Genomic DNA, 72,089 nt, shown 5'->3' with positions numbered 1-72,089 from the left:
ATAGCCAGATGATCGATCAATGAAGAATTGCCACCTAGGACATTATCATTGGGCTCCCAAGTGGCACAGTGGTCTAAGGCACTGCATCTCAGCTAGAGGTGTCACTACAGACAACCTGGTTCAAATCCATACTGTATCACAACTGGCTGTGATTGGGAGTCCAATAAGGTGGTGCACAATTGGCCCAGCGTTGTCTGTGTTTGGCCGGTGTAGGCCGTCATTGCAAATAAGAATTTGTTCTTAACTGACTTGCCTTGTTAAATAAAAAAATATACTATATCTAAATTGCTGCCTTCAGTGAGTATTGTTTACCTAATGACACATAACATTGAATGCTTCCAAGAAGGTAGCTATTGTTGTTGCCCTGTGTGATGAGTAACACGGTCTCTATTGTCCTCCTCTGTGGTTGTAGGGCCACACAGGACGGCAAGGCTCACTGGGACCTCCTGGACCAAAAGGTGAAAAGGTACACTTCCCACAGTCCTGTCTGTGTCTAATAGCTCTCTCTTTGTGGGTGTCTTGACGTGTGTGTCTAGACTTATGGTCTGTGGAGGATTAGTGGTGACAGCCCTAGCACTGTCCGTCTCTCTCTCTGTCCTATAGTCAATCCATGTAATATATAATACTAATGTTCATGTGTGCGATTTAGCAGACACTTTTATCCAAAACGACTGACAGTCATGTTTGCACACATTTGCACACATTTGTATGTCCCACATATCCCATTATCACATGTTGGTAGGGCTAGGAGTTTCTCCTGAACACATGCCCTGACCAGGAGAAACTCTGGGCCCTAGAGATAGGCCATTGCTATCAGGAAAAAGTCCTAGCCATATCACATGGTTTCCAGCCGCTGAGAGTGACTGAATTCCACGGCTATTTCAGTCTGATTATCCCACAAGAAGCGATTAAATATAATTGATCAATGGTATGCACAATGGCACTTCTCATTAACTCTGGAGAAATTTGATCAAATGTAGGTCATTGGCCACAAACTGCTTTCAACTGCTATTGGAATACTCCTTGTCATCACTATTCAGATCAATCAAGGTTCAGCTTGATAAATAGAACTTCGATATGAAGTCCTCTTTCCTGTGTGCTGGTAACCTCATAATGTTGACCATACTTACTTTCTAATGAGATCAATATTGTGCCACTACTCATAAATTGTTTAGTTTTGGATCCCTGTTCCACTGTTTCCTCTTGTATTTAGCTGATCCTCATGCACTATGAAATACTACAAGCATTCCACATCATTCACCGGCCCCTGTAAAGTCACTGGAACATTTAATGCAATCTAGGTCCCCTTTTTATTGAAAGCAACCTATTGCCATCACCAACAAAAACTATAATTGCATAGAATATTTCATTGTACTGAAAGGAATATCATGAATTTAACCTTATTAAAATTTGTAATTAAAAATGAATCTGTTTTCCCTGTATGTTTTCCAGGGTGAACAGGGGGAGGACAGTAAGGTGGAAGGCCCTCCCGGTCCACAAGGTGACAGAGTGAGTTCCTCTCATCATGTAGCCCTCCGCCTGCTGTGTTGTTTGGTGTTTCTTTGCTAAAATAGCTGGGATCTATATGCTTCATTCTGTTTGGTTCCCATCTGAAACCAGGGTTCTACCGGAGACAGGGGAGACAGAGGAGAATCAGGGGACCCAGGATACCTAGTAAGTGGGATGTCGATTGTATTGTATACGTTAATGTTGTCTCATTTGGAATATATCCTTTATACATGGAAACGGCTAACATTAACAAATGTTTATTTCCCAGGGCCAGCCAGGGGTGGACGGATCGAGAGGCAAAGCCGGAGCAACTGGACTACCTGTGAGTAAAATGTTCTGTTTATGACATGATAATATGTGTTCTTTCACACTGAATCAAATTAAATTTGATTTGAGACAGTATCTACATTAGAATATCTACCTATTAAAAAGGTAAAACTTGTCATTTGTTTGTTTGATTGTTTCATCTTTTATTCGTTCATTCATTCCTTCCTTCCTTCTTTTTTATATATTGTAGGGACATCCTGGACCAAGGGGAATACAGGGTCTGAAAGGATCGAAAGGTGATCAAGTAAGGACAAAATACCTCAACAACAACCAAACTGTTGTATCCAGTTTTACCTCACAACACCTGTTTGAACCACTTTGGTACCCCTTTAATTTGATTTCAATGTATTGGGGCTCTTTTGCTATGTGGTGATGTCATGTTGGAGCTGATGGTCTGTACCTCTATGATCTACTCCAGGGTCAGAAAGGCAAACGGGGCAAACAAGGCGAGTCTGGGACCAAAGGACCACCGGTGAGTGAGAACTTTATCTTTTCATTTTAATACTGCATGTCATTTATTGATTGATTGGTTGATTGATTAATTGATTGATTGTGCTAGAATGCATCTCATATGTAGCATTATTCTCTATCTTTTCCAGGGTCCCGAGGGTCCTCTTGGCCCAAAGGGAGTGGTGGGAAGAGAGGGCCTTGAGGGCCAACCTGGAATGGACGGGCCTCCTGGGAAAGATGGTGACAATGGAATGAAGGTGAGGAAGGACAGACACCATAACTGTGCATTCTTCTCATTGACTGAAATAAGCAGAGTCTTTTGCTACTGTATGATTGGTCTTCTCTGTTAAGCCTCAGCCATCCTCAATTGTTTGTGTCCACTCCTTAGGGGGAGCAAGGAGACGACGGAGAGTTTGGTATCATTGGCAAAGCTGGTAACAGTGGTAAAATGGGCGTGCCAGGGCTTCCAGGCGATCAGGGCTCCTTCGGACCCAAGGTGAGAGAGGAGAGAGAACATGCTCCAATGAACTGTGACCACCATGGTTATCCTATTATATGTTGTACAAGGTGAAGAATGAACTATGACCACCATGGTTATCCTATTATATGTTGTACAAGGTGAAGAATGAACTATGACCACCATGGTTATCCTATTATATGTTGTACAAGGTGAAGAATGAACTGTGACCACAATGGTTATCCTATTATATGTTGTACAAGGTGAAGAATGAACTGTGACCACCATGGTTATCGTATTATATGTTGTACCCGGTGGATGAACTGTGACCACCATGGTTATCCTATTATATGTTGTACAAGGTCTGAAGGATGAGAAATAAGCACTTGAGCTATTGCTCCATCATAACATCATAACTTCCCAGTCGAGTGTTGACAGAAATAAACCTTCTCCACACGGTACTGGTCCTGAATGGTTGTCTGTCCTTGTGTGTGTGTCACAGGGTGAGAGGGGTCTCCCCGGCCAAACTAGATATTCAGGGAAAAGAGGCCACATTGGTGGAATGGGAATTCCAGGAAAACAGGGTGACCAGGGGAACAAAGGACAGCTCGTGAGTAACATAGCAACATTGCTGAGTCCGTTTGATTGGTCATCATGACTAGGACATGATAATGATGATGAGGAGGTGAATGACAATGACGACAGTGAGGATGATGAAGATGGTTCCATTTCTCTCCCCAGGGTGACACAGGTGAATCAGGGTACCCAGGGGTTCTCGGGATGTTCGGACCAAAGGTACGCTAGACTTCCCCACCCCATTTTCATCTCACACCTGAGTCACATGATCAAATAACACAGGGCTTTAAACGTGGACCATCAAGAATGAAGTTCTAAGCCGCAAAAAATATGGTTCTAATAAAACACCGGCAAAAAAGCAGAACCCATTTTCAGTGGGAAATCAGGGATCTGCTGGAGATTAATAGTAAAGCTTTAAAGGAATTTAAAGCCTCAAACGATTTGGTAGCGTCTATTGTCTTTGCTCTGAAAGGGATAAATCGAATTAAAGACTGCTGCATTGGGGCAGAAAATCTATCACGGTCCACAAGAAGTTTACTCCACCCACGTGTAATGTCACTTAACACGCCATAACTTCGGTTACTTTATTACTCTCTAGTGATGTTGCTCTACAGGTGTTGGGCAGCTAAGAAAACGAAGAAGTTACAGGCTTTACTGAACATTTAGGCGCTAATTTAGTGAGTCATATGACTGCCTGTGCTCCAGTTGGAGATTTTCCATTTTGATATACTGTATACACACATCTCACAGAGGAATGTTAGGCAGCTGAGCCTTGGCGTTATGCTAAAGTGGAGATAGATTCTCTGACTTGGCAAATTAGATGTCAGACGCACTGTAGGCTTACTGACTCATCATCAAGACCTATCAAATAATAATTTTCAGTGAAAGAGCTGTTAACTGAAGAAACTTGGAGTGTCTCTTGCTGTCTGTGTTGCTTACTGTGCATATTACATACAGCCCATATGGTGCAACATTGCACTCAGTTGGCCTAAGCTTCTATGTGAAGTGATACTTGCCTTATTAACACATTGTATCTTATCAACACATGTTTTATCTTCATAGGGACCTCCAGGAGATCTGGGCCCAGCCGGCATACAGGGACCAAAAGGGCCACATGGCTTGATGGTAAAAGGAGATTAGAAAAATTGTTATTACGTAATTCCCTATGTTTTTCCAGGTCAGGTAACATGGCCTATTTTTAGGTTGGAACTTGGGTCAATAGTTCATCCTAGGCTGAAACACTGGGCATATTAATATATAATACACATAGTATATGCCATTTATCAGACGCTTTTATCCATACATTTTCTGTACGGGTGGTCCTGGGAAATCAAACCCACTATCATGGCGTTGCAAACACCCTGCTCAACTAACCAAGCAAAAGAGGGCCACCATATTGACAACATATGCCTTGTTAATTCAGATAGTGGCTGCCCTCACTAACAATGTTTATCTTTCTCTCTCTCTCTCTCTCTCTCTCCAGGGTAATGTTGGTGCCACAGGCCCAGTCGGTATCATCGGCCCCAGTGGTAATACAGTATGTACATCATCATATCTCATACCCCTTATCTGCCAAAGAACATGTTATCACTCAGTTTTCTGGGGGGGCGATGGAGTAATTTCCCCTCTCTCTCGCTCGCTCGCTCGCTCTCTCTCTCGCTCTCTCTCTCAGGGTCCCCAAGGTGACAAAGGAAGTCGAGGGGATGCGGTGCGTGTCCTTAATTTTATGAATCATATCCCTTATTCCAGGCCTGGGTTCAAATACTATTTTGAGTATATACTCTAGCCTGCCTGCCTGGAATTTCAGATGGGCGGGGTTTAGTGTTGTGGCACTATTCTATTGGTCCATTTAGACTGGCAATTAATCACACAAAGTATTTGAAATGATTTCAAATAGTATTTGAACCCAGCTCTGCCTTACACCGAGGCTTAGAGTGATCACAGGACAGAATAGGGTGCTTAGTATGGAGAGCACACTCCTTAGAAGGGATTCAGCCTCAACCCCTAAAGCACTTTTCATTTCCCTCAGTGCTTCTCTGTTTGTTGTTCCACTCACCATGACAACTAGGATTAAGTTGAGACAGAAAGGCTACTTACTGCTTGCCGCTGCTTTACCGTCTGTTGGCAGAGGAGTTTAGATGAAGAGGATCTTGATATTGAGAGGTCAAGCTGCAGCATTATGGTCTAGGGGGGTGTATTAATCCAATAGTGTTCTTGGTTTTTTACAAACAGGGGGTACAAGGACCAAGGGGCCCTCCTGGTCCTCGTGGACCACCCGGACCCCCAGTAAGTCTTTCCTGTTATTTATGTAAAGACTTTGCAATAGTGGTATCACTCGTTTTTCTGATTTTTTTTATATGCTGCACTATGACTGGACCATGCATTAACCCCCCCCCCCCCCCTTTCTATTTCCATTGTCTTATAGGGTCTCCCTGGTTCTATGCCATTTGTAAGTCTCCTCTATTTACAATTGGACTTTCTCAGAAGCAATGGAGAGGAGTAAGGAGTGAATGCGGGAGAATGTTTCAGAGTTCATACTTTTGTCTTTTTGTCTTCTCTTCTAGAGAAGGGAGGCTATTGGTGCTGCTTTTCAGCTCATTATTGATTCCCATGCTGCGCTGAGGTCAGAGGTGAGTCACTGTGAGAAGCATCATTGGTCCCTTGGCAAATAAGCAATGTACCCAGTACAATACAGAGAACAATTGTATGTTCGTACTGTATGTATGACCAACTCTTACACAAATATTCCATTAGCATTAATGCATGACAAAAGTACGGTTACCCTCATGCTTCTCAAGCCAGGATTTTGTCATTTATCACTCTCCAATGGTGGCTGGCTGTTTGTGAAGATTTGGTGCTCAGTGTGTGACCGTTTGTCTCTATCATTTCTAGAGTTTCCACGACATGGACCTGCCCATGTTGGACCACCAGGGTACAGAGATATTCAAGACCCTCCACTACCTCAGCACCTTGATCCAGAGCCTGAAGAACCCACTAGGAACCCACGACAACCCTGCGCGCATCTGCAGAGACCTCAAGGACTGTGAACAGAGGATGAATGATGGTGAGGAAGGCGTCGTCTGAGATACAGGACACAGTGTAGCCTGAGATTCACATTTTGGGTTCAATCCTTCAGTTACAGTATACTTAGTCCAATAGTTTTTCTAGACCATGTGGACCTGACTAGTTATAAGCTATAACTAAGCTATAAATTGTCATCTATAGTGATAAATATCAAGACTATACACCTGACCAGTGATATCCCTTCCTTAAGCATTACATACTTGTCCACTCTGCTAAAAGTACACTACTCCTGTATCCAGACTCCTTTTTCACTCAGTTTGTTCTCCTTCCCTAAGGAACTTACTGGATCGACCCAAACCTCGGCTGCTCTGCTGACTCCATCGAGGTGACGTGTAACTTCACCAGCGGTGGCCAGACCTGTCTGAAACCCATCACAGTATCCAAGGTCAGCATCAACTTCCACTACTACTCAGCCATTTACAGTCAAAACAAGCCACAATCCAGTCAAAACAACTGATAATAGGAAGCCAATATTTTAGTCAGGTTTTCAGAGAAACTTGTAGTGTATTTGAGGTTTAAAAATGCTTCTGAAGTTTGCAATTTACACTTTGAAATTTCAGACTTTATTTTCCCTTACGAAATATGTATCAACCCCTACAAAAATGCCCATTAATTAGGATCCACATAATAATTCACATTTCCTGTTGCTGCAGGATTATTTTCCTGCTGTAGCAAACTGGCTCAAATGAAGATCCTACATCTGTATGTTTCCACACACAACCGTCGTACTGTACTACAGAACAGCATTCTTACTATTTAGCTCATTTGAATTTCCTGTCTTTTGTTTCTTTTGACATATCCTACATTTTTACTTCAGACAGGTTTTGTATCTGGCATCCAGAACCAAATCTTGCATGTCCACTGGTATTGTCTGACACAATAGATTAGGGATTAAATTGTAACGGTAGTTGATGTGTGTCCGTCTGCAGCTGGAGATGGGGGTGGGTCGTATCCAGATGAACTTCCTCCATCTACTGAGCTCTGAGGCAGTGCAGCACATCACCATCCACTGCCTGAATGTCCCCGTGTGGGCCAACAGCTCCTCCCTGGAGCCCTCCCCCACCGCGGTGCGCTTCAAGGCCTGGAGCGGAGGAGACATGATCCAGGCTGGAGGACTCCTGGAGCCCCACGTAGTGAAGGACGAATGCTGGGTATGTCAACCTCCAGCCTGGATCATGTGACAGTCTGCTCTCCTACTGAACATACAGCTGGAGGAATAGTGGATGAAATAGTGCATGACACATTACATGTTGTTACATAGGCTACCATGTATTTAACGCTACCATGTATTTAAGCTCTAATTATAGTAAATTGTACACCAACTGAAGATAATGTATTGCACAGTCTGACCAAATTAGTCTCTGTAGGTTCTAAAAAGTAAAATCCCCTTGTCTTTCAGATCAAAGATGGCCGCTGGCACCAGACCCATTTCGTCTTCCAGACCCAGGACCCCAACTTACTCCCCATCCTGGACGTGTATAACCTACCGGCCACAGAGCCTGGCTCGCACTACCACCTAGAGGTTGGCCCCGTGTGCTTCTTATAGAGGCCTGTTCTTATAGAGGCCCAGGATACAGTACATACACAGCCTCCTCATAGGAGTGACTTGCGGGGGGATGGGGAAGGTTAGGGGGTCTTCCTGTCCCCATATACTGGGCCCTTCAGGAGAGGCAGGCCAGGCCAGGCCCCTAACCCTCCAGCATATGCTCGGACTGCAGGAACAGGCAGGGGGCACCATTGAGGGACGGACCAGGAGAAACTGCAGAGATACTGAGACGTCTCGCACTAGTTCCTACCGCCTGCCTGAAGAGAAGATAAGCTTTGGCTTTTTTCAGGGACTTGTTTTACTGTCGCACGGCACGAGCCCTGGATGCCCGAGTGGGATAAAAAATAATGAGTCTCTAACATCACTCTTGGACAACATTTTTAACTTATTACTTTCTATGGTCATGAACTCTCAACATGTTATGAAATGTGTAAAGTAATAGGGAACGATTATAAATGCATTTGCATATTATGAATGCATTACTTATCCTTCTAAATGTCACACATACACATGTATTATTTATACATGTTATATGTATATCTTAATATAAAAGTGCAATAAACATATCTCGTTCTGCAGTTTTTCAAAGCAATTAAGGTTTACAGTGAGACCCAACAATTGGATATAATATTATCATAACATTCAGGCTTAGGCTTAGTTTCCAGCATACATCCACAGGTGTGTGCTGTCCAGCTATTTTCTCCTGCCTGATCTGCAGATGACGTATGAAGCTACTTGTAATGGTGATTAGGTGCTGAAGAAATGCCCACTGGTCTACGAATAACTATTGCGCTATTGCATTCCTGATGTGTGTTTCCCTAGTCAAATGAATTGAAGCTTGCAGTTAGAGAGTGAATCCAGAGAGTGTCAGAAGAGTCGGTCTACCTCCCATCTCTCAATGAGCTGAACCAGAGATGATGACACCTGGTACCTGGTGCTATAATAATTCCTGTGGTGGGTTATGAGGCGGTCTTGTTTAATCCTGACAGAACATAGAAACCTTTTCTACAGCAAAGGGAATATTTTTTTACACAGTATGAATGCAAAGAAGGAAAAATGTTTAAATTCACTCCAAGCTAGCAAAACAAGCTAGCAAAACAGCGTTTCTTTGTCTGCATCGCTATTGTACTCCCCTTTGTATGAGTCTGAAGCTATTATTGAAAGATTTAGGTCTTATTTTTGACTTGTTGAAATGTATAAATGTGTATAATTATGCAAAGCTTTGTTGTATACAGTGGATCCCAACATGCTAATTTATGTTATTTAATGTCTATGGGTTTTGCAACTTTCTGTAAACTTTAAGCCAGACACCCATCATTAGCAGAGCATTTTTTATTTTTAATACATTTGGGGCTTCATCGATTTTGTTTTATAGGTTTGTTTTTTTATAATCATAACTGTACTGGAACCATTTTCAATGCTTTTATGCCTTACTGTTTTACTTTATTGTTGACCATGTTTGTGAAATCTCTGTACAGGCGGTCAGCTCAACCAACCAACCTAGAAAGTCAGAATACCTCTCATATCACACATCTTAAACAGCCCTCCATCATGTTCTTACATTAGTATAGCCATAACACATCCAAAGAGTCATCTGACATCTTTGTTAAGGGCCAGGAACAGATATTAGTGGTCATCGTGTACTTCATCCATTCATCTCTGCAGGTCCTCTGTCTGTCAGCATCATAATAATACAGCTGGTAGTTTTCAACACTTTCATTTTCTTCAACATTCAGGTGTTCAATAAATATTTGAAACCCAAGTAGACGTGTGTTTCCATTGGTTCTCATTCTCTTATTAAAAAAAAGGTAATTATCTATCCAGTACAACTTTCATTGTCAGCTACAAAGACACTGAGCAGAGTTTAGTTCTCAATAAAAGTTAAATACTTAATGCAGTATTAATAGTTATCATAGTACATGAACCACGAGGCTTTTATTGTAAAACAGCTCATGTGTTATTGGAACTTAAATACTGCAAATTAATAGTTATCCCTTTTGAAAAATGTATCTTGAAAGAATAGCGAGCGGCTCATCTCTATACACTTCACCTCTTCACCACATGAGGGCACTCTTATCTCATTTTTAAACAAAATGTAAGTCTAGTTGAACATTTAGCTAAGGGTCTTATTCGTCACATGATCCTTATTTTTTTCCCTTCTCTACACTAGAATAGAGCATACTCTACACTTAATCTATCTGTCTGGGTACCAGAGATACAAAAATGACACAAACCAGATAGTTCAGGGTTTTGTATTGACACAGGATTGGACACATGGCATAGCGCCCCCTGTCCACGGGTAGGTTGACCCCTGTGATGAATGTGACAGCGTCCGACACCATGAAGGCTATAGCATGAGCCACCTCACCTGTTCTACCCAGAGCATGGGTCTGCTTACACTTCTCCAGGAACTGGGAGGAGAGAGAGAGTGAATGTGTGTGTGTGTGTGTGTGTGTGTGTGTGTGTGTGTGTGTGTGTGTGTGTGTGTGTGTGTGTGTGTGTGTGTGTGTGTGTGTGTGTGTGTGAGAGAGAGAGTGCGAGCTATTGAGAGAGCGATAGTGAGCGAGAGATAAGTGAGCGTAAATGGAAAGACTTTGATGAAGTACATTGTGCAAGGTAGACTAAGTAGAGTGGGCGGTCTGTGATGTGAACCGCGTTCTCTCCAAACACAATGACCTCTACACAACCTTTGGAAGCACAGCCAGTGGACCTGACCTGGTAAACCATGATGTGACGTTTGTATAACATAAGAGTTACCTGAGCATGCTGCTCCTCTTCCCGCCCAGCTCTCCCGTGGACACATGTTATGATCACGCTAGGACTGGAGGAGGAAAGACGGAGAGAGAGAGAGATCAACACTGTAGTAATAACTACATAATAAACAGGGTTAGGGAGGGATTACGGATTACATATAATCAGTTACGTTACCAGCAAACATATCAAATTAAATGTATTGATCACATACACATGTTTAGCAGATGTTATTGCGGGTGTAGCGAAATGCCTGTTTTATTGTAATCAGATTACAGATACTTTTGAAAAAGTTGAAAAAATACATTGACACTTCTGTTTTCTCAATGACATTCAATGCAGGATTGAAAAAAGTGCACGTTTAAGTTGGTCCCTTGTAGTTCAGTTGGTAGAGAATGGTGCTTATAACGCTAGGGTAGTGGGTAGGACTCCCGCGAACACCCGTGTGTAAAGTGTATCCACGCTTGACTGTAAGTCGCTTTGGATAAAAGCGTCTGCTAAATGACATATATTATACGTTTGTTCCACCTGAGCAAGTCTGACCGCATCAGAGACCACTATGACACACCAATTACATTTGATGCTCCTTTTTGTCTTCTTCTAATAACTCTGTAGAGGAAAATAATCTAAAAGTACCCAGATTACGTTACTAAATTAGGGTTTCCAAAAGTTACTTTACTGATTACAATTTTGGACAGTTAACTAGTAACTGTAACAGATTACATTTAGAAAGTAACCTAACCAACCCTGATAAAAAGGAATAACTTAGTACCTAAACAAACATGACTTACCGGACAGTGTTGACTCGTACTTGCTTTGATACCAGCTCTGAGCGGGAGGTACAGGAGTCTTGAGTGCCTGTGCTTTCAATACAATCGCAAATAATTAGTGATAAATAGTCCAAATAAAACCTGTCCTGATCAAGTGCTATGCAACGTGTGAATTGGTCAATGGAAGATTTAGATATACAATAGACACCTGGAAATGAGAAAAACTGAGAATTGAGTTCAACAGAAATCATACTTTAATAGAGCATAATATAGACACACACACACACACGTTTTACTATCCTTGTGGGGACCTACAGTAAAACTGAATTCCATTTAAATTCTAATTTTCCCTAACCCGTAAGTCTAAAATAGCTTGTCTCCTCTTGGGGACCTGGAGAATTGTTCCCATGAAGGAGAATGTTCCTTGTTTTACTATCCTTGTGGGGACATCCAGTATCTAATAGTATTACAAGCAAGCACACAAACACACACCCCTCCTCACCATCTATAGCTCTTATCTCAATTCACAGATATTCTTCTGTAAATGAATTGTGTACACTCCACACACACACACTGGTGTGGTGATACCCACTGATCATTGGCCGTTGACGCTAGAGACAGTAACGATAGAACCCTTGGTCTTGACGAGGTGAGGTACACAGAGCTGAGTCAGGTGGTATACAGATCAGGTATACTGATCTGTAGAAAAAATAAACAAACAAACCTTGACTAAGTAAGAAACATCATTGCAAGAACATTCGCCTACTAGCCATCTCTCGTGGACAGAACTACGTAAACATAACTGGTACCAGCTGACCAATTACGTGAGACTTTAGTTCTGGGTTAACCGAGGTTAGCCTAGTGTCAAAAAAATACTGACAGACAATCTAATAGACAGACCACTGTATAAAGCACGTACTGCAATGAAGAAGTAAAACAGATCTAAGGCTTCATCCATGCAGCGAAATATAAACACCAGCTCCTTTGCGGTTTATACGGTATACAGTGCATTCAGAAAGTATTCAGACCCCTTGACTTTTTCCACATTTTGTTACGTTACAGCCTTAATCTAAAATATATTAAATATTTTTACCCCTCATCAATCTACACACAATACCCCATAATAGACAAAGATAAAAAAGGGGTTTAGAATTTTTTGCAGATGTATGAAAAATAAAAAACAGAAATACCTAATTTACATAAGTATTCAGACCCTTTGCTATGAGACTTGAAATTGAGCTAAAAAAAAACATTTCTGCAGCATTGAAGGTCCCAAAGAACACAGTTGCCGCCATCATTCTTAAAGGGAAGAAGTTTGGAACCCCCAAGACTCTTCCTAGAGCTGGCCACCCAGCCAAACTGAGCAATCTGGGGAGAAGGGCCTTGGTCAGGGAAGTGACCAAGAACACGATGGTCACTCTGACAGAGCTCCAGAGGTTTTCTGTTTGAGATGGGAGAACCTTCCATAAGGATAACCATCTCTGCACCACTCCACCAATCAGCCCTTTGTGTTAGAGTAGCCAGACGGAAGCCACTTCTTAGTAAAAGGCACATGACAGCCCGCCTGGAGATTGCCAAAAGGCACCTAAAAGACTCTCAGACCATAAGAACCTAGATTCTCTGGTCTGATGAAACCAAGATTGAACTCTTTGGCCTGAATGCCAAGCATCACATCTGGAGGAAACCTGTGGGGATGTGTTTCAGAGGCAGGTACTGGGAGACTAGTCAGGATCAAGGGAATGATGAACAGAGCAAAGTACAGAGATCCTGGATGAAAACCTGCTCCAGAGCACTCAAGACCTCAGACTGGGGCGAAGGTTCACTTTCCAACAGGACAACGACCCTAAGCACACAGCTAATACAATGCAGGAGTGGCTTGGGGACAAGTCTCTGAATGTCCTTGAGTGGCCCAGCCAGAGCCTGGACTTGAACCCGATCAAACATCTCTGGGAAGATCTGAAAATAGCTGTGCAGCGAGGCTCTTTATCCAACCTGACAGAGCTTGAGAGGATCTGCAGAGAAGAATGGGAGAAACTCCCCAAATACAGGTGTGCCAAGCTTGTAGCGTCATACCCAAGAACACTCAAGACTGTAATCACTGCCAAAGGTGTTTCAACAAAGTACTAAGTAAATTGTCTTAATACTTATCTAAATGTGATATTTCAGTTTTTTTTTAAATATATACATTTGCTAACATTTCTAAAAACCTGTTTTTGCCTTGTCATTATGGGGTATTGTGTGTAGATTGATGAGGGGAATTGTTTAATCAATTTTAGAATAAGGCTGTAAACGTAAAAAAAAAAGAAAAAGGAAAAAGTCAAGGGATCTGAATACTTTACGAATGCACTGTATGTCATTCAAAACGTAAAACTTCAGGTTATTATTATCTTCTACCTGACGTTGACGTTCATGACCTCGTCATACTGAGCCACGTGCTCTGCAAGGGCCACTTGCTCTGCAAGGGCCGCGGCTTTTGTGGAGCGATGGGTAACGATGCTTCGAGGGTGGCTGTTGTCGATGTGTGCAGAGGGAACCTGGTTCGAGCCCAGTTAGGGGTGAGGAGAGGGACGGAAGCTATACTGTTACACTGGTACACCCAACAAGAAAAAAGTGTTTAGAGAAGCCGGCTTGGATTTGGCTTCACACCAATCACATCAAAAGTCGAACATAATTTACAGAAATAATTTGAATTGTTGCATCTCCTTGTGTTGTTGTCCTCCGGTGGCTAGCGGAGGACGATGTGTGCCAGCAAAAATGTGCCCTTTCCTGGTGGTTTCCTCCAATTCTAACAGTGATTCTGATCCAACCTTAAATTCATACATTGTGCTCCTTCCCTGAGAGGATGGAAGTTCAATATGTAGCTAGATATAGTAGGCGAATGTTAACTAGCTGGCTCATTGTTGCCCATGAAAGGAAGTTAGGCTAGTGAGCAAGCATTAGCCTGGAGATAGGGATTTGGACTGGTGGTTTTACATAATTCTCCAATTATAACAGCGATTCTGATCCAACCATAAATTCATACATTGTGCTCCTTGCCTGAGAGGATGGAAGTTCAATATGTAGCTAGATATAGTAGGCAAATGTTAACTAGCTGGCTCATTGTTGCCCATGAAAGGAAGTTAGGCTAGTGAGCAAGCATTTTAGCCAGGTAGCTAGCCTAGGACAGTCATAGACCGTTTTGGCAACATGAAAGAGAGGATGGCATTGGCGTTTCTCTACAAGTTGGGTTAGGCAAGATGTTTTTTCTACTTGCAAGATCCTTAACATTATCTTATTCTACATGGACAGAATGTGTTTATGAGTTGTGAGTACCCCTACCATCTCTGCCTAGGATGTGCATAATACTAAAATGTACAAAATATTTAATTCCTGGAGATAATATCCAATGCTTATTTGTATGACTTATTCAAAACTGCCGATATATGACTGCAAAAACACATCCTCATAATTCATTTTCAAAGACACCAGTAGCCATATCAGATTTCAAATATGTGATAACACAGGCAAAATTGGGAAGTGTAATAATAAAATAATTGTGGGGAATAACAGTAGAGTTCTTGCAGACAAGCACAGTAATTACCCTCTTATTGTAGCCCATTGTTATAAGAATTACTCCACTGATCAGACTAGATAAAGTAAATAAAATCTCCTGAAGACAACATAAATCTGCCCCTACACCCTAACCAAATTGTTTATATTTATTATCCCCGCTCTAGAATAAAACGTACACTTTTGGGTTCACAATCTGTTTGACAAAACTATTTTCGTAGTTACAAGTTAGATACCGCTACTGTCAAACCGTTAGTTTGAGGCATTCATTTGATAAATCCAACGTCTGTACCACAGCACGCAGTGCAACTGCGAGGCAAACCCAGCGTTCCATTGGAAATGAATGTACTTCTGGTGCATTTACTTTCGGTGTGATTGAGGGGTAACATGCAATGAAATCCGACTCACCTGAAATCCTTCCGAGGCCGTAACTGCTTTTAGAACGTCTATTACAATTACATTTTATATCGGTCAAGTTCACTTGTGGCTGTACCAGAGACGGTTAAATTAAAGTCAACGAACTACTAAGTAGACCAGAACCAGCTGCTATTGGATTGGTGTGTGTGGGAGACACCAAGTTAATTAGACCGGAACTAACTATTGTTTCCAATGGTAAACGGCCCGAGTGAACTAATCTTAATTGAGCCACTATCGTTGGCTGTGCTCAGCAACTCCACAAATGCAGTTTTCTTTAAGGATTTCACAAACCCTGGGCATGTCAAGTTATCATGGTGTAAAAAAGAAAACACACAATGTATAAAAAAAAACATTTATTTGGAACAAACAAATTATTAAACAAATTACTTATAAAACCAACATATTGAGCTCACATAGCTGCAAGGGCCGAGCATTGAGGACATTCTAGATGCCAAATTCAATGAGAAGGGAAATATGTTTTACACTCCATTGAAAGCCTCTTTAGTTGCCTTACTCAATCAAAGGCCTCTGGTTGATAAATGGTCTAAACAATTGAGAGGCTTAAATGAAGATTTCACCTAAATTGGCAGATGTCAGGTTGTGTGTTCGTGTGCTTAAGACAGTCTATCCTGCAAATGGGTTGGCATGAAGAGTCACGTCCTTTATACGAGTCTCAGTCAGCGGCCGAAATGACTTTTCATTGACCGGGAGCTTCTCCAGTTCATCCAGTGTTTCCAAGCCATCTATTATTCTGCTTATCGAAAGACAATAAACAGAGGGGAAAAAGCATTGTAGCATTGCATTAGTTCACAATAAAATGTTGGAGTTAACACAAACCACATAATATGCACAGTCAAGAGAATGTGTTTAGGTCAAAATAAAAGATTCAAGTCATGATCTGCTAGCAATCACTTATAACCACATTAAATACTGACACGGTTTGTTTATTTGGATCCCCAATGACATACAACGGCAGATTGTAGCTGAATCCATTGTTGATAATCCTCTTAGTTGGCTAACCAACCACATTAAGTCCTGAAACAATGACCTACTTTCCAAACACGGTGTACTTCATGTCCAGATGGGGCTGCTTGGCATAGGTGAAGAAGAACTGGGAGGCATTAGTGTTGGGGCCGTTGTTCGCCATAGAAACCACGCCACGCACATTATGCTGCACGGAAATAAATGAAAAAATATCAGTTAATATATACCCAGAATTGTTGCTACCTGTCCCTTTGAGGTACTCACTTTTAGGTGTTCACTCAACTCATCTTCAAATTTCCGTCCCCAAATACTCGTCCCTCCTTTTCCAGTGCCTTCCAAGATTAAAAAAGTAATGCATGTTGTCAAGAGAGAGGAGGATCATTTTCTTTGCATGATCAGAAAACAAACTACTCCATGGGTTTGGAGTGGCATGCTGACAATTGGTATCTGATAAAGTAATTGACTTGTACATTGGGCTATTGGTCCTTTAATTAAAAAAACAAACAAATTAAAAACAATAAGCCTTCCAACACGATAATGCAGTTCTGATGAAGCTACCTGTGGGGTCGCCGGTCTGAACCATGAACCCTTTGATGTTCCTGTGGAATATGCAGCCATTGTAGAACCCACCTGCACACAGGGCTAGGAAATTCTGTCAACACAAACAGAAAGTTCTGATTAGAGCAATCTATTGGCTACAGCCAACTGTAATGACTTGCTAGTGTAGAGCAGTGTTCTTCAATTCTGGTCCTAGAGACCCAAAGGATGTAAAGCAGGGATGGTGATTGGATGTGCTAGTTAAACATCAAATTTAAAATAAGCTACTAAAATCATTACCATCCCGATTAAAAGGCAAGTACAGTATAAAGGCATTGGCTTAAGGACCATGCCAGTGGCTCAAAGCGGGCGGGAAGGCTACTTGCCCGGCTGGCTTTAGGAAAAGCACATCAACTCAACTGCAGTGAATAGCATGACATTTCCACTGAAAACAGTGCAGAGGTGGAAGATGGCTGTAGTAGATGGCTGTGACTAGGTAACTACTGTTTGACTTGACAAGAGTGTTTAATCCCGGTGCTGCGCTAGTGCGTAGCAGCCAATTGCTGTATGACATGCGTTTATAGAATGGTAAGTCCTCTATCGATGGAGGTGACTAATCCAGGGATAGTATTGAGATAGAACAAAGACCAGTGAGACACCATGATCAGAGCAAACACGCACACACAGTGTATGACTCACCTCACATGATTTCGGGGCACGTTCACAGAACAGCTCGATTTTTAAATCCCCAAGGTCTGTGTGCAGTGTCACTGCCTGAGAAGGGATTTGAAAATAATTAAATATTGTTCAAAAAGCACAAAGTTGTGAATTGTTTCCTTCATTAACTATACTGAACTAAAATAAACGCAAAATATAAATGCAACAAGTGAAGTTGTCACAACACAATGCCAAAGGTGTCTGAAGTTGAGGGAGTGTGCAATTGGTATGCTGACTGCAGGAATGTCCACCATAGCCATTTCCAGATAATTTAATGTTAATTTCTCTACCATAAGCCACCTCCAATGTTGTTTTAGAGAATTTGGCAGTACGTCCAACCGGCCTCAACCACAGACCACGTGTAACCACGCCAGCCCACGACCTTCACATCCGGCTTCTTCACCTGTGGGATCGTCTGAGACCAGCCTCCCAGACAGCTAATGAAACCGCTTGTCGTCCTCACCAGGGTCATGAGCTGACTGCAGTTTGGCGTCGTAACCGACTTCAGTGGGAAAATGCTCACATTCGATGGCCACTGGCACGCTGGAGAAGTGTACTCTTCATTGATGAATCCCGATTTCAACTGTACCGAGCAGATGGCAGACAGCTTAGCTTGTATGGCGTCGTGTGGGCGAGCGGTTTTCTGATGTCAACGTTGTGAACAGAGTGCCCCATGGTGGAGGTGGGGTTATGGTAAGGGCAAGCATAAGCTACGGACAACGAACACAATTTCAATTTGTCGATGGCAATTTGAATGCAGAGACACCGTGACAAGATCCTGAGGCACAATGTCGGGCCATTTATCTGTTGCCATCACCTCATCTTTCAGCATAATGCACGGCCCCATGTCGCAAGTATCTGTGTACAATTCCTGGAAGTTGAAAATGTCCGTTCTTCCATGGCCTGCATACCATTGAGTATGTTTGGGATGCTCTGGATCAACAGCATGTTCCAGTTCCCACCAATATCCAGCAACTTCACACAGCCATTGCAGAGGAGTGGGTCAACGTTCCATAATCAACAGCCTGATCCACTCTGTGATGGAGATGTGTTGCGCTGCATGCAACAAATGGTGGTCACACCAGATACTGACTGGTTTTCTGATAGGTATTCCCAGTCATGTGATATCCATAGATCAGGGCCTAATGAATACATTTTAATTGACTGATTTCCTTATATGAACTGTAACTTACCATTATTGAAATTGAAGCATTTATTTGTTTAATTAATCCTTCATATCTACGTATTAAGAATTGCCTGCAATTATTTGTTCACAAGAAGTTGACTAAATAACTAGGTCGATTGTATTGTCAGGGAGTGGAAATTGGCATTGAGGCAGACGCGTAAGCTAATGTGTTGCTCCCTAAGCTTACAGCTGCAAAATATTTACTTCAAACAAAGATGACTGTGTTCAGTGATAACAGGCGTTGTATTTATTACATGTTATGTGCATTTCGTCAAAGATTATACATGAAACATGCGTGGTAAGATTGAATATTCTCACCATTTTCTTAACGCCGGAAGATGAGATGGTGCATCAGACAAATAGATTCGACTAGCGTCATACACTGAACGCACATAGGTTCCGCTGCGTCTATAGTTCGATTAGCCTACTTATCGGACGTTAAAATTACGAATTATACCGTAGTGTTTTGTATTAGCCGAAAAATACAAGACCATGAATTTCAATCGCCCGTGTTTGATTACCGCAGAATCTGAATACACCACGAAACTATATGTAATACCCACAGTGGCAAGAAGTGAAATCACATATTTGTTGTTGCCGCAATAAAAATAGATAGAGGACTCTAGTGCCCCAAAGCAAGCTTTACTGTCAATGGCGCTGCCCATGATCTCATAGATTCCATAATCGGACAGATACGACGCCGTGTCCTCTAATTATCTCTATGGTTGCCACCGGCCTCGATCAGCTGATACCAATTACGTACACGAGATCAACGTTGAAACAGATAGATTGGATTGGGTAATTTGGTTAAAATGGAAAACGTCATTACAGCGGGAATATTTAAAGGGAATACATTTTTTGGGCAACACACATTTTCGGTTGAAGACGAAACCACTACCAGTAGCTCTGGGACTGTGACCTTTTTGGACCAGTGTTTCCCAAACGTGGTCCTGCCCCCCTGTGCACGTTTTGTTTTTTGCCCTAGCACTACACAGCTGATTCAAAGAGTCAAAGCTTGATGATCAGTTGGTTATTGGAATCAGCTGTGTAGTGATAGGGCAAAAAACAAAAACAAAACGTGCAACGGGGGCCCAAGAACTAAGTGCAAGGTCAGCATCACCTCTTCACTGTTGTTAGGATTTATGTTTATGCACTATAACCTGCTACCATATTGTTTGAAGATGAATATTGTTTTGTTACACACACACACAAACAATACAGATGTGTGTGTGTGTAGGTGTGTAAAGACTGATCAACATAGTGACAGGCTATACAAGCTGTGGTCAATCTGGAGAGGGGAGGTGTGCATATCTCTAGGCCAACGAGGGGGGTAGGACACTGGACAATACCAAATAAGGAACTGTTTGAGTGTAGAATCGGGGGGGAGACACAAGACGGATCTAATCTACGCAACGACCAGATGTGGACAGATGTGAGCACCAAGGGACCAGTCCGAGTGCCAGCGATAGGCTGAGCAAAGTTTAAACCGCGCTCAGCCTCTACTGTGAGTGATAGGCCAACGGACGGGTTGGAACTAAAGCTGTCATAGTATAAAAACTGTTGTTTGAGCACATTCCAGAGTTCCCTGTTCTACCCTGCGCGGTGATACAGTGAACCCGTATATACGAAAATTGCATTTACCATTTATCGCTAGAGTTTAATTAAAATACTTAAAGTATATTCGGTGACTCTGAATCACATTTTGTCCTGATACCAGATTTGAACTGACGCAAATCTCTTTCACTGTTGATGTTGTGACTGGTGTTTTGTGGGTACTATTTAATGAAGCTGCCAGTTGAAGACATGTGAGGTGTCTGTTTCTCAAACTAGACACTCTAATGTACTTGTCCTCTTGCTCAGTTGTGCACCGAGGCCTCCCACTCTTTCTATTCTGGTTAGAGCCAGTATGCACTGTTCTGTGAAGGGAGTAGTACATAGCGTTGTACGAGATCTTCAGTTTCTTGGCAATTTCTCGCATGGAATAGCCTTCATTTCTCAGAACAAGAATAGACTGACAGGTTTCAAGCAAGCCCATGTAATGCTTTGTAGGTTAGCAGTAAAACCTTGAAATCAGCCCTAGCCTTAACAGGAAGCCAGTGTAGAGATACTAGCACTGAAGTAATATGATCCACGTTTTTGGTTGTAGTCAAGATTCTAGCAGCTGTGTTTAGTACTAACTGAAGTTTATTTAGTGCTTTATCCAGGTAGCAGTAGCGTTATCTAGAAGTGACAAAAGCATGGATAAATGTTTTTGCATAATCTTTGGACAGAAATATCCAGATTTTTGCAATGTTACATAGATGGAAAAAAGCTGTCCTTGAAACAGTCTTGATATTGTGGATCAGACACGGACATAGTATGATTAGCTCGGTTTATTAAATAATAAATCAAAAAGAACATGTCTCCCCCATGAGATCCCCCCGGGATACCTTCTCCTGGGCCCCGGGTCTTCCTGTATGGCACACAAACTCAACTCCCTCGGGTAACCGTATCCAACCAAATGGAAGTCACCTCACTTCCCCTAGTCCTCTTCCTGTGTGCTGCCCTTCTGGCAGCTTTATGGGCCTCACACAGCTGGTGAGCAATCCGCCCTTGATTACTCACCAGCTCCCAATCAGCCCCAATTAGTCCTGTCCGGCGAGCCCGTCGAGACCTGGCACGTCCAGCAGATGGAGCCACCGCCTCATGATGTATTCTCCATCTGTTACCAGGCTTGTTTCTTGGGACCTAGAACTAGCATCTCTGTTTTGTCCGAGTTTAAAAGTAAAACATTTGCCGCCATCCACTTTCTTATGTCTGAAACACAGGCTTCAAGAGAGGGCAATTTTGGGACTTCACCGTGTTTCATCAAAATGTACAGTTGTGTATCATCCGCATAGCTGGGAAAGTTAACATTATGCTTCCGAATGACATCACCAAGAGGTAAAATATATAATGAAAACAATAGTGGTCCTAAAACAGAACCTTGAAGAACACCAAAATTTACAGTTGATTTGTCAGAGGACAAACCATCCACAGAGACAAACTGGTGTCTTTCCAACAGATAAGATCTAAACCAGGCCAGAACTTGTCCTTGTAGACCAATTAGGGTTTCCAATCGATGGTATCAAAAGCAGCACTAAGGTCTAGGAGCACGAGGACAGATGTAGAGCTTTGGTCTGACGCCATTAAAAGGCAATTTACCACCTTCACGAGTGCAGTCTCAGTGTTATGATGGGGTCTAAAACCAGACTGAAGCGTTTAATATACATTGTTTGTCTTCAGGAAGGCAGTGATTTGCTGCGCAACAGCTTTTTCATTTTTTTTTAGAGGAATGGGAGATTCGATATAGGCCAATAGCTTTTTATATTTTCTGAGTCAAGGTTTGGCTTTTTCAAGAGAGGCTATATTTTTAGTTTGGTACACATCCGGTGGATTGGGAGCGATTTTTTTATGTTCAACATAGGAGGGCCAAGCACAGGAAGCATCTCTTTCAGTAGTTTAGTTGGAATAGGCTCCAGCAGCTTGAAGGTTTAGAGGCCACGACCATTGTCACCTGGTTCTTTCACATCCTCACATGGCCTTTCTTACTACTGTTATGATGGAACTTTTTCTCTCATCTAGAGAAGGTCAACATAATTACTTGCAGACTTGTGCTCAAATGTCTATTAGAAAATAGAAAGATCTCATATTCCAATATTATTACAATAAAGTAGTACTTCATATACCTATCAAGCCTCTTGATTGTTGTGGTTAGGCAGTGTAAAGTGCCCACTTAATTGATCAAAATCAACACAAATTGATCCAGGAAGCAAATGCTAAAATGAGATAAGTATATGTGTGTTATTAAGTTTATTATACTGTAATTTCACAAGAGGAATTAAAGGAGGGGAATGATGACAATATTTTAGGGCATAATTAGGATCAAATAGACATTTCACAACATCATTGCATGTAAACAAAATAGCAATGTTATTTTCCTGAAGTGCTGTGAGATTTTTTTGGCAACAAAGTTAATACTGCTGATACACTACTTACTAGTAGTAAATGGGGGTTGTCAGTCTCTTAATATGGTGTATAAAAAAACATGTTGGAGGATGACATTCCAGTTTAAAAATAGAACTACATGGGATTGTGGTAGGAGTAGGGTCTACTGTACATCTATGATGGCTCTAAAACATATACTGTACACATCAATTTCTTCCATACTCTTAATTAAAGTGAGCAACAAAGGAAACAACACAAATGAATACACACAAAATATATCGATTGACACATATGTGATGTATGATTTCAGAAACAAAAGTGTTTTATTTTTATTTTTCAAAGTTCTAAATATAATTTTGAAGCTACAATTAATATTAAATATATTAAATCATATTGACTAGAACATTTTTCAAAACATATATAATTATAAAAATGTGTGATATAACAACTGTTTAAAAGAACATAAAAATAGTAGTAAAAAAAATGCTATTAAAGCAACACCAAAAAAATGCAAGAATAAAACTGAAATGTACATTTCCTGAGGTTATAGTGTACTGTACTAATAATAACTGTCAACACTGAAGAAAAATGGTCAGAAAAATGTGTAAGTGCAACTATTTTTCTAATGAATAACTATCATAATTAGGTATTGCATTCAACACTTAATTATGCTATACAGAACACAAAATCCAAAATAAAATTGAAAAAAAAAATGTAGACATAACCTGAAAATCTACAAAAATACTAATGGCTTCAAGAAGATTAATTGAGTGAGTGATAGATTTAAAATAAATAAAAACCCTTATTTAAATAGATTTCTATGGGATGACACAACGATTAACAGACTTCAACACAAACTGTGCACCGAATGCATAGTTTCCATACTGACCATCCAATCACAAGCGGTGCACAGGACACAAGGGTACACACTTTCTCCAAGACACCTCACACTTGATGATGGGCTGCATTCATCTAGGGGCTGTTTCCCAGAAACAGATTAAGTTTAGCCCTGGAATAAAAACCTATTTCAAAGGAGAATTTCCATTGAGACTGAGAATACTTTTTAGTGCTGGACTAATCTGTGTCTAAAAAACAGATCCCTTCTGTTAATCTTGTCTCACTATCTAGTCTAGCATGAATATTTGCATAATTCCATGAAGAGACAAGTATGACATAAGAGTTGATTGTCGACGTCAACAGCAGTGGATTGCTGAGGAAACGTGCATGTCATAATAACCTTTTAAGAACATAAATACCAGTGGAGGCTTATGGGAGGAGCTATAGAAGGACGGGCTCATTGTAATGGCTGGGATGGAGTCAATGGAATGGAGTCAAACATGTGGTTTCCATATGTTTGACTCTGTTCCATTAATTCCATTCCAACCATTACAATGAGCCCATCTTCCTTTGCTTTAAATCTTCTTAACTTCTTGCACTTGCCCATCATCAAGTGCGATAGACAAGCAATGGCAGAACAGCTTTACATAGCCAGCTATCATTCCGGTGTTGTTTGTGTTGTCCTTCAGTCATAAAATCACTGTGCATAATTTGTTAATCTCCATGTCATCCACAGCAATGTTCTATGCATCTGTGTTATAATCCCTGTTTCCAGACAGCACCTCTATGCACGTGTTGTGCTGCTGTGTCAGAGCCATGCGTTGACCTAGCCACTCCGACAAAGCTCGTCCTAAAGTTGATATATTTCTTAATTCCATTTTATTTTTTAGATTTTTGTGTAGATCCTACTGCACCGTTGGAGCTTTTCGCTACACCGGCAATAACATCTACTAAATATGTGTACGTGACCAATAACATTTTTATTTCAAATCCTAACTCAATTTTGGTCCTTAATTCTGAAAATGAACATAATGTAGTCAGATAAAATGTCTGTAAGCAGCTGAGGGATGGGGCTGGAGAATTGTAACCACTCTCAAATTCATTGGCGGAGCCATGCAGCCATGGACTAAGCATTCTCAGTCTCAATGGAAATTCTCCTTTTGAAAGAGAGATGCACCCTTCAGTTGAGCAAGATCCCTTCATAGTGATGGCTATGCTTCACTGTGGTAGCCTGACAAAGGGACAGATTGAATCAAATCTGTCTATTGTGATTCATCTTGTTTATTCAGTCGCCTCAACTATAATATGCTGTATTATATAGACCCCAGAAGTGGAAATACTATAGTGTGGGTTTGATTGAATTCAACCTGTTATGACCATTCTTTTCAAATACTGCCATTAATCCACATAATGCTGATGCCATCCAGGTAGCTATTGTTAATGCACTGAACAGAAATATAAATGCAAGATGCAGTGTTGGTCCCATGTTTCATGAGTTGAAATAAAAAGATCCCAGAAATGTTCCATATTTTTTTATGCAGAAATTTGATTACATCCCTGTTAGTGAGCATTTCTCCTTTGTCAAGATAATCCATCCACCTGACAGGTGTGGCATATCAATAAGTTGATTAAACAGCATGATCATTACACCAGTGCACCTTGTGCTGGGGACAATAAAAGGCCACTCTAAAATGTGCAGTTTTGTCACACAACACAATGCAATAGACGTCTCAAGTTGAGGGAGCGTGCAATTGGCATGCTGACTTCAGGAATGTCCACCAGAGCTGTTGCCAGAGATTGTTCATTTCTCTACCATAAGCCACCTCCAATGTCATTTTAGAGAATTTGGCAGTAGGTCCAACCAGCCTGAGAACCTCAGACCACATGTATGGCGTCCTGTGGGCGAGTGGTTTGCAGATGTCAACGTTGTGAAGAGATGGTGGCGGTGGGGTTTGGGATGCTCTGAATCAACAGCGTGTTCCAGTTTCCACCAAATATCCAGCAACATTGCACAGCCATTGAAGAGGAGTGGGACAACATTCCACAGGCAACAGCCTGATGTGAAGGAGATGTGTCGCGCTGCATGAGACAAATGATGGTCACACCAGATACTGACTGGTTTTCTGATCCACGCCCCTACAGATGCATACATGTATCCCCAGCCATGTGAAATCCATAGATTAGGACCTAATTAATTTATTGTAATTGACTGATTTCCTCATATGAACTGTAACTCAGTCAAATCTTTGAAAGTTGTGCATGTTGCTTATATATGTTTGTTCAGTACAATATATTTCATATGTGTGGTTACTTTGTACGCAAAAAACAAAAATGATCCCTGACATAACTATGAAATATGCTTAAAGGGGCTATCTGCAATTGCTATATCCATTTGTGGAGTTATAAATTAATGATATATACCCATTGATTCTTGGATAATATAACTCCAATTCCAAGACACAGATTAAGCTTAGTCCTGGAATAAAAACCTATTTCAAAGGAGAATTTCCATTGAGACTGAGAATGGTTTTTAGGCCTGGACTAATCTGTGTCTAAAAAACAGATCCCTTCTGTTAGTCTTGTCTCAATATCTAGTCTAGCATGAATATTTGCATAATTCCATTTTAAGAGATAAGTATGTCTGAGATAACACCATGAAATAAGAGTTGATTGTCAATGTCATCAGCAGTGGATTGCTGAGGAAAGGGTCTATCTGTAATTGCTATATCTATTTGTGGACTTATAAATGAATGATATATACACCCATTGATTCTTGAATAATATAACTCAGATTAATCTTAGTCCTGGAATAAAAACCTCTTTCAAAAGGAGAATTTCCATTGAGACTGAGAATGCTTAGTCCATGGCTGCATGGCTCCGCCAATGAATTTGAGAGTGGTTACAATTCTCCAGCCCCATCCCTCAGCTGCTTACAGACATTTTATCTGATTTAAGCAGCACATTCCAGTGCTGATGCATAGGAGAAGTAATATAAATGGATTGTATAGCAGTCGTCGGCTACGTTTACTTTCACATAACTTACTGATAATACAACAATTTGCCGAATTGCCACTGGAGAAAAAAAACCCACTGGTGTATTTAAGCAATAAGGCCCGAGGGGGTGTGGTATATGGCCAATATACCACAGCTAAGGGCTGTTCTTAAGCACTTTGTAAAACATATTAACTAAAATGTCAGTCAGTGAGCAAGGAATAAAGACCTGGCCGCTACAACATTATTTGATTTGACAAATTCAGCTAGGTCCGTCCAATTTTGAGTGGAAAATTCCCCATTTAAGATATCTTCTGTTATGAATGTAATGGACCACACACACACACACACACACACACACACACACACACACACACACACACACACACACACACACACACACACACACACACACACACACACACACACTAGAGTAATGAACACAGGACCAGAGATCTTGGAGAATCCTCCTTTAATGGAGCTTCTTCCTCCTGTCATTGCTGACAGTAGCTATACACCATCTCTCATGGCACATACTGAGAGTGGGCAACTAACTATTGCCACTTAGCACCCTATGGACTAGAATCTATCAAGGGGGGCCTATTGTACTGTATGTAACAGGATAATATACCCTGCCTGAATGACAATTACACTGCCCACCTGCAGAGTCCCTTCTCTTACAGGAATATGGCATTAGCATTTTGTATCCTCACGTGCAACACAGTCGAGCTGACATCTCTCATCATCTTGTTCAAAGCACACACTGTATCCCACGGCAGACTTTTTTGTATCTTTTTTTACGTTTGGGAAAAAAAGTGGCATGGCGGTGGGACTTTGATTCCCTTGAAAAGCATCCCTGCAGTAGAGTTGAATACAGTCAGAGTGAGCAGGGGCTGCTCTGTTAGCGAGCTGTCCGAGTCTGTGTAGTCCTCTCTAGTCCTCTTCAGTCTTCCAGGTGTCCGGCCTGTGTCTGTTTCGACTGAGTTACCATCCTTCAACCCCCTATTTACTCAGGCAGTCTCCTTGTCCACCTTCCACAGCTGCTCCTTCACCTCGGTGGGCAGGGTGTTGAAGAGGTCCTCCTCCACCACCAGGCCCGTCTTCTTCAACTGCCTGCATTCCCCCAGCTCCACGGGCAGACAGTCCAGTCTATTCCCCCTCAGCTCCAGCTGGGTCAGGGCCGTCAGCTCCCCGAAGCGTGACGGCAGAGACGTCAGGCAGTTGTTACCCAGGTTCAGAGTACGGAGCTTTTTACACTGGAACAGCTCGTTGGGCAGGGTCTCAATCTAAGTGGGGCGAAAAGAAAGAAAAGTGGGATCGAGAGGTAGTGTCAGGTGGATGTGACTATCACTGCACAATGTGTTATAGTGTCAGGTGGATGTGACTATCACTGCACAATGTGTTATAGTGTCAGGTGGACGTGACTATCACCTCACAATATGTTATAGTGTCAGGTGGACGTGACTATCACCTCACAATATGTTATAGTGTCAGGTGGACGTGACTATCACCTCACAATATGTTATAGTGTCAGGTGGACGTGACTATCACTGCACAATGTGTTATAGTGTCAGGTGGATGTGACTATCACCTCACAATATGTTATAGTGTCAGGTGGACGTGACTATCACTGCACAATGTGTTATAGTGTCAGGTGGATGTGACTATCACTGCACAATGTGTTATAGTGTCAGGTGGATGTGACTATCACTGCACAATGTGTTATAGTGTCAGGTGGTTGTGACTATCACTGCACAATGTGTTATAGTGTCAGGTGGACGTGACTATCACCTCACAATATGTTATAGTGTCAGGTGGACGTGACTATCACTGCACAATGTGTTATAGTGTCAGGTGGACGTGACTATCACTGCACAATGTGTTATAGTGTCAGGTGGATGTGACTATCACCTCACAATATGTTATAGTGTCAGGTGGACGTGACTATCACTGCACAATGTGTTATAGTGTCAGGTGGACGTGACTATCACTTCACAATGTGTTATAGTGTCAGGTGGACGTGACTATCACTGCACAATATGTTATAGTGTCAGGTGGATGTGACTATCACCTCACAATGTGTTATAGTGTCAGGTGGACGTGACTATCACCTCACAATATGTTATAGTGTCAGGTGGATGTGACTATCACCTCACAATGTGTTATAGTGTCAGGTGGATGTGACTATCACTTCACAATGTGTTATAGTGTCAGGTGGACGTGACTATCACTGCACAATATGTTATAGTGTCAGGTGGACGTGACTATCACTGCACAATGTGTTATAGTGTCAGGTGGACGTGACTATCACTGCACAATGTGTTATAGTGTCAGGTGGACGTGACTATCACCGCACAATATGTTATAGTGTCAGGTGGACGTGACTATCACTGCACAATCTGTTATAGTGTCAGGTGGACGTGACTATCACCTCACAATATGTTATAGTGTCAGGTGGACGTGACTATCACTGCACAATGTGTTATAGTGTCAGGTGGACGTGACTATCACCTCACAATATGTTATAGTGTCAGGTGGACGTGACTATCACCTCACAATATGTTATAGTGTCAGGTGGATGTGACTATCACTGCACAATGTGTTATAGTGTCAGGTGGACGTGACTATCACCTCACAATGTGTTATAGTGTCAGGTGGACGTGACTATCACTTCACAATGTGTTATAGTGTCAGGTGGACGTGACTATAACACATTGTGAAGTGATAGTGTCAGGTGGACGTGACTATCACTTCACAATGTGTTATAGTGTCAGGTGGACGTGACTATCACTGCACAATGTGTTATAGTGTCAGGTGGACGTGACTATCACCTCACAATATGTTATAGTGTCAGGTGGACGTGACTATCACTGCACAATGTGTTATAGTGTCAGGTGGACGTGACTATCACTGCACAATGTGTTATAGTGTCAGGTGGACGTGACTATCACTGCACAATATGTTATAGTGTCAGGTGGATGTGACTATCACCTCACAATATGTTATAGTGTCAGGTGGACGTGACTATCACTTCACAATATGTTATAGTGTCAGGTGGACGTGACTATCACTGCACAATATGTTATAGTGTCAGGTGGACGTGACTATCACTGCACAATGTGTTATAGTGTCAGGTGGACGTGACTATCACTGCACAATATGTTATAGTGTCAGGTGGACGTGACTATCACTGCACAATGTGTTATAGTGTCAGGTGGACGTGACTATCACTGCACAATGTGTTATAGTGTCAGGTGGACGTGACTATCACTGCACAATGTGTTATAGTGTCAGGTGGACGTGACTATCACTTCACAATGTGTTATAGTGTCAGGTGGACGTGACTATCACTGCACAATATGTTATAGTGTCAGGTGGATGTGACTATCACTGCACAATGTGTTATAGTGTCAGGTGGACGTGACTATCACTGCACAATATGTTATAGTGTCAGGTGGATGTGACTATCACCTCACAATATGTTATAGTGTCAGGTGGATGTGACTATCACTGCACAATGTGTTATAGTGTCAGGTGGACGTGACTATCACCTCACAATGTGTTATAGTGTCAGGTGGACGTGACTATCACCTCACAATATGTTATAGTGTCAGGTGGACGTGACTATCACTGCACAATGTGTTATAGTGTCAGGTGGATGTGACTATCACTGCACAATGTGTTATAGTGTCAGGTGGACGTGACTATCACCTCACAATATGTTATAGTGTCAGGTGGACGTGACTATCACTGCACAATGTGTTATAGTGTCAGGTGGACGTGACTATCACTGCACAATGTGTTATAGTGTCAGGTGGATGTGACTATCACCGCACAATATGTTATAGTGTCAGGTGGACGTGACTATCACTGCACAATGTGTTATAGTGTCAGGTGGAAGTGACTATCACTTCACAATGTGTTATAGTGTCAGGTGGATGTGACTATCACCTCACAATATGTTATAGTGTCAGGTGGACGTGACTATCACTTCACAATATGTTATAGTGTCAGGTGGACGTGACTATCACTTCACAATGTGTTATAGTGTCAGGTGGACGTGACTATCACTGCACAATATGTTATAGTGTCAGGTGGATGTGACTATCACCTCACAATGTGTTATAGTGTCAGGTGGACGTGACTATCACTGCACAATGTGTTATAGTGTCAGGTGGATGTGACTATCACTGCACAATGTGTTATAGTGTCAGGTGGACGTGACTATCACTTCACAATGTGTTATAGTGTCAGGTGGACGTGACTATCACTGCACAATATGTTATAGTGTCAGGTGGACGTGACTATCACTGCACAATGTGTTATAGTGTCAGGTGGACGTGACTATCACTGCACAATGTGTTATAGTGTCAGGTGGACGTGACTATCACTTCACAATGTGTTATAGTGTCAGGTGGACGTGACTATCACTGCACAATATGTTATAGTGTCAGGTGGATGTGACTATCACCTCACAATGTGTTATAGTGTCAGGTGGACGTGACTATCACCTCACAATGTGTTATAGTGTCAGGTGGAAGTGACTATCACTGCACAATGTGTTATAGTGTCAGGTGGATGTGACTATCACTGCACAATGTGTTATAGTGTCAGGTGGACGTGACTATCACCTCACAATATGTTATAGTGTCAGGTGGATGTGACTATCACTTCACAATGTGTTATATTGTCAGGTGGATGTGACTATCACCGCACAATATGTTATAGTGTCAGGTGGACGTGACTATCACCGCACAATGTGTTATAGTGTCAGGTGGATGTGACTATCACTGCACAATATGTTATAGTGTCAGGTGGACGTGACTATCACTGCACAATGTGTTATAGTGTCAGGTGGATGTGACTATCACTGCACAATATGTTATAGTGTCAGGTGGACGTGACTATCACTGCACAATGTGTTATAGTGTCAGGTGGACGTGACTATCACTGCACAATATGTTATAGTGTCAGGTGGACGTGACTATCACTGCACAATGTGTTATAGTGTCAGGTGGACGTGACTATCACTGCACAATATGTTATAGTGTCAGGTGGATGTGACTATCACTGCACAATGTGTTATAGTGTCAGGTGGACGTGACTATCACTGCACAATATGTTATAGTGTCAGGTGGATGTGACTATCACTGCACAATGTGTTATAGTGTCAGGTGGACGTGACTATCACTGCACAATATGTTATAGTGTCAGGTGGATGTGACTATCACCTCACAATGTGTTATAGTGTCAGGTGGATGTGACTATCACCTCACAATATGTTATAGTGTCAGGTGGATGTGACTATCACTGCACAATGTGTTATAGTGTCAGGTGGACGTGACTATCACTGCACAATATGTTATAGTGTCAGGTGGATGTGACTATCACCTCACAATGTGTTATAGTGTCAGGTGGATGTGACTATCACCTCACAATATGTTATAGTGTCAGGTGGATGTGACTATCACTGCACAATGTGTTATAGTGTCAGGTGGACGTGACTATCACTGCACAATATGTTATAGTGTCAGGTGGATGTGACTATCACCTCACAATATGTTATAGTGTCAGGTGGATGTGACTATCACCTCACAATATGTTAATGGGATTTGATTCACAGTTCTCAGATGAGTCAACACGGCTACAGACAACACTTTCCTCATAACTAAACCAGAATACACCCTCAGAAATGTTTGTACAACAAACCAAATCTGAAAAGGAAAGCACTCACTCTGTTAGCAGTGACTACCAGGTACTGGAGGTTCTGCAGGTACCCCACGTCTGCTGGGATGTAGGTGAGGTTGTTGTGGCTCAGGTCCAGGAAGCGCAGCTTCCGACAGTAGAACAGCTGGCTGGGGATCTTATCGATCTTGTTCCTGTTCAGATAGAGCCTCTCCATGTTGTTGAGGGTGCCGATCTGGATGGGAATGTAGGCGATCTGGTTGTACCAGAGTTTAAGGCAGACCAGCCGGTGCAGGTGCTGGAAGCTGATGATCTCCTCGATGGTCTTCAGGTTGTTGTCCTTCAATGATGACAATAATAATAATACATTTCATTCATACATACAAAAACATTTAATAAATACAGGGCCAGTTTCCCTGACACAGATTAAGCTTAGTCCTGGACTAGATTTGGGGCATTTTCACACAGGTTTTCACTTAGCTGTAGTTCGAATCAGAGTTTGATTATTTGTTACACATACATACATACATGTATGTACGTACACTACCGTTCAGAAGTTTGGGGTCACATAGAAATGCCCTTGTGCCACTGGAACACAGGAGTGATGGTTGCTGATATTGGGCCTCATATATATATATATATATATATATATATATATATCTGTATATATATTCATACATACATACATACATACATACATACATACATACATACATACATACATACTATTTCTTTGGGGTCAGGTTGGTTTCACATTGCCAAAATGTCAAACGAACTAAAATGCCTAAACAAAACCACCTGTTCAACTTGTTTATTGGAGAGAAATGATCGCAGTAAATCCATCTATGATAATCAAAAGCATAACTTGTATCTCATACTACTTTCACTTTAGTTTTCAACAACATGCGGAAGGTAACAGCGTAAAAGCTGCTTTAACTGTGACGTGAAAATGAAACTCATTTTATTCTTTTTTAAATTTGTATTTATTTATTGTTTACTTCAGTTTATTTAGTAAATACTTATTTTTTCTTAAAACTGCATTGTTGGTTAAGGGCTTGTAAGTAAGCATTTCACTGTAAGGTCTACACCGCTTGTATTTGGCGCATGTGACAATTAAAATGTGATTTGAATAGTCTATATTCAGTAGCCTATATCCCCGGTATAGCCCCAGTCACCTAATCTGCATTGGATGTGGTCATAAATGTGCAGCTACTCACAGAATGTTTCAGAGATATCAAGTTATGGTACTGCATGCACTTCATCAAATGCTCTCAGTCAAGCAACCAATAATACTGCGCAGCTCTGGTTATTTTCCTGTGTTTGGTCTGGACTGCATTCTCACCGGCAGCGAACCGCATCACGGTACGAAATTAATCAGACCGAGATTTCCCTTTTTGAGCGAACCATGTGCGTTGTTTAGTGCATTCCTGAGTGCAGATAGAGTGTTCACACTAGCCCAAACTAACCGAACTAAGGGAGGAAAAGTAGCAGAATTCAGAAAAAACGCTACAAACCAATTTGGTGTGAGAGTCCGCTTAATGTGTCCGGGAAACCAGTCACTTATATAATAAAATCATCTAGATGAATAAAAACAATACAATCACGTAATACAATTGGTGAGAACACAAATTAAAAGTACACTGAACGCAGGGTTGCAAAATTCTTGTAACGTTCCCAAAATTCCCTGGTTTTCCTGAAATCTCAATTGGCAGATTCCTGGAATGAGGAGAGAATAAGCACACAATCTCAAATCCTGCAACCAGGATTTCTGGGAAACCAGGGAAATTTGGGAAAGTTACAAGAATGTTGCAACATTAATGGAACGTAATAAACAGCAATGACAAACGAACCTTGAGGTCAATCTCCTGCAAGTTGTGCAGGCTGAAGATGGAGTGTGGGATGCGTTCCAGATCACAGCGGATCAGCTCCAGTTCAGTCAGGTTCACCATCTTCTTCAGGCTGTTGAGGACCATCAGCTTGGTGCCCTCGTTGTTGACTGACAGCTTCTGGAGGTGCACTCCCACGTCCGTCACCACCTGAGGTGAAGAACATCATACATAAAAGGTGAAATATTACAGTGCAGGAAGAGGGGGGAAAAACAACAGGGTTTGACATGGGCTCCTCTCCCAAACCAAATGATTAAAACTATAAATTACATGAAAAACAAACAAAGACAAGATAAAAAGATAGAGTGAGGAAGATAAAAAAAAGAAACAAATACCTGAGGTAGCTTGGTCAGGTTACTCTTCAGCCGGAGCACCTTGAGCCTCTTCAGCTCCCGTAGCCCATCAATAACAATGTATCGGTTGTTCTCTGCGCTCAGGTTCCCCGTCAGGTGCAGCTCGCTCAGGTTCTTCAGGCTGTAGATCCACAGAGGGATCTCCTTGATGTCGGTGAACTTGATGTGGAGGGACTTGAGGTTCTCCCTGAGGAAGGCCAAGGCGGGAGCCTCGATCTTAGCCGGGGTATGGTACAGCCACATCTCCTTCAGGTTGACCAGCTGGGCGATGATAGGAGGGATGGTGATGTCTGGAATGAGCTCCAGCTTCAGTACCTACAATAATAACAAAAAAGAATACATTCGGACCGAGAGGCCTATATCTAAGCTCAATAAACTGAAGTGACATTGGCAGGAGCAGTGTACAAGTTTCTTCTTTTAAGACATCCTGTAATTATTCCGACACACCTGCGACTCAGATGTGCGAGTACTTTTCCTATAATGTACAACAAATCACAAAGTTTCTACAGTGTGTGCATTCAAAAATAGACCAAATCAAGGCACGTGGACAAAATGGAATACACTCTACACAAACTACCTCCAGCTCTATCAGGTCAAACACTGTGTCTGGGATGCCGCTCAGCATGAAGAGGTGCAGCTCCAGCTTCTCCTGGGAGTTATTGGTGATTCTCTGCCTCAGTTTGTCCAGAGTCCACTCGTTGTTCAGGTTGAGCTGCCGCAGCTTGTTCTCGCTCACCTCGGACAGGAAGACAGCAAAGCGTTTGGAGTACAGAGGGTCGTACTGGTCAATCATGTGCAGCATGAAAGCAAAGTCGTTCTTCACGTCCGGTATGTCGCTGTAACTGCTCTCCTCTCGTATCGACTCGAAGGAGTATTTCTTCAGTGAGCGCCGCAGCATCCAACAGAGAGTGTACATGCAAATTAATCCGTAAACCCCCACTAAGCTGATGTAGACGCAGGCTAGGATCTTAAACAGCGTGGCCAGAGGATGGGCACAACGATACATGCTGTACCCTGTGAGGCTCTCTATATCCACACTACAGTCCACACTGAACTGAATATTGTGCACATAATACCCCGTATAGCAGATAATAAAAATGAACTTAATGACTTTGATAATAGTCTGTCGGATGTAGAGCCTGTACACAATGTCTCCCTCTTCCACGTGTATGCGGAACTTTTTCACCTTTTCGAACAGAGCTTTTGCCTGTTCGCCCTCTTTCTTATCCAGTACGCCTGTCTCAGTGCGATCCACGATCCCCTGCTCCAGGCGAGACTTTGTCTTTTGGAGCATGGGGACGCTGGCCTCCACGTCCTCGCTGACAAACGACGCCTTCTTATCCATGGAGCCGTTCATCTTGTGGGGCTTGGGGTCGCGTTCCTCCACCACCGTCTCAGACAGAGCCCTGGTGGTCCAGGGAGAGTCAAAACACTTGAGTAAGATGGACACAAAGTGCTCCAGTTTGGAGCTAGTCCGGGGGAACTTGAACCAGAAGTTACTGCAGGCCAGGAAGATGAGGGTATGCAGTAGCACCAGGTAGGGGAAGTACTTGGCAAACCAGTGCAGGCGGTTCTCGTAGCACACAGCGTCTACGTAGTTGTACTGGTGGCGATCCAGGTTGTATTGGATCCCTTTGGGCTCCAACAAGAGCGGGGCCGACAGAGTAGCATTGAAATACCGCCTGCAGGTCTGGTTGACCACCCACTTGCAGGGCAGGCAGATCATCTTGTCCTGGGTGACCTAGAATGAAACAAAAGCATTTTAAGTACATGGACAATAGTAAAGTAAGCATTTTACTGTAGTGTGTGCATACTATGCTGTCTCCTGTGCATATGACAAATAACACTTTAAATTGATTTGTAACAGAAGCTGAACAAAAACAAGATCAAGTACATAGGAAAAAAAAGGGAATGTCCTCTAACGGACCTGCAGAGTGCCCCCGAACACGGCGATCATGAGCATGACGATGGAGATGTAGTCGGTGAAGACGTCCCACCATGGCTTCAGGATGCGGTAGGCCGGCTGGCAGTCTACAAAGTAACGCAGCTCAGTGATGGGGATCATGGCTTATCTGGGAAGAGGAGAGATAATAATAATAATTAGGTGGGTGGTTATATTTATCCTGTTTCACACATGTACAAGTATGTATTACACGCATGTGTGAATTGGAAATGTGTTTTTTTGCAAACCCCAACTCTCCCTCTGACACCCTACGAGAGTTGGGTCACGATGGTGACGGGAGCAATGGCGACCCTGGACAATGGCGACCCTGGAGCAATTAGGGTTAAGTGCCTTGCTCAAGGTCACAGATGGATTTTTCACCTTGTCGGATTGGGGATTTGAACTAGCGACCTTTCGGTTATTGGTCCAACGCTTTAACCACTAGGCTACCTGCCACCCATAGTATGACAGACAGGAGGTTTCATCATTTCAAATTCAACGTTTTTTTATGATCAAATTGCAGAAGAGCAATTCTGAATTTCTGAAATACTTGGCATTTAAAAATGGGGGCCTTCAGGTCCAATAAAATAACGGTGCACTCGCCACTAATAAATTGTCTACTACATTAAAATAGAGAAATCTGTTTTATTCCATTAAAAAAAATCTATTGCATCCGGAACATATATAGATTAGCTACCGCAATTAGTAACAGCCATTCCCGTCTTCTTTTCACACTCAAATCAATGAAGACTACCATAGCTCTTGCCACTGGAACTCCATGAACAAAACAAGCATCCTATGTCAAATGAATGTAATGTGTAACACATATTCTGTACTGACGGCATCAGAAAAGGGAAAGGGAGATACCTGGTCAACTGCACAACTGAATGCATTCAACCAAAATAGGTCTTCCGTATTTAACCCAAGCCCTCTGAATCAATAGCAGCAATGCTAACAGGGTCATGCATCCGATAATAGGCAACCAGATGGATTCAGTTGAAGAGGTATAGTAATTGAATAGACTGACTACCGCATGCATGTTCTGAACCCTGAATCTCTGATGCATTATATTGGCTGGTTTGCTATTGATTTCACTATTGTTAAACAGGTCCAGTTAATCTAGGCGCCATAGGGCAGAATTTGGGACAGCATTTTCATTAGGGCTGGCAGGGTGTGTGTGTTGGGCTGGGAATTGCCAGGGACCTCACAATATTATATTAAATCGCAGTACCATACATATATTGCGATTCACCTGATTCAATATTGCGATTTGATTGCTATTTGATGTCCCAAACATATTGCTCACTATACAGTCAGGCCATCAATATTTGGACATTGACCAAGTTATTATTATTTTAGCTGTCTATCACAGCATATTGGAGTTTAAATTAAATAATGAATATCAGCTGAAAGTGCAGACCTTCAGCTTTAATTTGAGGTATTTACATCCAAATTGTGTGAACGGGGTAGGAATTAAAGCACTTTTTAATGTGGTCCCCCCCTTTTCAAGGGACCAAAAGTAATTGGACAACTGGCTGCTCAGCTGTTCCATGTCCAGGTGTGTTTTATTCCCTCATTAGTTAATTTACAAGTAAGCAGATAAACGGTCTAGAGGCATTTTTTTAGGAGGTAGATCAGCTTTAATATTGTAGATAGATTGTAGCTTCCATCAATGTAATTATCTGCATCATTTCCAATCCCACACACACACACACACATACATACATACATACATACATATATATTTCCTTTATTACCCTCCAACCCTACCACCCTTCACCCAATCGGAGCAAACTAGTGAACAACAACGCTCAGGCCTGTATTTCCAGCTTATACATACTATATACATTTTTTGGACACAATCTATTTAACAATAGTTTCATTTTGTTTGTTTTTACTCCTGTCCTTCCTCTACCCTCAACCTCTCCCATCTATTTCTGATGTCCATCCGGTTCTATTTGCCATATCTTTCAAACTGTGCTCCTTCACAAAAGTTCTAAACCTATATACGTTTACGGACACAGTATGTTTTACATGAGTTATTAGTTGTTATTATAAGGACACAGTATGTTTTACATGAGTTATTAGTTGTTATTATAAGGACACAGTATGTTTTACATGAGTTATTAGTTGTTATTATAAGGACACAGTATGTTTTACATGAGTTATTAGTTGTTATTATAAGGACACAGTATGTTTTACATGACTTATTAGTTGTTATTATAAAGACACAGTATGTTTTACATGACTTATTAGTTGTTATTATAAGGACACAGTATGCTTTACATGAGTTATTAGTTGTTATTATAAGGACACAGTATGTTTTACATTAGTTATCTTGTTGTTATTAGTCCTAACCTTCAGCTCCATTCAACCCCTCCCATCTATCTCTTAACACCATCCATTTTGGATTTCTATTTGCCATATATTTTTCAACTGTGCTGTGATGTTTCACAGAAGCTCTGAACCTTTATTCTCCTGGTTTCTACAGACTGTATATATTTTTTGTGGTAAAATAATTATTGATCGATTTGACTATGACTTTTCAGATCACCCAGGTCTAGAGTGTGGCATTTGCATTTGGAATCTGTTGCTGTTAACCCTCAATATGAAGTCCAAAGAGCTGTCACTGCCAGGGAAGCAAGCCATCATTAGGCTGAACAATCAAAAGAAACCAATCAGAGAGATAGCAAAAACATTAGGTGTGGCCAAATCAACTATTTGGTACATTCTTAACAAGAAAGAACACACTGGTGAGCCCGGAAGACCACGGAAAACAACTGTGGTGGATGACAGAAGAATTCTTTCCCTGGTGAAGAAAAACCCCTTCACAACAGTTGGCCAGATCAGGAACACCATCCAGGAGGTAGACGTATCTGTGTCAAAGTCAACAATCAAGAGAAGACTTCACCAGAGTAAATACAGAGGGTTTACCACAAGATGTAAATCATTGGTAAGCCTCAAAAACAGTAAGACCAGATTAGAGGTTTGCCAAAAAACGTCTAAAAAAAGCCTGTACAGTTCTGGAACAACATCCTATAGACAGATGAGATGAAGATCAACTTGTACCAGAATGATGGGAAGAGAAGAGTATGGAAAAGGGAAGGACCTGCTCATGGTCTGAAGCATACCACCTCATCTGTGAAGCACGGTGGAGGTAGTGTTATGGCGTGGGCATGTATGGCTGCCAATGGAACTGGTTCACTTGTATTTATTGATGATGTGACTGCTGAAAAAAGCAGCAGGATGAATTCTGAAGTGTTTAGGGCTATATTATCTGCTCAGATTCAGCCAAATTCTTCAAAACTCATTGGACGGCACTTCACAGTTCAGATGGACAATGACCCGAAGCAAACTGCGAAAGCAACCCAATACTTTTTTAAGGCAAAGAATTGGAATGTTCTGCAATGGCCAAGTCAATCACCTGACCTGAATCCTATTGAGCATGCATTTCACTTGCTGAAGACAAAACACCCAAGACCAAGAAGGAACTGAAGACAGCTGCAGTAAAGGCCTGGCAGAGCATCGCCAGGGAAGATGTCTATGGGTTCCAGACTTCAGGCAGTCATTGACTACAAAGGATTTGCAAACAAGTATTAAAAATAACAATTTAATTTATGATTATGTCAGTTTGTCCAATTACTTTTGAGCCCCTAAAATTCAGGGGCTATGTATAAAAATGGTTGTAATTCCTACACGGGTAATAATTTGGACAAAACCCTTAAATTAAAGATGAAAATCTACACATAAAGCACATAAAGCATCCATTGTGGTGGAGTACAGAACCAAAATGATGCAAATTGTGTCACTGTCCAAATACTTATGGACCTGACTGTATGTCTACTGCCGAGAGACCAGTCAGGGAAATAAAAGTGCTGAAAACATGTTGGCTCACCATTTAAAAAGAAGATGGAGAACAAGCTATAGGATGAAAAATAGTTCTGGTGCAGGTACAGCAGACTAGAGCTACCTAACAAAACAAAAAATACAAATCAATAGTTGGAGTCAAAGTATTGATATAATCCTAAATAATATTGCGATATTTAACTGTATCAATTCCCTCCCCCCATCACTAATTTGGATTACCCTGGAAAACACACACCATGTCTCAGAAGACCAAAGTCAGTTTAGCAGTAATCCAATTCATCAGTGGTTAGATTAGTAATTTAAGTGTTTAAATCACTTCAAATATGAAGAAAGAAACGCAGAGACCTGGCCATGAAACTACTTGGAAAATAGAAGAGGTACAATATTGAAGTGTTTACATGCAGTGAGAAGAACAGGGTAGTGAGATGAATGTATAACAAAAGCTATGGGGAAGGTAGTTGGCAGATCATTAAAACATTCCAGAATTAAAACATTCCAGAATAGATAGGAGGCACAAGTGACAGAAAATCGAAACTAACAGAAAAAAAGATGCAGTCTAGCTATCCTACATGTCCAATATTCCACATTTTAAAGTAAAAGAAATAATACTTACAAAATCTGGAATAAAATACAGTCGAACAGTAAGTCTCCATTTATGAACAGCATACAAAATATGTCTTCTCTATTTAGGCCTTCAACTCCAATACTTAACTACCATGAAGATAGACAGACTGATAAACCTCTGACATTTTACCATGTGTCCCGCTCTTTCACTTGCGTGCCACTCTCACCAAGAACATTATCTTCACAACTGTAACACTTCTATAGACAAATCTTCCGTTTTGGCTCGTCCTATCCAAACACAAACCACAGGCACGACAGCCACCTTACTTTCGTTATCTATTCTTAGTCGTTTCCCATAATAATACCCAGGGTATTGTCTCCCAGCGACCTTCAGGAGGAGATCCTGTTTACCTTAGAGGAGGAGGAGGCGGCGCTGACTGTCTGTTTCCAGTAGGCTCAACACTGTATCTCCAGCTCCTGTCTCCAGTAGGCTCAACACTGTATCTCCAGCTCCTGTCTCCTAGTAGGCTCAACACTGTATCTCCAGCTGCTGTCTCCCAGTAGGCTCAACACTGTGTCTCCAGCTCCTGTCTGCAGTAGGCTCAACAGTGTATCTCCAGCTCCTGTCTCCTAGTAGGCTCAACACTGTATCTCCAGCTCCTGTCTCTTAGTAGGCTCAACACTGTATATCCAGCTCCTGTCTCCCAGTAGGCTCAACACTGTGTCTCCAGCTCCTGTCTCCCAGTAGGCTCAACACTGTACCCCGTGTCTCCTGCTGGTCTCCCTAGAAGGAACATTGTAAGGAACCTATTAGCCCTTCTCCTCTCTGGATGATCATTCTATTTCCGGAATATGTTATTTAGTTCTTTAGAACGTGTTGCAAAAATTCTGCTGCAAAGTAATAAATAAAGCACATAAAAAGCTGTAGGATTGAAGAATCCACATGTGTTCGTTATTGCCAACTTTGTTACTTGCAACGTTTATTTCGTAACATTCTAAAGAATATATTCCTGAAAATATAGGCTACCATCCCTGCCCTCCTCACTCATTCCCACAAGACTGGGAGTTGGCTATCTGTCGCTGCCTGTGTTCAGTGAGGAAGACAGATAAAACAGACAGACTTCCTGTGGAGATGAGAAGTCTGACGCCTGCCTAGCCCCACTACAGCCTAGCCCAACCCAGTCAGACCTCCAACCTACTCCCACACACAATGTCATTGTCACAACAATTCAGTCCAATTCAGAGACCAGACAACCCATTAGAGTACTGGCAAAACGCACTGATTTGTAAAACTGTTCTTTCTACAGGTCCAATAGAAGCACAAAAAGACAGCACTCAGTGAGTGACAGTAGCCACATGTATGACCAAACTTCATATTCTTATGTAATATGCAGTACACAAGAATTCCGAGTACTGCACAGATAATTGAAGAGTTAGAAACATGACATCTCTGGGAGATTAGCCTAATTTCTGTGAACTGTGCAGGTATCTAGGCATCTGCTCTTTTTTTATTTTATTTAACTAGGCAAGTCAGTTAATAACAAATTCTTATTTACAATGACAGCCTACCCCGGCCAAACCCGGATTACGCTGGGCCAATTGTGCGCCGCCCTATGGGACTTCCAATCACAGCCAGATGTGTTACAGCCTGGATTCGAACCAGGGCCTGTTGTGGCGCATCTTGCACTGAGATGCAGTGCCTTAGACCACTGCTCCACTCTGGAGCTCTTACCACAGTGTTGGTACTGGTGTGATCTGTACTTCGGTACCTGGTGCGGTCGTTGGTGGATATCCCACTCAGTGAAAGCCCATCGATCCTCATGAGCCCAGGTCTCTTCTATCTCCATAGGAATGGGTGCCTAATCTGAAAACGAAAGGAAATTGGAAGAGGAATAAGCCTAATTAGGCCTAGCAAGCAACTATTTAATGTCTGGTCTTGTAGCACTGGGGTTAATACCTATCAGACAAACTCACTAGCTAGCAAACAGACTGGCAAGATGTAGGCTTGTATACAACACTAACAGCTTAAGCTTACATAAGTCTGACATCCCATTCCCAAAGTTGAAATCACATGCCTGGGAAGACATGTGGATTTAAGCACTTGAAAGGGTGACACACACATTACATGACATGGCTTATTCTGGAGTCTGATGATGTGACCAGTTTGCAAAGTCCAAAACACATGACACATGGATGATCTCATGAAATTCAAGAGACAATTGCAATCTCCATGGTGAAATACTCTAGCTAGACAGTCTAGCTACATTATTTACCCTGCTAACTATCTAGCCTTGTCATATACATTTAGTAACTAACGTAAATGACAGCTAGCTAGGTAACTAATGATAGCTAACTAGCTACAGTAGCTAGTTGGCCAAGTCATGCCAGATGAAACCGGTATATGATGCAGACGATTGAGAAGTTCAGCTGCTAGATAGCCTATAATCGATGATCAATTAGACAGTGTGTAGCTATTGATGTTATAATTTCAGTGATGGCTAACTTAGAAACATACACCAGTTATAGTTAAACTGGTTAGCTAGCTATAACGTTAGCTAGCGTAGCTTGCTAGCTGACATTTCTTAGCATTACAATGTTAGCTCGACCGGCATTACCATAAACAACTCTCAGAGAAGTAAGGCCCATCTTGACTATCGTTTTAACTAACTATAGTCTAGTTACTAGACAACTTACTCAGTTTTGCTCCACTGCAGCAAGGCTGGCGAACACCACAGGCTAACAGAAATACATGATGGTGTGGGGCTAGCTAATTTTAGCTAGCTAGTGTTGCCTTCTTTTCATCTGTTGTCGTTGAGCATTGCAGCCTGCAATTATGCCCATTTCCGATAGGCGGCAGTAGTGCGCTTTTTTGTCGCTTATCACACAGTAGAAGAAGAAACATAATTCTCCGGGAAGTGCTCCATTATAAAAATTTAGAAAACTAACCGATGCTTTCACCTGTCAACAATGCTTTCACTGAATAATTTAGGCGTTATTTGCATATCTCAGGCTCTTCAGCATTCACCGAAGTTATTAGCTATCAGGCAATGCTTATCAAAGGCTTCGTCTCGTGCAACGCTATGCAACAACTCTATCACCTTCAACAGTAAGGGCACAAGGAGGCACACAGGCTTCAGATTACTTAACGAAAGTATAGTAAAACATGTCAGTACACTGCAAAGGACTTTCTGCACAGCCTCTGTGAAGCTACACTGTTGGAACTGTGGCCAGTCTGTCGAACAAACTCCGGCCTTCTTCTGTTTATCGTGTAATTTTGTCCAGCCTCCAGATGAGAGGGCATCCTATTTCCTGATTATGGAGTGGTGAGTGATATAACGTTTTCAATTGAAATGTTACATTATGTTTACACACTCATTAGGCTACCTGTTATTATCATTATTATTATTCATTTTGTTTGCACTCATCACAAACGGTGCATCCAGAAAGTATTCACACCCCTTGACTTTTTCAATTGTTTTGTGTTACAGCCTGAGTTTAAAATGTATTAAATTGAGATTGTGTGTCACTGGCCTACACACAATACCCCATAATTTCAAAGTGGAATTATGCTTTTAGAAAACTTTAAAAATGAATACAAAACTCAGTGGTGATAAGTGAAAGTCCTACTTATGTAGTTTTTTCTTTCTGTACTATACTTTACTATTCATATTTCTGACAACTTTTACTTCACTACATTCCTAAATAAAATGATGTACTTTTTACTCCATACATTTTCCCGGACACCCAAAAGTACTCGTTACATTTTGAATGCTTAGAAGGACATACTTATCAAGAGAACATCCCTGGTCATCTCTACTGCCTCCTGATCTGGCAGACTCACTAAACACAAATGCTTAATTTGTAAATGGAGTCTGAGTGTTGGAGTGTGCCCCTGACTATCCATAAATTAAAAACCAGAAAATCGTGCCATCTGGTTTGCTTAATATAAGGAATTTGAAATGAATTATACTTTTTACTTTTGATACTTAACTATATTTTAGCAATTGCATTTACTTTTGATACTTAAGTATATTCAAAACCAAACACTTTTGGACTTTTACTCATTTTACTGGGTGACTTACTTGAGTCATTTTCTATAAAAGGTATCTTGACAATTGAGTACTTTTTCCACCACTGTTAAAAATGAAAATATTAAATGTCTTGAGTCAATAAGTATTCAACCCCTTTCTTATGGAATGCCTAAATAAGTTAATGAGTAAAAATATGCTTAACAAGTCACATAATAATTGCATGGACTCACTCTGTGTGCAATACAATCAAATCAAATTTTATTGTTCATGCAGATGTTAATATGAGTGTAGCGAAATGCTTGTGCTTCACGTGTCGACCGTGCAGTAATATCTAACAAGTAATCTAACAATTTCACAACCACCTTCACAACCACCAACCACACACAAGTGTGAAGGACAGGGGGTGTGAATACTTATGTAAATTAGATAATTCTGTATTTCATTTTCAATACATTTCTAAAAACATGTTTGCACTTTTTCATTATGGAGTATTGTGTGTAGATGGTTGAGAAAAAAAATATGTATTTAATCTATTTTGAATTCAGGCTGTAACACAACGACATATGGAATAAATGTATGGGTAGGAATCACAATCAGTTAAAAAACAAGGCCTTTAATAGGTTCATAGATTCACCCTAAAGTAGCCTACAGTGCAATGGATGCTTAACCTCTGTTATTGCTTATTTTAAGTGACCAGACCTTTGCACTGGATACCCAGAGGCTGCAGAAAACATACTTGAAGCTCCAGCGGTCTCTTCACCCTGACAACTTCAGCCAGAAAACTGTGGTATGGATGGAGGGCTCAGGGCTTGTCAGTTGACAGCAATAAGGCAGGGACCACTTGGGTTTTGAGTAGGGATGGGCATTTTTAATGATTTCGCTATTAGAATGATATACAATTTTGGGGGCGATATCTGGGTATTCGAAATGCATGCGTTTTAAAGTTTAAAAACTTCAATGGGGACTTGCGGCGCACTCTCTGCTTGTCAAATAATCAGGTTATCATTAATAGTTACCTCAGCCACAAAGTTAAAATTGTCTATATCGTAACAATTCATGAAAACAAAAATTTGCTTTTGGGTCTTAATTTAAGGTTAGGCATAAGGTTAACAGTGTGGTTAATGTTATTTGCTAAGGTTAGTTTTAAATTCACGTTTTATGCAGATACAATTTTGAAATAGGCTAGGTTTATGACTGTGGTAACTTGTGATGACCATCAAATCGATGTAAAGAAGCTACACTAGCCAGTTAAGTTAGTAAGGCTAATTAAGGCTGTTTTGCTGTGCTCCCCATTCTTATCCACAACAGCTCTACTCATATTAAACAACAGCCTACCTATTGGTTGATCATTGTAGCCTATTCCTTCTCATTTAGCCAACTTTATTCCGTAATTGTAATTCCATTTTGCATTGATTAGAAATCTCGCACTTCACTTGCTACACATGGAGTAGCCCAATAATGGACTAAAGGAGCCTAACGTTACTCCTTATAGTCCAAAGACCTTACATGTTCTGTTTAAAGGCGTATTGGCTCTGGAAGCCAAAACAGCCAAATACTCCATCTAAACGTGAATCGATTCTCAATTGCGGTACGTTTCTTGAAACATAAATCCTTTTACTTTCATATCACATCAAATTAATTTCACAAATGTAAAATACGTTTGTGGTGTCCGTCCTCCGTTTATACAGGTGTCTGGAGACGCAGATGGCTAATTAGCACAGGTAGTCCATTCTGTTTTCCGTAAACAAGCACTGTAACATGGAAATATGGCCGTGTCGGAACCCTAACCCTATAAAGGTGTGTATCAATTTAACCTTAATCTCGCTGATATGAAAGATAAGGTACATATGCTTCCAAAACGTGTTAATGTTCAGACCTTTACAAACTCCCCCGTACAGAAGACGCCTTCGTCCAATGACTCTTATGTGTAGTATAATGGAACTGAGTGTGTTGATCAAGGGGCTACACATGGAGCCTCTGACAGTAGTGCAGCTTTGATTGATCGACAATAACAAAGTACACCTGTGAGAAATTACATTAAAAAAAATAAAAATAGTACACGGTCATAAAAACTGTCCTAAAACTGTTGTTTGATAAAAATGTCATGGTCTATCCTTGTATGTCGAAAATGTCACATACATAATTGAATTACATTTTAGCCTTTTTATTCAAATAGGCCTATGTCATGTTTTGAATACTCCCAGAAGTAGGCTAATCAAATTCTAACGTCCGTTCGGATATTCAAATATTATAATAACTGCCCTTGTTTTGCAAAAGGATAAGGCTGGGGTAAGAGAAAAGGCGGGGGTCAGGGTTTTGAAAAATTGGTCCAGTGCTTGGGTTAGGTTTACGCTAGGACTTTCATGAAGGCTAATGTTTGAATAGAGGTTTTGAAAATTTGTTAATAGGCCTACTAGGCCTGTACAGGACTAGGAATGGACAATACTAGGCCTGTACAGGACTAGGAATGGACAATACTAGGCCTGTACAGGACTAGGAATGGACAATACTAGGCCTGTACAGGACTAGGAATGGACAATACTAGGCCTGTACAGGACTAGGAATGGACAATACTAGGCCTGTACAGGACTAGGAATGGACAGTATTAGGCCTGTACAGGACTAGGAATGGACAGTATTAGGAATGGACAATACTAGGCCTCTACAGTATTAGGCCTCTACAGTATTAGGAATGGACAGTATTAGGAATGGACAGTATTAGGAATGGACAGTATTAGGCCTCTACAGTATTAGGAATGGACAGTATTAGGCCTCTACAGTATTAGGAATGGACAGTATTAGGCCTCTACAGTATTAGGAATGGACAGTATTAGGAATGGACTGTATTAGGAATGGACTGTATTAGGAATGGACTGTATTAGGAATGGACTGTATTAGGAATGGACAGTATTAGGAATGGACAGTATTAGGAATGGACAGTATTAGGCCTCTACAGTATTAGGAATGGACAGTATTAGGAATGGACAGTATTAGGAATGGACAGTATTAGGAATGGACAGTATTAGGAATGGACTGTATTAGGAATGGACAACACTAGGAATGGGTGCTTGCATTTCACACTTAAAACCATTTTAGACCCTGTAATATCATGGGATAATGATATAATCTGGATAGGCTGGGATAATTATATAATTTAAATAACCCACCATACTTCAATTGGACAAGACAGTTATAATCTACATAGGCTGGGATAATGATATAATTTAAATTACCCACTATACTTCAATGGGACTAGACAGTTATCACCTAATTAGCAGACCTTATACTGTTGCACAATGGGACTGAAAGCAAAACATGCTGCCAAGGATTCCTCTACCACAACCAAATCATTACACAACTTTCCGATTGTTTTATTAATCAGCACCCCTGGCTACATTCCCCTAATTTGACTGTCCTACAGGGGGTAAAACTCATTACTTACAATGACAAGGTTTCCAGGATGCTGCTGTTGCATTCGAGGCATCCAGGTAAAGACAAAGGGCATACTGCTGACATGACAGCCCCTCTGGCCACCACTGGAGGCTATTGATCCTGCCTGGGTTTGAAGGACCTGACAGCTGCAAATGCTCTCTGCCTGTCAGCCATCTCCAAAACTACGTCCAACATGGCACCCTATTCACTTTGTAGTGCACTACTTTTTATTGGATGGCTTAGGGTGCCATTTGGGATGCACCCTAAGCTTGTATCCACCGTTACACCCATCCGCCACATCTCACTTATACCTGTTCCCTGATGGATCCAGACACATCCCAACCCGCTTCCCGCTGTAAAGTGTCAAGATCTGTCGAAGAATCTAATTATCACCCAGGGTTTGGCTTTTAAAGATAAATGGATATAGAGGAAAGGGGAATACCTAGTCAGTTGCACAATTTAAAGCATTCAACCGAAATGTGTCTTCCGCATTCAACCCAATCCCTCTGAATCGGAGAGGTGGCAATGTGTGAAATAACTTGTAATGTAATTCCCATGGTGACATGGTCTTTCCCACATTTGTGACAGTTTGACAGTTTGAGGAAAGATGTGTTAAATGTGTTTGTTTATTTTTGTCTGTCTGACGTCTAATATTCTCTATATACAGTCACATCCCAAATGACTGGTACCCTTGATAAAGATGAGCAAAGAATACTGTGAAATAACTAATACAAACACTCAGCTATATTGTATGCAAAAATTATTTTGACAATTAGATTATTTAATACTAATATAATTGCTCAGAGAAAGAGATTTTGTTTAACAAGTAATAAATTAGATCGTGGTCAGAATTATTGGCACCCTTATTTTCAATACTCCGGCACCCTTTGCTTACGAGGATAACGGCACTGACCCTGAAATGGAGGACACACTGGGAGGGGTCCCAGATCAGAGTTGCAGTCTGTTTTGGAATGGGTGGCCAGTAATAAACTGGTCCTGAACATTTCTAAAACTAAGAGCATTTCATTTGGTACAAATAATTTCCTAAGTTTTAGACCTCAGCTGAATCTGGTAATGAATGGTGTGGCTGTTGACCAAGTTGAGGAGAGTAAGTTAGTTGGTGTTACCTTAGATTGTAAACTGTCACGGTCAAAACATATAAATTCAATGGTTGTAAAGATTGGGATAAGTCTGTCTAATAAAGAGATGCTCTGCTTTTTTTGACACCACACTCCACAAAGCAAGTCGTGCAGACTCTAGTTTGATCTTATCTTGAAGAAAGATCTAGTAAAGGTGCTGCTGGCCCAGAACGGAGCAGCCCGACTTAATTGTAATCAGAGGGCTAATATTAATACTTTGCATGCCAGTCTCTCTTGGTTAAGAGTTGAGGAAAGACTGACTGTGTCACTTCTTGTTTTTATAAGAAACATTAATGTGTTGGAAATTCCAAATTGTTTCCATAATCAACTTACACACAGCACTGACACACACACTTACCCCACCAGACATGCCACCAGGGGGTCTTTTCACAGTCCCCAGGTCCAGAACAAATTCACAGCAAACCTGGTTTCAAAAAAACAAATGAAGCAACACCTCACGACATAACTCCTCTCCCCCATGTGATCTAATTGTTGTGTGTACTGACATGTATGTGGAACTGATAGATGCACACACACTACATGTTCATGTTTTAAATGTATCTAAAGTCTTTTTTCTTCATGTGTTGTACCCCAGTAAGACTAGCTGTTGCTAATGGGGTTCCTAATAAATCTAAATTAAACCTTAGACATTCCTCCATACAGAATCTTTCCAGATCCTTGATATCCTTTATCTATGCTTATGGACTGTCCTCTTCAATACAAACCAAAGGTTCTCAATGGGGTTGAAGTCCAGAAACTGAGCTGGCCATTGCAAAATGTTGATTTTGTGCTCAATTAACCATTTCTTTGTGGATTTTGATGTGTACTTGGGGTTAATGTTTTGCTGGAAGATCCACTTGCAGCCAGGTTTCAGCCTCCTGGCAGAGTCAACCAGGTTTCTGGCTTAAATGTCATGCTACTTGGTGAAGTTCATGATGCCATTGACCTTAACAATATAACTCCGTATTTTTATTATTTATTTCATACAGTCTTTTTTTGTTCATCTTTGTCAAGGGTGCTGATAATTTTGGATGTGACTGTATGTTACCATTATGTGATGTCAGTCTGGGCATATAGACTAACTACAGTACAGTGATCAATGTACTGAATCTTTACTTGTAAGTTAAAGTTGTCTATATCTTTTGTCAGAAAGAACAAGAGTACTCTGAATACCAGTCAGCCCTAGTAAACAAAGCATACAGGACCCTGCTCAAGCCTTTGAGTCGTGGCCTTTACATGGTGAGTTTGTCCTTTTTTTAAAAAGTTTTTTATTATTTATATAGACACACTTTGAATTAATGTTAGCACCAGTGGAGGCTGCTGAGAGGAGGACGGCTCATAATAATGGCTAGAACGGAGTGGATGGAATGGCATCAAATACATGGAAACCATGTGTTTGTATTTGATAGTATTCCACGTATTCTGCTCCAGCTATTGCCACGAGCCCGTCCTCCCCAATGAAGGTGCCACCAACCGTCGGTGGTTAGCACAGTTTTTCTTAACAATCCCTTTTTCTCAAACCAATTCAATCAGTCAAATAGTATTAACGTAGCAAGAACCCCTTTAACAACCACAGCTGTCACATTGTTTGAGAGTAACCTAGCCTAGAACCCCTAAGAGCAATCAACAGCACAAAGCCCCCCCCCCCCCCCCACCCCATCAGTTTGTCTACTGTACTTGTTTGTTTTTATAACATGCCAGACGGTCAGTGATATGTTTGTGACAACCTGGTGGAATGTTGTGTTCCCTTCAATGGCCGTAAAGTTTTTTTAAGTGACTTCCTGCTTCTATTTCAGCTGGAGCTGAATGGCATGGGGATAGAGGAGGGGACTGATGCGGGGGCTGATCCTCTGTTCCTTATGGAGTTGATGGAGATCAACCAAGCACTGGAGGAGGCACGAAGCAAAGAAGAGTCGGCCAAGATAGGCGCCTCTATGAAAGGTGTGGGTTGAAAAAGTCATTTTACTCAGGCTAGTTCTTTTTTGTTTTTGAGTATGTTGATTTGAATCGGCAGGATGTGAGATTAATGAAACGGATCAGTGTTTTGCTTATTTTTCCAGTAATGACTTTGACATGCTCACGGATGAGATTTTTTTGGGGGTGATGAAATTGTACCGTATGGCCCCTAAAATGTATTCAAGTTTTACTTTGCCCTTTTACTTGCAGAGAAGTTGAAAGACTTGACTGAACAAATAGATGCATCCCTGCACAAAGGTATGCTGCACTATCTCAGATAGCAAAGGGTTTTGTTACTCTCCCTCCTGTCTTCAGTCTTCGGAGATGCTTGCTGATGCCCTGGTGAGACATGGTTCAACTTTCACTCGTCTATTTCTTTTCAACAGGTGAGCTTCAAGCTGCCAAAGCGCTTCTCGCCCAAATGAAATACTTTGCGAACATTGAAGAGAAGGTGAAGGAAAAACTTTCAGAGCCAATGTAAACGGTGTTGACTTCCTTTTCATGCTTCCAGGGTCATTTTAAGGTTGTTGAGACTTTCAAAAAATACAATGACACATTTGAATAGAAGGTTTTAAAGATGTATTCGCATGTAAGTTTCAGGTATACAAATAAATGTCAAATATTTACTGATTACTTGTTGCCTTCCTTTTTGTGTGTGTAGTTGGTCAGTTAAAAAGACATTTACATTATCCAGTTTGATTCAAATGAAAACATGACATCCTTTACTCCCTCGTTCTCCCCACAGCTTCTAGCTCAAGGCCATCAGACTGCTAAACAGCAATCACTAACTCAGAGGCTGCTGCCTACATTGAGACCCAATCACTAGCCACTTTAATAAATGGATCACTAGTCACTTTAAACAATGCCACTTTAAACAATGCTTACATATCTTACATTACTCATATCATATGTATATACTGTATTTTATGCCATCTATTGCAACTTGCCTATGCTGCTCGGCTATCACTCATCCATATATTTATGTACGTATTCTCATTCACCCCTTTTAGATTTGTGTGTATTAGGTAGTTGTTGGGGAATTGTTAGATATTACTGCACTGCCGGAACTAGACGCACAAGCATTTTGCTACACTCACATTAACATCTGCTAACCATGTATATGTGACCAATAACATTTGATTTGAAATATGTGTAAATAATACAGTATTAAGGACATTGGAGGGTCAGGATGGTGTATTTCAACTGCATACATTTAATGTGACAGAAACAGATATTTAATTGCACTGATTGAAATCCCGAAAATAACATTTACATGATTATCCTGCCTGTCAGTGCAGCATGTAATTAATAGGTCCTCAGGTTGAGTCACTGGGAAATGTGAGTTGTGAATATGCACCTCGTAACCTGTAGAGGGAGACATACTACCTTGAAAATACAGGGTGAAGAAAAGCAGCTCATATCTCTGAACCAAGAGGATGCCCTTTACAGAATTAGAAAGTTATTTATGTATGCCAAATACACATATATATATATATATATATATAAAACAATTATGCTAGTCAGATGGGCGCTATTGAATAATGATTAAGCTGCCTGTTCAGTGGGGCCTCGGATCTCTCATCGTTGTAATTATTAGTTCAAGAAGAATGGCAAGTTGTGCCAGTCATGGCGTCCCTTAGAGATCTCTCCCATACAATTTGTTAAAACATTTTTTTTAATCTACAGTGGATTGAATATTTGAAAATCAAGCTTCCATTTTCCCCCCTTTTTGTTTATTCATCATGCATTTATGGAACTCAAAGTTAATACCCAGCTAGCACAGAACATTCTGAGAACCACATGTTTCTTAGAGCTTGGAGAGAGGGTGATTTTAATATGGTTATTGTATACAACTTTTCCACAACTTTCTGGAAATGGTGAAGGATAGTTGCTTGGCTTTGGTACATTCTCTGCACATTTTAAGGAACTTGACAAAAAAACGTTATTTTCTTGGTATTTCATTCCTTTAACAGAACGTTACCTAAAAGTTCAAACATGGTTACATTTCATGTACATTTTGGTAATGTTCTAGAAACGTTCCCCTACTGGTTTGACATTGGGAATGTTCTCAAATAGATCAGAGCATGTTAAGAAACAACATTCTATCGCAATTTCACTACTTCATCATAATGTTTCTTACAGGTTTCCTCATGATTCTATTTAAAGTCATGTTCTCATCTTGTTCTGAGAAAATTAAGAAAACTACATAAAATCCACACACAAATGTTAATGTTCAGAGACTGTTCTAAGAATTTTATTTAAAAACATACATTCCGTTTTCAGCATCAACAAAACTCTATCCTCGATCTTGTGTGTTCAGGTGTGTTGGCCTCGCCCACTAATTGGCCACACCTGATCTTAATGAGTGCTTGTTTCCTTTGAAATTTGGTCTGTTTGAATAGACTAAAATGATGTATGAGTTAAAAAAACATGGCATGCTAGCTCTATCCTGGTGGCACAGTGGACTAATTTCATGGATAGAGAACAGACGATCATGGGTTCGAATCTCACTGATGCCGTGCCACAGTAATAAAGAAATGTATTTGTGTGATTTATGCCAAGCAAATGTATTTCCATGTGTCCTATCTGTGCTTGGAGTACAAAACAGTTAATCTAAGCTAGCAGTCTTATTGAAATGTTGTCAGAACATTATTTAATTAACTTCAATTAACCTATAATTTCCATACTCAGAAAGTTAATAAACCTTCCAGGAAAACTTGCAGGGAACCACAGTAAAATGTCCTCAGAACCTACCTGCAACTGTTCTCAGAACCTTAAAAAAAACATTACGTTTTACCGGTCAGGGAACTTCATTCTGAACCAATGAAATACCTGTGAGATAGCAGCCTTTGTGCACCATACCTGATCAGTTCCACCACCTCTGCAACCTCTTTACTGTCCATCAAAGCCCAGGGATCATCTTCAGATATGTGTGTGGAGCTGTTCTACATCCCTCATAACCAGGTGCTTGACTAAGGGTCCATCATAACCAAGGCTTCATAGTCTATGCCCTAAACTCTAAGTAACCTCTAGGTAACCTGAAGTCACCCTCACAGGTTCTGTCACTCTCCTCATCTCCTGCTGGGCCTGTCCCAGACTGTAATCACAGCCAACCACCCACAATAAATATTGGCCAAATAATAATCCTACCCGATTTCCAATGGAATATAAAGGAATATGTAGGATGTGACATGTGGGACTTTTTGCCAAATTCAACATAAAACAACTCCAACCACAGGTCAATTAGATTTTAGAAAGATCTAAGGGCAGGTCTGTTTGTGACAGCCCTTTCACAGTCTCTCCTTCACAACCAGACAGCCAACCATTCCACTGCTGTAGTATCCCCAGCATCATTCAGGCTGAGATAACAGTCCAGTTCATAAATGGGTCTCGTTGGCATGAAAGCTGCATCTTCTGAGTGCCTGCACCAAGCCATTGTAGAAATGGAAACTGATCACTACACAGCACTGAATACCCTGCCAGTCAAACAGGAAGGATACTGCCCTTGTCGCTGCAGCTTGCCCAGAATGACCAGTTAGCTTTGGAACCCTGTCAGGCTCCAGAACTACAACCACTACTGGGTACTTTGTGTCCTCAACCTGTTAGGACACACTCTTGTCCTGGTCACCTTTAAGACTTTGAATCAACCTTGCACACTTAGTTTCAGTGGGGAAAGTTAGAGCTATACATACACTGAACAAAAATATAAACCCAACATGTAAAGTGTTGGTCCCATGTTTCATGAACTGATATAAAAGATCCCAGAAATTTCCCATGCGCACATGGCTTATTTCTCTCAAATGTTGTGCACAAATGTATTTACATCCCAGTTAGTGAACATTTCTCCTTTGCCAACATAATCCATCCACCTGACAGGTGTGGCATATCAAGAAGCTGATTAAACAGCCTGACCTTGGCCTCCTGAGTGGAGCAGTGGTCTAAGGCACTGCATCGCAGCGCTAGCTGTGCCACTAGAGATTCTGGGTTTGAGTCCAGGCTCTGTCACAGCGAGCTGCGACCTGGAGACCCATGGAGCGGCGCACAATTGGCCCAGCGTCGTTAGTGGACGGTTTGGCCAGCAGGGATGTCCTTGTTACATCATGCACTAGCGACTCCTGTGGCGGGCCGGGCGCAGTGCACGCTGACACGGTCGCCAAGTGTACGGTGTGTCCTCCGACACATTGGTGCAGCTGGCTTCCGGGTTAAGTGGGCATTGTGTCAAGAAGCTGTGAGACTTGGTTGGGTTGTGTTTCGGAGGATGCACAGCTTTCGACCTTCGCCTCTCCCGAGTCCATACGGGAGTTGCAGCGATGAGACAAGACTGTAACTACCAATTGGGGAGAAAAAGGGCCAATTGTGTGCCGCCCCATGGGTCTCTCGATCACGGCTGGCTGCGACCGAGCCTGGACTCAAACCAGGATCTCTAGTGGCACAGCTAGCACTGCGATGCAGTAACCGAGAGTCCACTGCGCCACTCGGGAGGGATCCTTGAGATGTTTCTACAACTTGATTGGAGTCCACCTGTGGTAAGTTCAATTGATTGGACATGATTTAGAAAAGCACACACCTGTCTATTTAAGGTCCCACAGTTGACAGTCCAGGTCAGAGCAAAAACCAAGCCATGAGGTTGAAGGAATTGTCCGTAGAGCTCTAAGACAGGATTCTGTCCAGGAACAGATCTGGTGTTCTGCAGCATTGAAGGTACCCAAGAACACAGTGGCCTCCATCATTCTTAAATGGAAGAAGTTTGAAACCATCAAGACTCTTCCTAGAGCTGGCCGTCCGGCCAAACTGAGAAATCAGGGGAGCTCCAGAGTTCCTCTGTGGAGATTGGAGAATCTTCCAGAAGGACAACCATCTCTGCAGAACTCCACAAATCAGGCCTTTATGGTAGAGTGGCCAGAAGGAAGCTACTCCTCAATAAAAGGCACATGACAGCCCACTTGCAGTTTGCCAAATGGCACCTAAAGGACTCTCAGACCATGACAAACAAGACTCTCTGGTCTAATGAAATCAAGATTGAACTCGTTGGCCTGAATGCCAAGCATCACGTTTGGAGGAAACCTAGCACCATCCCTACGGTGAAGCATGGTGGTGGCAGCATCATGCTGTGGGGATGTTTTTCAGAGGCAGGGACTGGGAGACTAGTCAGGATTGAGGGAAAGATGAACAGAGCCATATACAGAGAGTTCCTTGATGAAAACCTAAATTGATGAGGGGGAAAAACGATTTAATCCATTTTAGAATAAGGCTGTAACGTAACAAAATGTGTAAAAAGTCAAGGGGTCTGAATTATTTCCAAATGCACTGTATGCTACTAGAGTGGCTGACTGTTGTATGACATGTAGCTTGGTTATTCTACCATGTGCTTGTATCGTGAAAAACATGAACACACATTGAAAAGCTTGTTGGCTTCAGCTATTCATACAAAACAAATGTAACTATGTGAATGAATGTCACCGACAAGTATCTGAAGGTGACTTCTATCACAAAATAAATGATGACCCTACCCTAGAATTCCAGCATAATATCTCATCTACAGTGGAACGCTATTTGAAATCAGGACAAATCACCAAAAAGTAAGTTGAATTTCTGTGTGAAATTTCCTAAGATACCAACTTTCTATACAGTCGCTAAATTACACAAACAAGTGTCTCCTCCTCCAGGTAGACCCATGGTAGCAACAATCGACTCTGTGACATCCAACATTTCTAAGTTTGTGGATTATCACATTAAACCGATGGCTGAGAATCTTCCATCTTATGTCAAAGACACTAGTCACATGATCTCATTGATAGAGAGCTTACGAAGGATCCCAGAGGGCACCCTGCTGGCCACTTTTGATGTGGAGAGCTTGTACACTAACATTCCACACACTGGAGGCTTGCATGCGCTGCAACACTCCCTTCAGCAGAGACACTCTACCCTTGCTCCATCCAATGATCGCATCTTACAACTTACTAAACTGATATTATCCAATAACTACTTCGTCTTTGATTCAGACCTTTTCCTTCAAATTTGGGGTGTAGCCATGGGCTCCCCCTTTTCCCCCAACTATGTGAACCTGTATATGGGACAATTTGAGGAAGCGCTCCTTTACAAAACAGACACACCCACTACTTTCTAAAATCCTCCTATGGAAGAGATACATAGATGATGTCTTTGTGCTCTGGGAAGGAAGTCAGCAGGAACTAAATTAATTCCAAACTACCTGGAAGTATGGATCATCAAAGAGAATGATGCATTACACACAGACCGCAATACCCTGCTATGTGCGGATAGTATGCATCCCCTTCCCCTCAGGAATGGTCTACCATATAGACAGTTATGCAGGGTTAAACCAATCTGTGGCCACCAGTCAGATGTTGACAGCAATGCTAAGAAAATGACAGATACATTCAAAATGAAAGGCTACAAAGACAAAACTGTTTGATGCTGCAATGATGAAAATATCTCAAAAACCAAGTGAAGAATTACAAAAAATTCAACCAAAGAAGAAAAACAACGCAGCCGTCTTTTGCACCAAGTACACCAAGTGTTCTGAGAAAATGAAAGCAATCCTGAAAAAGCACTGGCATATTCTGCAATCAGACAAAAAAATTGCACACCTCTTCAAGGAACTGGTGGTCTATAAGCGTGGTTGCAATATTGGAGATAGCTTGGTGAGATTTGAACTGCCCTCTGAGCCACTCAGACACTCTTGACACCCATTCCAAATGGAAACTACAAATGTGGTTCATGCGCACAGTGAAATATCACTATAAAAACATCCTTCTTCAGACACCCACATACAGGTCTGAAAATCCCTGTTAGGGGCATCATCTCATGCAAGACCAAGGGAGTAATCTATCTCATCACCTGTTCATGTGGGAAAGCCAACGTAGGACAAACGAAAAGACAATTAAAACAACGCAGAGCAGAACACCACAGCTCAATCAGGTGTAAGAACATTGTTCATCCAGTAGCAGCTCACTTTGGTGAAGCTAACCATCCTACCACCCTCATATACACAGACATTGAGCATGTTGCTCTACCAAGGAGAGGAGGTAACATTGAGATCCTACTACTACAAAGGGAGGCTTACTGGATATCCTTTCTAAAAAATTGACCCCTAGTGGTCTGAATATTGGCCCTTCTTATGAACAATTCTCTCTTTTATGAACATGTCTTACAAATTTATATATTCTTTCTACAGCTTATTAGCGTAAACCCAATATGTTCCCCCTATTGATGATGCTCATTATGCATTAAGGTTGAACCAAAAGATCACATGTAACACATACAGTATAAATGAAATAGGAAACAATTAAATATGTGACATTTAATTAAACAATAATGTATGTTGATGCTAATATTATGTACAATATTCAATTATGTTTCCATATGATAACAATAGCCTAATATATTTAATATGCCATAAACTATTGTTTTTGAAAATGTTCTCTCAATTCATTCTAAATAACTTAATCATTATGACACACCCCTCACTATTGTCATTGGTTGCACTAATTACACTGTTTGTCTACATAACCTGGTTCAAGTATTCATGACATCACCCTGAAGAAGGCACAGTGATGCCGAAACGTTGGTGATTTACCCAATAAATTACTGGGAGTTTATATATGGAGTGTGCGACACTCTTTATTTTGATAGTTTATAGTTTATTCACCATTAGTCAGCATCTCCACACAAAATCATTTTTCTAGGTGTGCGCCAGCTCATGTTTTTTATTCGGCTTCAGCTATTCAAACAAAACGTAGTCATTCCAGTGCCACTCAGTCCTAGTTATACCAAGAGACGATTTGACCTCCATCAAATCGTATTATGGCAGCTCTATGGGATTTGAGGAAAAATCCAGGGTGGCCCCAAAGCTAATCTGTGGTGGCCCCCTGACTAAATTGCATGAGTAGGGGCTAAAGACACAAAATCCTTCAAAGATCCTTGGACCCCCAATTCTTATTTTTTTTCTCGATGTATGAGCACGCTTGTTCATCTTATACCCAATTACAATAACCACAGCATCAAAACACGTGTAACTGTATGTATTTTTGTGAGCCAGCTACCATGCAGGACTGAACGAGAGCAAATGTGTCTATTAATCAGCTACCAAAAAGTAAAGCTTACATTCATCAAATATTCATAGTTGATATTTCCGTCTATTGTATCTCTATGTTTACTTTTCTATATGTCCTAGATGCATTAAGATATCCTAATGCTGTTTTTGTGTATGTAGGGTAGACAACTGACTACTTGTATTCCAAATGTTAGCAATATCAGAGCATGTAATATTGGGTTACATGAGTTTGTGGCATTCTGTATTTTTTGAGTTTATGGGGTGTGTCACACTATCGCTACATTTAACCACTTTTACAGAAATATATTTGTACACAACCATCCATTTAATAAATGGGAGACATTAGAGATGTGAAAAAACATGCGTGTGCTTTGTTCTACCTCGGGTAGGGGTATCTAACAAATTTGGAGGCCTTGCTACTAGCCTATTTTATGTAATTTGTTAGACTCAAATTAAAGTGATTACATGTATAGAACAGTGATACACAGGGACACTTAAGCAACAATCCGATCCAGAACCACCATCACATAGATCAACTAATTAGTGAAGTAGTTCCTCACACAGCAATCTAAAACTAGTATTAGAGGGAACACAACTTGCTTTCTCCAATCTATGTCAAACAGAAACGGCATGTAAAATGCCACAGGACTATTCTTAGGGGCCCTGACTGGGATTCTCTGGGAACATCCATCCATACAGTAACAGGACTTGACTGGTTGTTTATTAAGTCTGGAACAACAATGTAATGTGTTCCTGCTGCCACTTTGGAGAAGCCGCTTCCCTATTACTGTTGGATAGACAGTAAATTAAACAGTAGGTCTGCCTGGCACACCCACTGCAGTGAGACTCACAGGCCTATTTATTATTCATGCTGTAATCGGAAGGCATCTACCGCCTCTAAATTAATGAGAAAATGTGATCGACCAACTCGGAGGCCACTGCTGTCTCCAGGGACTCTTTGAAATTGAGTTTGAAAGAAAAGGGAAGGGGTAGAAAACACTAACTGCAGCATAGCAAGAGAAATAGACTTGGATGGGAATGCATGGTGGAATGAACTAGGTACATGTGGTTTTAGATTAAGAAAGGTAGGCTTAGTTAGCGGCAGTGAGTGGGAAAGGAAATGGAGCAAAAATATACTTTTTTTCTGCTGCTTTAATGGCACCTGGGCTTAAAGTGGAAAGGGAAAACATTTGGGCACTGTTTGCTTGTCTGTCTAATCCCTTTAGTCGCTTCCTTGGTTCTGCTACTGGAAGCTGAGGGTTATAGCTGAGGGTGATATAAAAAATTAAAAAACTCTTGTAACCTTGTAAGTTTCTCACAAAAGTTTCTGACAGAAACCAAAGGTGAAACAGTTAATTATCAGCCTTGTAAGAAAAACGGACAGATTCTGCCAGTATGGCTCACAATCTGACATGGTAAATTTTGTCAGGAAAAGGAATGTAAAATAATCATATATCTATGGAGAAATCCTATGATTGAGGTTTGGAACAATGGAAAACCATATGATTGAGGTCTGGACCAATGGAGAATGAATTTGGTCCTCTGGTTCACAAGTGTGAATTGAGCTGTGGTTGGTCCTCCACCAGTCTCATTATCAGCTAATAGTCACTCAGTCTCTGATGTGTGTTACCTTAGCTACACAGCGCGTGTGTATATTTCTGTGTGTGAGCGAGTGTCTACTCTGCCTTTTCTAAGGAAGTCATATTTCCATTCTCTACCACTGTTAAAGGTTTCATGCTGCCTCTAATATTTCCATTCTCTACCACTGTTAAAGGTTTCATGCTGCCTCTAATATTTCCATTCTCTACCACTGTTAAAGGTTTCATACTGCCTCTAATATTTCCATAATCTATTGCTGTTAAAGGTTCCATGCTGCCTCTAATATTTCCATTCTCTACCACTGTTAAAGGTTTCATGCTGCCTCTAATATTTCCATTCTCTACCACTGTTAAAGGTTCCATGCTGCCTCTAATATTTCCATTCTCTACCACTGTTAAAGGTTCCATGCTGCCTCTAATATTTCCATTCTCTACCACTGTTAAAGGTTTCATGCTGCCTCTAATATTTCCATTCTCTACCACTGTTAAAGGTTTCATGCTGCCTCTAATATTTCCATAATCTATTGCTGTTAAAGGTTCCATGCTGCCTCTAATATTTCCATTCTCTACCACTGTTAAAGGTTTCATGCTGCCTCTAATATTTCCATTCTCTACCACTGTTAAAGGTTCCATGCTGCCTCTGATATTTCCATTCTCTACCTCTGTAAAATGTTCCATGCTGCCTCTAATATTTCCATTCTCTACCTCTGTAAAATGTTCCATGCTGCCTCTAACCTATTCTCATCTCCTTCGCTTTTGTTATTTTCTTCAAAATGGTCTCCCTCGCTGTTATGTTCTTCTCCTGAATATGGCACTACCTCTTCCTGAGTACATGTTTGTCCTCTTTCTTATTCCACCCACCCACGGCTCTGGCCGTGAGGCCCTGGCCCCCAACACAGTGTTAGGCCAAAGATCTGAACTCCTGCCAGCGCTAGACTGGACTCAAGCTGTAGTGTTGGTATTTTATTAGGATCCCCCATTAGCTGTTGAGAAAGCAGCAGCTGCTCTTCCTGGGTTCCACACAAAACATGAAACATGACATAATACAGAACATTAATAGACAATATCAGCTCAAGGACAGAACTACATCAATTTAAAAAAGGCACATGTAGCTTACATATCAATACATACACACAAACTATCTAGGTGAAATAGGGGAGAGGCGTTGTGCCGTGAGATGTTGCATTGTCTGTTTTTTGAAACCAGGTTTGCTGTTCATTTGAGCAATATGAGATGGAAGGGAGTTCCATTAAATAATGGCTCAATATAATGCTGTACGCTTTCTTGAATTTGGGGACTGTGAAAAGACTCCTGGTGGCATGTCTGGTGGGGGTAAGGGTGTGTGTCAGAGTTGTGAGTAAGTTGAATATGCAAACAATTTGGAATTTTCAACACAATGTTACTTCTACAAAGATGAAGTGATGCAGTCAGTCTCTCCTCAACTCTTAGCCAAGAGAGACTGGCATGCATAGTATTAATTTTAGCCCTCTGATTACAATTAAGAGCAAGACGTGCTGCTCTGTTCTGGGCCAGCTGCAGCTTAACTAGGTCTTTCCTTTCAGCTTTTGGCCACATGACTGGACAATAATCAAGATAAGACAAAACTAGAGCCTGCAGGACTTGCTTTTTGGAGTGTGGTGTCAAATAAGCAGAGCATCTCTTTATTATGGACAGACCTCTCCCCATCTTTACAACCATTGAATCTATCTGTTTTGACTGTGATAGTTTACAATCCAAGGTAACACCAAGTCATTTAGTCTCCTCAACTTGTTCAACAGTCACACCAATCTTATCAGATTCAGCTGAGGTCTAGAATTTAGAGAATGATTTGTTCTTAGTTGTGTTGACCCTGACCTTGTTGTTGTTTACAAACAACAAACAACAACAACATTTAGGACACATGTTGAGCTATTTACAGTGCTTTCAGAAATTATTGACACCCCTTGATTTATACCACATTTTGTTCAAGTCGGTTGTTGATCATTCTGTTGAGTTTGTTGTTGATCATTGCTAGACAGACATTTTCAAGTCTTGACATTAATTTTCAAGCTTATTTTACGTAAAAAGCAGTAACTAGGCCACTCAGGAACATTCAATGACGTCTTATTAAGAAACTCTGGTGTATATTTGGCCTTGTGTTTTAGGTTATTGTCCTGCTGAAAGGCGAAAATTTTCCCAGTTTGAACCAGGTTTTCCTCTATGATTTTGCCTGTGCTTAGCTCTATTCTGTTTCTTTTTATCCAAAAAAAAAACTCCCTGGTCCTTGCCGATGACAAGCATACCCATCACAAGCCACCACCATGCTTGAAAATATGAAGAGTGGTACTCAGTGATGTGTTGTGTTGGATTTGCCCCAAACATAATGCTTTGTATTCAGGACATAAAGTTAATTTCTTTGCCACATTTCTGCAGTTTTATTTTAGTGCCTTATTGAAAACAGGATGCATGTTTTTAAATATTTGTATTCTGTACAGGCTTCCTTCTTTTCACTCTGTCAATTATGTTAGTATTGTGGTGTAACTAAAATGTTGTTGATCCATCTTCAGTTTTCTCCTGTTACAGCCATTACACTCTGCAACTGTTTTAAAGTCACCAATGGCCTCAAGGTGAAATCCCTCAGTGGTTTCTTTCCTCTCTGGCAGCTGTAGAGACTGGGTGTTTTGATACACCATCCAAAGTGTAATTAATAACTTCATGACACTCAAAGGGATATTCAATGTCAGCTTCTTTTTTTAAATCTACATATAGAGGTCCTTCTTTGTGAGGCATTGGAAACCCTCCCTGATCTTTGTGAGGCATTGGAAATCCTCCCTGATCTTTGTGAGGCATTGGAAATCCTTCCTGATCTTTGTGAGGCATTGGAAATCCCCCCTGATCTTTGTGAGGCTTTGGAAACCCTCCCTGATCTTTGTGAGGCATTGGAAATCCTCCCTGATCTTTGTGAGGCATTGGAAACCCTCCCTGATCTTTGTGAGGCATTGGAAATCCTCCCTGATCTTTGTGAGGCATTGGAAACCCTCCCTGATCTTTGTGAAGCATTGGAAACCCTCCCTGATCTTTGTGAGGCATTGGAAACCCTCCCTGATCTTTGTGAAGCATTGGAACTCCTCCCTGATCTTTATGAGGCATTGGAAACCCTCCCTGATCTTTGTGAGGCATTGGAAATCCTCCCTGATCTTTGTGGGTGAATCTGTGTTTGACATTCACTGCTCAAGTGAGGGACCTTACAATGATCTGTATGTGTAGGGTACCGAGATGAGTTAATAATTCAAAAATCATGTTAAACACTATTAAACACCATGCAACGTATTAATTGTTTGGCCAATTTATACTCATTAACTTTTTAGGCGTGCCATAATAAAGGGGATGAATAGATATTGACTCAAGACATTTCAGCTTTAAATTTTTCTAATGAATTTCTAAAATGTTCTACAAACTAAATTCCGCTTTGACATAATGGAGTATTGTGTGTAGATCAGTAACATAAAATCTGCAACAAAACAAAATGTGGAAAAAGTAAAGGGGTGTGAATACTCTCTGATGACCCTGTATACTATGTCCCTTTCCCTCTAAGGAGGAACATTAAATACAGCTAGGAAGTTGGACTAATGCGTTGTGACTTGTGATGGCAGTGGGAGAATAGGATCATTGCATAAGATGAATAGGCAGTTTGACAGAGTACTATTTTTACTGCCAGTGCCATCGAAATGTATCCCTGTAGGCATGGAAAGCTTATTAACATTGACATGCAGTGATATGATAGGTTAAATTAATCTGAGCCAAACACATTTAAATACAACTCATGTTCACCTGTTTTTGGGGTTGTTTTTCCTTTGCTGTTTAAAAAAAAGAAGATATGACTGCAGGCGTTTTCTTGCATTCTCGCTGAGTTATCTGGCTGCAGTTTTGTTTTTACTTTGGGTAGGAAATAATCTCTTCGTCTGGGTCTGTTTTAACTTGAAGGGGACCTGGCTCATTAACAGCGTTGTGAGGATTGTGAGTGTCTCAAGGCTATAGTGGGGTCATGTCTTCCTCTTTTAAAACACATTTATAATGTCAAATCCAAACACGGCACAAGCAGGCCCCTTTCTACACAACAGGCTGTGTCTTTGTGAGGAGAGTATTCTTTGAGAAAGCGGTAGAGAGAGAGAGAGACAGGCGAGAGCAACCGAGATAGTAAGATGGAAAGAGGGAGTGAGAAAAAGAGGGAGAGGGAGCGAGAGAAAGAGGGAGGGAGAGAGAGAGGGACTCACTGCAGCAAGCAGGCAACTCCTCTAAGCTTTTGATAAGGGTCTTACTGAGAGATTTCTGGGAAAATCTCTTTCCTCTTTCCCCATTCAGCAATATTAGGCAGAATGTGGTAGCAGTTAGACGAGACACTGTGTGTGTGTGCGGGTCTGCGTGCGTGCGTGCGTGCGTGCGTGCGTGTGTGTGTGTGTGTGTGTGTGTGTGTGTGTGTGTGTGTGTGTGTGTGTGTGTGTGTGTGTGTGTGTGTGTGTGTGTGTGTGTGTGTGTGTGTGTGTGTGTGTGTGTGTGTGTGTGTGTGTGTGTGTGTGTGTGTGTGTGTGCGTGCACTGTGACTCAGATCCTCTCGTCACTTCATTTCTAAATCCTCTTGCTTCCCGGAACGTGTAATCCCACTCCAAAAAAATCCGTTGTTAGGCAATCCCCTTATCAATTACCCTTCCAAAATCTCCTGCGTGTTTCTCCTGAAATCATATTGGATTACATATTGGATGTACACAGCACCTGCTAGCTGCTAGCTGTGGTACAGTAGAATAGACTGCACTAGGCTACACACGTGTCCTCACACCATGAATACTAGGATACTTTCTGTTAACACAAAAACATCCTCCTTGGCTCTCTCTCCCTCCTTTATTGGTAATGATCACAGGGTGACCCTGCATTGCATTCAGATCAATAGAAAGATCCTATGGAATTCTTAAGCCAAATTAATAGCGGGCTAAACCGAAATCGATCCCAAACGAGATGGCCACCGCAAATTCAATCATCACGATTATCAAGTAGCTGGAATGGTGACAATATCTCAATATCTCTTCCCTCTGAAGAATGTGTGTTCCCTGCAGGTGCGCATAGTCAGATTTTAATTAAAGATTGGTAGAGCAGCAGGCTCTCTGGTGGATCTGGAAACTTCACAGAGATGTAAAAGTCCTTGGTCATTCCATTGAAACCTTAGAAGATATTGTTTGAAAGGGCCTTTGTGGTCCAGGACTTTGGGGGGAGCCTTTGAAAGCAAGACAGGAAGCAGAGACACTGATTGATACTTGAGGTGTGTGAATAAATACAGAACCACCAGCCATTCATATTAACCGTAGTGGTGTGGCAATCACACGCCTCTGGAGAGAGATTTGTCTCCTTACCTTCAGGCACCCTCTACCTAGACAGTATATCTCATGGCAGGCTCCGTCAGACACCTTCTACCTAGACAGTATATCTCATGTCAGGCTCCGTCAGACACCTTCTACCTAGACAGTATATCTCATGTCAGGCTCCGTCAGACACCTTCTACCTAGACAGTATATCTCATGGCAGGCTCCGTCAGACACCTTCTACCTAGACAGTATATCTCATGTCAGGCTCCGTCAGACACCTTCTACCTAGACAGTATATCTCATGTCAGGCTCCGTCAGACACCTTCTACCTAGACAGTATTTCTCAAAGCAGGCTCAGATGTAACCTTTTGTACCTCTTTTATTTAGCATGATGCAATGTTTTTCATTGGGGACACAATGATACTACCATTCTTTTACATTTCATTACCAATTATGTCCATCAAATAGCCAAAGACAGTTTCCCATGTGTATCAAGAATGCTCCAACAGATCACCACCCAAAGGACATCCAGACAAATTGACACAACTGTCAGAAGCATTGGAGGCAACATGGGCCAGCATCCCTGTGGAACGCTTTTGACACCTTGTAGAGTCCCTGCCCTGACAAATTGAGGCTGTTCTGAGGGCAAAAGGGAGTGTAACTCAATATTAGGAAGGTGTTCCTAATATTTTGTACACAGCGTATATCCTCTCTACTAGACTGAGGTGGCTGATGAATTTCAATGTTGCTACACAATGTACTATGACTCATTTACGGTGGGAGTGTGACAAGCTCACATGCCTCTAATGATGCAAATTGTTTACTGGTTGGCTTGTCGTCTCATCAGTGACACATTCAGAGCCGTGCCACGTCTGTTGGAATACATTTAAGTGCAGGCACTTTTCACAAAACAGACGCAAACACACACACACACACACACACACCTGTAAGATACTTCAGCAGGTGGTACTAGCTGGAGTTCGATAAACACCTGTTTATGTGAATTCTTATGCTGTGCATGTGGTGCTCTCAGGTAAATACGTCAATATGTGTTTATCCCAAATGGCACCCTATTCCCTATATAGTGCACTACTTTTGACAGGTGCCATTTCGGATGCAGTCATGTATTGGATTACATCTTAGAGGGGTAGCAATAGCAAAGGAAGAGACTATACCTCACAGTTATGAAATGATGAACTGTTGGTTGTTGCTGGTGGCTTTGAAATTAAATCAGTATTGTGGGAGTGAATGATACATTTAGGGACAGACATAGAAGTGTACATTAGAGGAGAAGGAGCAGACATGAGTGAGTGCATTTGCCATTCTGGTAAATACAGGAAACCAAAGATTAGCAGATGGCCAAAGCCATACTTGCCTTAAAGTGCATTTTTGGAAAGAGCAGGACACTATTATGAAGATAAAATAGAGAGGAAAGGCCATAAGTTCTTAGGGTAAAGGCCATAAGTGCTTAGGGTAAGATAGACATATATTAATTTTAGGAGACAAGAGGGTCCTGCCACCATTATAATCTAATCAAGAGCGGATACAGGCGTTATTGGGCGTAAACAAGCAGGAAGCCTGAAATGAAGGATAATAGTGGCAGATGACCTAGGAGAAGTAATTTAATTAAAGTATGTAATGATCTCATGTGTGTGTGTGTGTGTATAAAGGGAGAGACAGTGCTCTGGGAAGGTGTGTGATCCGCGGACCACCCCGGCTTGTGATACATTGTATTAAAAGTCTTTATTGATTTTACAAGTTCTTATAAGAGTGTTATATTTCTGAGACGATTATCCACGACAGTATACAAACATTTGAGCAGTAAAGGCTGAATCACATTCAAGTGTTTTGTTATTCAAGGTATTGCATTACTTTAATAGTGTCTGAGAATAGTAATCTTTCTGCATTATTTGCCATTGTCAACACAGTCAGGTATTTACAGTCAGCACCATGCATTAATTTGGAAACTTTTGCTTTTGGATAAACAACAACCCCCCCTCCCCCCACCACACACACACACACACACACACACACACACACACACACACACACACACACACACACACACACACACACACACACACACACACACACACACACACACACACACATTTCCCCGGAATTCTATGTGCTGATGATAGCCAGACAATAATTATCCTGTTTGTACGTGCGTCCTAGCAGGTTAGACACCACTGTAACCTTCGCCTACAGTCCGTGTTTCCATGCCAACCACAGCCCCCGCTCTGCTGCAACTTTACAGCACGATAGACACTAAAGGCTGTTAATGAATTTCATTTGTCTGTTACTGATCTGGGAGGATAAAAACAAAGTTAAGGAAAGGTGGAATAAATGCAGGTGTTAAAGTTCTGTCACGGATTCTGGAGAGGTCGTTTATGAGATCTGCAATAACAATCTCCAGTTTGGGAGGGGGGGATATCCATGCCAAAGTGGCCATTGTGCCATTATAAGGCTGCATATAATAATTATAATTCCCTTCTCACGGCTGCCAATCGGTGTGCACCAAAGCACCTTTCACTCAAATGGCTCTCTCAGATATCTAAATTCTTATTAGACAATGCCCGTCACATGATCGGGTACTTCTCACAGGAAGCGCAGCTCCGAAGTAGAAGTGAAAACAGACACATCGGGGATGCAACGGCGCGCATCCTGCTTATCAAAATCAGAGGCACACTTTGAATATGCTAGACGAATTGTCCACATTTACTTTTCTTCAGCTGACAAGACGAGTAGTGGAGAGGGTAGTACGTTTTAAGTTCCTCGTACACATCACGGACAAACTGAATTGGTCCACCCACACAGACAGCGTGGTGAAGAAGGCGCAGCAGCGCCTCTTCAACCTCAGGAGGCTGAAGAAATTCGGCCTGTCACCAAAAGCACTCACAAACTTTTACAGATGCACAATCGAGGGCATCCTGTCGGGCTTCATCACCGCCTGGTACGGCAACTGCACCGCCCACAACCGTAAGGCTCTGCAGAGGGTAGTGAGGTCTGCACAATGCATCACCGGGGGCAAACTACCTGCCCTCCAGGACACCTACACCACCCGATGTCACAGGAAGGCCATAAAGATCATCAAGGACAACAACCACCCGAGCCACTACCTGTTCACCCCGCTATCAGAAGGTGAGGTCAGTACAGGTGCATCAAAGCAGGGACCGAGAGACTGAAAAACAGCTTCTATCTCAAGGCCATCAGACTGTTAAACAGCCATCACTAACATTGAGTGGCTGCTGCCAACATACTGACTCAACTCCAGCCACTTTAATAATGTAAACATTTATGAAAAATGTATCACTAGCCACTTTAAACAATGCCACTTCATATAATGTTTACATACCCTACATTACTCATCTCATATGTATATACTGTACTCTATACCATCTACTGCATCTTGCCATCTTGAGGTAATACATGTATCACTTGCCACTTTAAACAATGCCACTTTTATATGTTTACATACCCTACATTACTCATCTCATATGTATATACTGTACTCGATACCATCTACTGCATCTTGCCTATGCCGTTCTGTACCATCACTCATTCATATATTTTTATGTACATATTCTTCATTCCTTTACACTTGTGTGTATAAGGTAGCTGTTGTGAAATTGTTAGGTTAGATTACTTGTTGGTTATTACTGCATTGTCGGAACTATGAGCACAAGCATTTCTCTACACTTGCATTAACATCTGCTAACCATCAAATAAAATTTGATTTGATTTGATTTGAGTAAATCACTAGTCTATGCCAATGTTCTATCCCCCATAGAAACGTGTCATTCTGTGCGAGAAATAAATGTTCTAAACAGACTCCGGGACAGTCGTGGGATGATAGATCCCAAATTCATAAAACCACTGCACATAAAAAAAGCGAAAAGCATTGAAGCTGATGCAACAGCTGAAGATGTTTAGCTTAATGTTGATAAACTATTATTTATTCACATTATAAGTGCAGCAGTAGTGCTAGTGCTATATGAAAATATCAGTTAAACATATTGAAAGAGGGGAGATCTAAAGATGCAACAACTAGCATGGGATGCTAATATGACTAGAATTGTGCCTTTGGCTACTGGACAATGAAAGAAAGTTGATTTGAAAACCAATAGAACATGAGATAAATGCTGGTTTCAATGGCATATGAGGAAGTGTTTATAAAATTCCCTAAATCATTATGGTTGGATTTTGGCTAGGCTTCTTTGAAACAAAGTAAGACATGCCTCATAAAGGCCTATGTCGACAGAATCAAGCCTTTGGACGTAAATGTTAATTATCCTACATTATATTTGTCAATCATGACTGGCATTTAGCCTATATATGTACACTGAACAAAAATATAAACACAACATGTGAAGTGTTGGTCCCATGCTTCATGAGCTGAAATAAAAAATCCCAGATATTTTCCATACACACATAAGCTTATTTCTCTTAAAACTCATTCTGATTGGCTGTGCCTGTGCCTTCCCAGGCCCAACAATGGCTGCGTCCCTGCCCAGTCATGTGAAATCCATAAATTAGGCCCTAATGAATTTATTTAAATTGAATGATTTCCTTCTATGAACTGTAATTCAGTTAAATCTTTGAAATTGTTGCATGTTGCACTTCTATTTTTGATCAGTATATTAATAGTCATTATGCTGCATCAGTTGGGCTACAGGTGATAGTGTTTTTTGCTGTAGGCACATCTAATACTATAGATCACGCATAGGGCTCTGACTAGATGAATATAGCTACGACTGGAAGTTCCTTTTTCGTAGCAGGTTAGGTTAAGGTTAGAAAAAGGGTTAGGCATATCTAAAATGCTCTCCTAACCTGCAACGAAAAGTCACATCCAGTTGTAGCTGTACTCCATCTAGCCACAACCAATGCATAGACTATATGCATGGTCCAATATGTAAAAATCATTTCATTTTTCCCAATATGTTATTGGGCTCATTTCTGGAGGTGGAAATTGTATTTTAGATGTGGTCAGAATAATTGTATTTTAATACGTTTTATGGAGTAGAACGTTCTTTCAAAAAGTCACCAGAACTGAGCTTCTCAGTCCATCTACATAAACATTCTCCCTGGGAGCACACCGAACCCTCTAAGCAAAGGAACAGGAAATGGTAAAACTTGCAGTTTAATACATGTACACAATGATCCTCTCTCCGTAAAAGCATGATGGCCATGACTTTTTTACATGAAAGAGGAGGATAACTTGGCCCCACAGACAATCCATCTGAGATTGACTTAAGTTTGAGTCATGGGATTTTGTTTTGCTTTAAGCCCTGTACTTGTAGCCTATAGTGAATTTAGTTTCAGTGTCCTGAATTGTGAATTCACTGTAATAAATATTCATGAAAAAGTCCTTCTACTTACACTATATATACAAAATTATGTGGACACCCCTTCAAATTACTGGATTCGACCTGTTGAGACAGCAGCGAAGTGATATGCCACAAAAGATCACAAAACGGGACCACCGAGTCCTGAAGCGGGTAGCCCATAAAAATCTTCTGTTCTCAGTTGCAACACTCACTAGAGAGTTCCAAACTTCCTCTGGAAGCAACTTC

At 41.3% G+C, this 72,089-nt stretch overlaps 4 protein-coding genes across 11 annotated transcripts in view; 2 read left to right on the top strand and 2 right to left on the bottom strand.

The window, feature by feature from the left end:
- Window positions 1–9,711, top strand: part of LOC139545028 (collagen alpha-1(XXVII) chain B-like) — a 96,891-nt gene extending 87,180 nt beyond the window's left edge. The window contains exons 41-60 of one of the 2 annotated variants that reach the window (XM_071352362.1): window positions 413–466; window positions 1,453–1,509; window positions 1,621–1,674; window positions 1,778–1,831; window positions 2,027–2,080; window positions 2,255–2,308; window positions 2,436–2,543; window positions 2,675–2,782; window positions 3,246–3,353; window positions 3,485–3,538; window positions 4,382–4,444; window positions 4,803–4,856; window positions 4,992–5,027; window positions 5,552–5,605; window positions 5,745–5,768; window positions 5,884–5,949; window positions 6,212–6,383; window positions 6,679–6,788; window positions 7,333–7,554; window positions 7,803–9,711. In XM_071352362.1, coding sequence (XP_071208463.1) covers window positions 413–466; window positions 1,453–1,509; window positions 1,621–1,674; window positions 1,778–1,831; window positions 2,027–2,080; window positions 2,255–2,308; window positions 2,436–2,543; window positions 2,675–2,782; window positions 3,246–3,353; window positions 3,485–3,538; window positions 4,382–4,444; window positions 4,803–4,856; window positions 4,992–5,027; window positions 5,552–5,605; window positions 5,745–5,768; window positions 5,884–5,949; window positions 6,212–6,383; window positions 6,679–6,788; window positions 7,333–7,554; window positions 7,803–7,949 — 1,653 coding nt within the window. In that variant the 3' untranslated portion in view covers window positions 7,950–9,711. Of the gene's footprint in view, window positions 1–412; window positions 467–1,452; window positions 1,510–1,620; window positions 1,675–1,777; window positions 1,832–2,026; window positions 2,081–2,254; window positions 2,309–2,435; window positions 2,544–2,674; window positions 2,783–3,245; window positions 3,354–3,484; window positions 3,539–4,381; window positions 4,445–4,802; window positions 4,857–4,991; window positions 5,028–5,551; window positions 5,606–5,744; window positions 5,769–5,883; window positions 5,950–6,211; window positions 6,384–6,678; window positions 6,789–7,056; window positions 7,106–7,332; window positions 7,555–7,802 lie in introns of those variants that run through there. The other variant, XM_071352364.1, reaches the window with a different exon arrangement.
- Window positions 9,712–15,774: 6,063 nt separating this feature from the next.
- On the bottom strand, window positions 15,775–19,674 carry ppil3 (peptidylprolyl isomerase (cyclophilin)-like 3). Its single transcript, XM_071352361.1, has 6 exons — window positions 19,179–19,674; window positions 17,657–17,731; window positions 16,979–17,072; window positions 16,685–16,752; window positions 16,489–16,607; window positions 15,775–16,187 (listed from the first exon to the last, which is right to left on the bottom strand). The coding sequence occupies exons 1-6, from the start codon at window positions 19,179–19,181 to the stop codon at window positions 16,061–16,063; spliced, it is 486 nt and encodes a 161-aa protein (XP_071208462.1). The 5' UTR covers window positions 19,182–19,674; the 3' UTR covers window positions 15,775–16,060.
- Window positions 19,675–23,120: 3,446 nt separating this feature from the next.
- Window positions 23,121–43,790, bottom strand: LOC139545025 (volume-regulated anion channel subunit LRRC8A-like). 7 transcript variants are annotated; one of them, XM_071352354.1, is made up of 9 exons: window positions 43,646–43,790; window positions 42,684–42,815; window positions 41,363–41,735; window positions 36,506–36,650; window positions 35,156–36,319; window positions 34,566–34,893; window positions 34,190–34,380; window positions 32,389–32,679; window positions 23,121–27,940 (listed from the first exon to the last, which is right to left on the bottom strand). In XM_071352354.1, exons 4-9 carry the CDS (start codon window positions 36,641–36,643, stop codon window positions 27,665–27,667), a joined length of 2,388 nt encoding a protein of 795 aa, XP_071208455.1. In that variant the 5' UTR covers window positions 36,644–36,650; window positions 41,363–41,735; window positions 42,684–42,815; window positions 43,646–43,790; the 3' UTR covers window positions 23,121–27,664. The 7 variants fall into 7 exon arrangements, with proteins under 7 accessions (XP_071208455.1, XP_071208457.1, XP_071208458.1 ...); XM_071352356.1 differs by having other exon boundaries at window positions 42,721–42,815; XM_071352357.1 differs by lacking the exon at window positions 41,363–41,735 and having other exon boundaries at window positions 34,190–34,375; window positions 34,561–34,893.
- A 128-nt stretch (window positions 43,791–43,918) lies between these two features.
- Window positions 43,919–52,138, top strand: hscb (HscB mitochondrial iron-sulfur cluster cochaperone). Its single transcript, XM_071352360.1, has 6 exons — window positions 43,919–44,274; window positions 45,673–45,769; window positions 50,702–50,791; window positions 51,349–51,493; window positions 51,719–51,766; window positions 51,895–52,138. Exons 1-6 carry the CDS (start codon window positions 43,919–43,921, stop codon window positions 51,987–51,989), a joined length of 831 nt encoding a protein of 276 aa, XP_071208461.1. The 3' UTR covers window positions 51,990–52,138.
- The last annotated feature ends 19,951 nt before the right edge of the window (window positions 52,139–72,089 follow it).

Source organism: Salvelinus alpinus, chromosome 19 (genome assembly GCF_045679555.1).
Source record: "Salvelinus alpinus chromosome 19, SLU_Salpinus.1, whole genome shotgun sequence".
Classification (NCBI taxonomy): domain Eukaryota; kingdom Metazoa; phylum Chordata; class Actinopteri; order Salmoniformes; family Salmonidae; genus Salvelinus; species Salvelinus alpinus.
This window is presented reverse-complemented; position numbering and strand designations above follow the sequence as displayed.

Excerpts from the sequence above, each read along its gene's own strand:
- ppil3 (XM_071352361.1), bottom strand. Across the intron at positions 17,073-17,656 it reads GTGCCCCGAAATCATGTGAG|AATTTCCTAGCCCTGTGTGC; the intron begins GTGAGTCATACA and ends TTGTGTTGACAG. Across the intron at positions 16,753-16,978 it reads TCAGACCGGCGACCCCACAG|GCACTGGAAAAGGAGGGACG; the intron begins GTAGCTTCATCA and ends TAATCTTGGAAG.
- LOC139545025 (XM_071352354.1), bottom strand. The coding sequence starts at position 36,643 with ATGATCCCCATCACTGAGCTGCGTTACTTTGTAGACTGCCAGCCGGCC. Across the intron at positions 34,894-35,155 it reads TTGACCTGATAGAGCTGGAG|GTACTGAAGCTGGAGCTCAT; the intron begins GTAGTTTGTGTA and ends TTATTATTGTAG. Across the intron at positions 32,680-34,189 it reads TGCAGGAGATTGACCTCAAG|GACAACAACCTGAAGACCAT; the intron begins GTTCGTTTGTCA and ends TCATCATTGAAG.
- hscb (XM_071352360.1), top strand. The coding sequence starts at position 43,919 with ATGCTTTCACTGAATAATTTAGGCGTTATTTGCATATCTCAGGCTCTT. Across the intron at positions 51,494-51,718 it reads GATAGGCGCCTCTATGAAAG|AGAAGTTGAAAGACTTGACT; the intron begins GTGTGGGTTGAA and ends TTTTACTTGCAG. Across the intron at positions 51,767-51,894 it reads AGATGCATCCCTGCACAAAG|GTGAGCTTCAAGCTGCCAAA; the intron begins GTATGCTGCACT and ends TCTTTTCAACAG.